This window comes from Erigeron canadensis, chromosome 9, assembly GCF_010389155.1.
Source record: "Erigeron canadensis isolate Cc75 chromosome 9, C_canadensis_v1, whole genome shotgun sequence".
NCBI classification, from domain to species: domain Eukaryota; kingdom Viridiplantae; phylum Streptophyta; class Magnoliopsida; order Asterales; family Asteraceae; genus Erigeron; species Erigeron canadensis.
In genome coordinates, this window is record NC_057769.1 from 13,304,406 (window position 1) to 13,376,494 (window position 72,089).

Here is a 72,089-nt window from a genome sequence, read left to right on the forward strand (position 1 = left end):
TTCCAGGTTAACATAAATATGTCAAACTCTTCATCACCCCCAAAATACTTCTTGCAATTCACCAAGATATTCTTTGCAATATGCCAAACACATAACAAATTAATTGCAGATGGAAATACACTTCTAATTGCATTCATAAGTGCTAGTTCCCTATCTATTAAAATCACAAATGGTTGATTTCCCAGTCCAACCGTCTTCTTAAATTCACTTAAGGCCCAAGTGTAACTTTCTTCATCCTCCTTCTCCAAAAAGGCAAAGCCAGAATAAAAAGAGGTATTAAAGCACGAAACGCCAATGATATCAAGAAGAGGCATGTTATATTTGTTGCAAAATGACATACTTCTCTTTCCTAGAATCACGAATAGATAACCCGTAACCTTTAGAGTAATAAAATGCGCGCACACCATTTAGTAAATCGTCATAAGATCCAAACTTGGAGCTAGCAAGATAAACTTCTTCATTTTGATCGGGTAGAATTGTTGGATTAGTAGTTTCCGCCATCTATTAGATAAAATTTTAGCAATATCAAATCATATTACAGAAATATACTAAGAAAAATCCTAAAATAACGAATCTTCATTTTAAATGAGTAACGCAATGTAGCAAAATTGAAATAAGAAGACGACTTTGTAATCATAGTTAACAATTCTACATGTAACATATTAAGAATTCTACATGTAATATTTTAAGATCAACTCACCTTTCTACACGTGAGTAAGAAGGAGATGGCCAGAAGTAGGAAACAGATGTGGTAGAAAGTCGGTAAAATATTGTGATCGCTGAAGAAATTGAAAACGTGAGGCTGGTTGGTTATATATTTTATTAGGGTTTTGACATTAAAGCAAATAAAATAAACACCGTAATATATTAAAATATATTAAATATAGTATTAGGGGTAGTTTTGTCCTTCAAAAATAATTTCAGTGTATTGATCAATTTATCCTGTGTAAAGATCAGGACCTTTTTTTTTTACCATGTGAATATTTTTACCACATTTGGTTGGTATTTATCTCTAGATTTAACTTGCTTCATCATATCATATCATATCTATAACTCTTATAAAATAATAGTTAACCAAACATTTTAAAGCCCTCTTGCAATTTAAAACTAATTTGAAAAATTGCCACATAAGATTTTATCCTATGTGTCAACTCCATATTTTTCTTTAAATAAACTATATATTTAGAAAACAAATGAACGTATATATGTTAAAATAAATAAATAAATATATATATTGTAAGAATCTAAGATCTTCTTATTAGATATAATGATATCTTCTCTTTAGTTTAAAAAATCACGTCTATACCTAATGATATTTCATTATCTATTTTATTTAACATTTATATGAGGTTCCTTTCGTTTTTTTTATGGTAATTATATGAAAGTTTGCTAAGGCCGTTGGTTAGTTGAAACTCTCATTGCATTAATCATTAGTGGCAATATTTAAAGTTTATAAGCTTTTTTATCACCACTAAATTATATTCATCTTATATGAGTTAAGAACTTTGTATAATATCATAACTTCATTCAATTAACTCATTTATTTATATATTAAGCGTTTCATTAAATGTTTTTTTAAAAAAGTTTAACTCAAATCTCACTTTATTGAATACCTTTTTAAAGATGTCGTAAAAAAAATTCTAGTATATATTTATATAACAGTATTTTTTTTTATTTAATTTCATTTTACAAACAAAACTTTCATTTGTCCGCTTCGAGCCTGCGAAATGCAAATCGCGGCCCATTGAAACACCGATCGGAAAAACAAGCCGCCGCCTCTCTCACTGCCAACAGATCTTCAACAACTTATTATCTTTTCTGCTTCTTCTACTTCAAGTATGTTTTCTTTTCTTATTAAACCCTTAATTTTAATTTCTATGTTATACTTTTAATATCTAAATTATATATATTTTATATATTATATTTATATGTATATGTATTGTATAGAATAGTATAGTTTCTTATCAGAAAAATAAAACTGATTTCGTATTAGATTTTGTATCTTTAATCTGGAAAATTGTTTACTACTGTTGTATTATGTGTCCCAAAGACTTGAATTTTTACATTATATTGTCATTGTTATTAATATAATTAGGTAAAAGTGTTCGGAAATGTATTCGACTTTTGTTTAAAGTTTATTGTATATATAAAACTTAGAACGTTTTTATTGTTTGTAATTAACTTTCAAATATCGTTATCGTATGTATCTGTAATACTGTGGTTGTTGAAATGACAATTTATGTGGATGTCAAATGGGAATGCGGCAGGGTATTTAAATGACATGTTAGTGAAAGTACGATCGGATTCACTCAATGCCGATATTTGAAAGTTGAACGCATAATATAGAAGCGTTTTTGAGTTGGATACGTATAATAGACTTTTGAATAAAGTTGAATGCATTTTTAAGCACTCATCCCTTATGATCTTACCTGGATCATATAACATACATTTTCTTCTATGATTCTTTGTTTTCGCAGTTAGTTTTTTTTTTTGTTGGTGAATCTCTATAATAAGTTGTTTTAAATCAAATGCTTGCATTATGCATATCGAACTAATAAAGAATATATATTTATATATTGATTTTTCTGCAGGTGATCAATCATGTTTTTTGGTGCATTAAGATCCTTAATTCGTCCAGTGTCAAGAACTCTAAGTCATTCTCGTTGTATCACAACCGCCTCATCTTCTTTATATAAGCCATTGTTTTCTGCTACCTACAAGAATGTATCATATCCATGCTTCGGCTCACATTACCAAAGCCATTTGTTTTGGGGACACACATCTTCTGTAAGGGGATTTCAGAGCCTAACAGATACCCGGCTTCCAAAGAGAAGGCCTGCTGATAAGTCCCGGAGGAAAAGGGCTAGTTTGAAGCCTAAAGGTTAGGGCTTAGCTTAGTTTTCTTATGTTTGTTTTTTGGAAACACAACTAAATAAATCTCACAAAGTCTACACATATTTACAAATTGCCCACCATGGGACTTGAACCCACAACCTACAAGTTAATGGGTCATCAGACATGCCACATGAGTCAAACCCATCTGAATAATGTTATGTAGAACGAGAAAAATGGATGCTTCAAGGCCCTAATTGATGTTTAACATTGCAAACAGACATGTATATGTGTGGGAGCTTGAGGTTTGGATATGGGAGAGGAGGATGAAACTTAAATTGAACTGATTTTTGCTTCATTTTCTTGGAGTTTCCAAACATAAAATTGATCATTTCCAGAAACTTGAGTTTGCTGAGGTTAAATTGAAATAATTACATTGTTTGACTAGCTAGACTTTGGTGATAAAAGTTTGATTTCTTTGCTCCAAATGGAAGATGTTGAGATACATTACCATCTGGAAAATCTGTTAATCTAATCCCAAAGAGCAGCTTTTAATTGCTTTTTTTGATATTATTTAATTTATCAGGGAAGCATGGCGTATCATTTTCTGTATTCGGTTTGCAAAATCATTAGGTAAATTTAATATGACTGTCTGTGCAAATGCAGGGCCTTATGCGTGGGTTAAGCTTGTTCCTGATAAACCTATACCTGCAAATCAACCTAATGTTGGAAGTGTAAAACATAGAAATGAAAAAAAGCGGATAGCACAACGACGGGCCTTTATACTGGTAGGTTATGTTACCTTTTCCAATACCATGTGGCTATCATATATTACACCTTTATATAATCCGTACCTAATGAATAAAATCATATGATGAAGTACTAAGATAGGTTGCATAAACAAACTTTTCCCTTGCACAAAATTTTATGTCCTGCCTCCTTTAATCTAAGCTTTATATCACACAACACATGAAATGATGTATATTGATAGATGTTGGAAGTTAGTAATCTCAGAATTTGAAGTGGGAATTTCAAGTTTTTTACTTATGAATAGGCCAAATTAAGTTACAACTTCTGTTTAATAGATCATGTAGGTCAAATCACATAATGCGGATAATAAACAACAATTTGAATTTATAATATGTATAGCATCTTACATCGTTTTATTAACAGAAATCAGGTTATTATTAGATTTATTGTCATAGCATAGCTTTATTAAACATATTTAATGTGTTGCTTCGTTATAAAAGTATATGGGGAAAAAGTTTGCGGGTTAATCAAACTCATTTAAATCCGTCGAACGTAACCAGTTTTGTACCAAACCTGTTTTGGATGGTTGTCTGACCTTTTTTCCCGCCTTTAAGCAGAAGTGTTGATATCTGGCTTAAATTTCCATTACACTGTACTACTGTTAAGACTACAGTAGGATTTTGTTGGCTGTCGAAGTTTCTTTTTTATTTGTCTATTTTGTGAAGTTGATAACACAAAAAGTCCCTTGTTCAGTAGTAACCTACACTCTTGTAGTCCTCTGTAACACTAATGATCAGTCCATTAGGCGAGTGACATCAGCAACAAAGACTGAGAGTCACTTTCTTATTGTTTTGAAATTGCTGATTCAAAGTTTATATTCTTAGACACATCATAAATCAATGAAGTTTTTTTTGTCGACATGATATCCCAGCTCTTTCTCATAGATGCAATCTCAGTTGATAGCTTTTAGTTGAGATGGTAATATGGATGGGTTAGGCAATATAGGTCATTCGTGGGTCAAAACAGGTTACGAAGTACAAGTAGGTTTTCTTTTATGGTTTCTAAAAGTTCAGTAAGTATTTACCTTGTTATATATGATCACAAATTTACTCTAATAAAGCAGTTTTAAAGGTTATGCATTTGAATATAACGAGGGAAAGTGACCGCGCGTTGCGGCGGTGAGATGGTAGGGGTGATAGGTTATAGGAGGTGATAAGTCATAGAATGTGATAGCCAAATGTTTTAGCTGAACGGGCTCCGCTCTCGGATTTAAAAATTCGTTGAAAGTATATCGAATGACATCTCTAATGAAAGAGCATGAAATTTTAAGAACACCCATACAATTTTTATAATTTATAGATGTACGGTTTTTGAGATAAAAGATTTTGAATTAATTAGAGGAATAAAGTGATTTATGGAGGAAAGAGAAAAAATGAGTGGTGGAAATTTAAAGGTATTATAGCTATATTAGGTGGAGATGTTTAAATTAGTGAATAAAAAGAGGGGTAATTTAGGTAGTTGAAATCCTTAATTGAGAATTTGAAAAAGGGCAAAATGCTTTATAAGATAGTATAGAAAGTTGGAATGTTGGATACTTTTGACCCTTTTGATCCATCTGATCGGTAGCTGCTTGACATGATATAAATAAAGATGTAACCTGCCTTAACCCATTTATATGTACAATAATAGATAAGTTTAAGTCACTTATTATTTATGATGAGTCAAAACAAGCAAATTTTATGGGGAACAATTTACATGTACTTAGATAACTCAATAGCATTTTATCAGTTTATGTGATCTATGCAATTACAGAAGTCCAAATACTTAGAACCCTTATATATTACATGTCATGTCGTACACGTCCAAAAGTGATGAATTTTGCCAAGATTTCAGATCCTGCTTTTAACTTGTCCTGGCTTAGTAACCCGTGTATTGAATAATGTTATTGCATATATTGGGTAAAAGGGATTTTACCCTGGTTAGCTTTATATATTAACCAAAAGATACACATAAGTTCAGGCATACTGACTGGATGCCAGTATGAGTATGACTTGTACAAACAATGCAATGCAATGCAACAAACAAAGATCATGTTATTGCATATATGTATATAGCATAGTCATGATTTTTTTTGTTTGTTTTTTAGCAAACTAAAAATCATATTAGAAAGTAGAATATAATATGATACTTACTGTTCTACAAAAGACTTAACATCGAAGAAAGCATAAAACCTCCTTCACAAAGTTAGTTTGCTAAAATAGTATATTAATAATAATAGCCCATTATTGCAATTCTTATAGAACGAAAAACTTCTTGACCATAATGTTGATGGAAATATGCATTATAGGTTATCTGAAAGACAAAAGAAACTATAATAACAATTATTGAACGAAAAAAAAAATAGATCAAAGATGGTGGGAATTGAGGCCATGATGTAGAAATCATGATGGTGGGAATTGAGTCCATGATGGTGGGAATTGAGTCCATTGATTATAAAACTCGTTGATACTTTGTGATTTAAGAGATTAGTCAAAACAAAGAAGATGCTTGAATGGTGATATGATGGTGGGAATTGAGTCCATGATGTAGAAATCATCATGATCACTGTGAAATCCAACCTATAAGAAATGCCATTTTGTTCATATGAGATAGTTTATGAAATTAGGAGAGAAAAATAATGGTTATAGTTTTATTATTTTCTTTCAAACAATAATCAAATAATGACGTCTTCTAAGAAAAGTGAGAAAGAAAGAATTGCTTGTTCAGGGGCTATGCTGTGCCACATAAACCTCCACATCATTTAGAAAATCGTGATGTTTTCAGAATTTTGCTTTATTAATAGGAGATTTTTTTAATCTGCAAGAGCTGAATTGCACAATTGCATTGATCATGACATATGATTGCTGCATAACCATAGGATATTTTCAGTTTGATTTTCTACATTTCATTTTCCATATCACTTTGATATGATATGAGAAAATACGTTTTGATCTTGTGTTCCTTTTAGAGAAACCAAAATAATCGTGATCAGTAAAATTAGTAAATCGTATAAGCAAATATCAGGGTCCTTTATATACGTAACTATTTTTACAAAATTAATAACGTATATTAATATTCACAATCAATATATTTAACAACAAAAAAAAAGAAGCATAAGCATACATGCGTATTATGCCTTTGTGTTTTACATGTTCTTGTCCCAACTCTTTTAACCTATAACTATATACATTGAGACAAAACTTGAATATAAAGGGACAGAATCTTTGTAGAATTATATAAACTAGAACTACATATATAGATGAAATGCTGTAAACCTATACCAGAAAAATAAGGTTCAATATATTTAAAAATCTCAATCTCATAAGGTAGGCAGCAAGATAGTGATTATTAGCATTAAGTTATCAACTGCAGTAACATGCCACTCCATGACAGTTTTACCGGCTAAAACACATTCTAGAAGGATATTTGGTAATCATATAAGCTTGTTCACCTTACTTTATAGAAAGGTATAGATATGGCAGCGTGAAGATAAGCTTAACTTCATAGTCGTCTTTAAGTTCAGCTTTAATAAACGGGTCATCGTAGAGTGGGTCAAAATCAACATGAGCAATTATCTTCATCAATAGACCAGGTAAGTTGTCTTAGCTTTAGTCGTGTTAGCATATTCATGGGAATTCTTTATCTTTCACGAGACTTGTTTTGCGTGGAGATGGGATCGGTTACTTTAACTTAGCTACCACCTCTGAATCAATATAGTTAGGATAACTGTCACAAGAGAATGAGAAAATAGTTGTGATTGTTAACTAAGTAGTTAAGGACTGAAATTTCGGTGTTTCGGTCAAGGTCCGGTATTTGAAATATCGGTTATTTCAGTGGTATTTTGGTAATTTTATCATTATGCAAAATATTATATATAATTAGATATATACCATAAAGATAGCAACTATACACATGAATGTCAAATATATTAAGTTAATACTTAATCTAAATATCAAAGTCAAGCTTAAAAGTGTCAATATTTGATAGATTAGTGTTAATACTTGCAAAAATTAGTGTTTCTTATGTTGTTCTTTTAGAAAAACTACCACCGAATTTTGGACCGAGATTTGACTGATTTTGGTGAGGTTTAGGTAAATTTCACTGAAAATCTCAGTACCGAAATTTTGGTGAAAATTCTGGACCGGTATACCAGTGGAGGACCGAAAACCGAAATACCACCGGTATACTCCGAAATTAACTACATAGATTTTTACGAGCTTGCATGATCCACAGAAAGTTGTAACTATTACATATGTCATTATTATTATCAAGTTTTATTAAGGGAAAAAGAGGGAAGAAGCAAATATCACCGATTCATTACGAAGTAAGGTATATGTGGTGGCCAGGAAGTTCAAGAAATTAGTTAGGTTTTTTTTCTCTAATGACTGATCCAAGATGTTACGCACTTTGTTAGCAAAATGAGGATTAGTACTAACCAAAGGGGCAATAATTTTAAAGTTTTTCACTCCATATTTTAAAAAAATAACTCTTAAAAGTTCTGCTCTATATGGCCTCTTGGATCACCAGCCTTGACATTGTTGTCTACTTTGTTTCCCTGCCAAAAGCTATACGTGCCATGGTACTTGTGATGATAGCTTGATTAATAGAGATTATAGAAATGTTTTGAAAAACTTAAGTTTCATTTTTCTATTCTTATACAAATTTATTCAAATCAGCAACAATTGAGATTAGTAGCAATTTCGTAGAACAAATAAATGAAAATGATATACTCCGTAGTAAAGTAATGATAATATCATGTCATTTAAAACATTTAGTAAAGGAGTTGAGGATACAGAACTCATGTGATGTGGATTAACCAAAGTTTGTTACATGTACCAATACCAAGTTCTAGGAGAAAAAGAACCTGGACAATAGCTATGGAAATTTACCATGGATCCATACTTGATAAATAAAATAAATTTTTTGTTTTGCGGTTTGTCTTCTCTTTTCCATGCTTACCATCTGTACTTGACCATCATGCCTTAGTCTTAACCAACACCTCTCAGTCTCTAACTCCTGGCTCAGATCAATTGTTATGTTTCGAGCTTAACATGTCATCCAACATTCAACAAACAGGTCCTTCATATCATATATGCTTCACCTTAGAGGTACTTGTGATCTGTGCAATGCAACTGACTTGATTGGTGAATTATGGTTAAACCGACTCAACCCAACACATCAAGCTAAACTAACTTTTGTTTTTCCACATCCAGAAGAACATCCTCCAATATACATTTTAAGTACTTTATCACCTAAGTATCCATGATACATATTTAGTAAAACTTACATCTAATCAATTTTTGGCAAATAATTCAACCCACCTGATTGTCCAACTCTAATCACTATAGTTCGTATTTATGTGAATTTGATTTTGACAATGCACAGGCAGAAAAGAAGAAACGTAAGGCTCAGTTGCAGGAAGCCAACAGGAAGAAGAAAATTCAGAGGATAGAACGAAAGATGGCTGCAGTTGCCAGGGATAGAGCCTGGGCTGAAAGACTAGCCGAGTTACAACAGCTTGAGGAAAACAAAAAGAATGCGACTATGACATGAGTTCGCATGTTGATGACTTTCCCGGCATACTAATAATGTTTGTTTGTCGCAGTAACCATGAAATTATTCTCTTTTGGTAGCCTTTCATACTTCTTGAGAGATTGCTTATTATGAAATTTCAAGGATTTGTACGTTTTTGCTCGAATGATAAAGCTAGTATAACGTAAGTCGTAGCGCTAGATTTACCTAAAAATTCTCTTTTTTATTCAGTCTTACTGAATGCAGCTTCTGCTATTTGAAGAGTTCGCCAAATTCTTGTGAACACTAGTTAGTACTTTTATATGCACTTGCCAAAACCGTGATCTCATTAATACTTCCGTTATCAAAAAAGCCCATTAAAGCCATTGTTAGGCATTGGCTGTTAAAGCTTATTAGCAGAATACATAGTGTGCTATGGGGACGTGAGTGCTGTATACTAATTTGGTTATTATTAGATTAAAAAAAAATCTTCAGTTTTGAATCCAAACTACGAGTATTTGATATGAGCAGAGCGTATCTGCACTATGCTTGTTTTAGTAAGTGTTTTAGTGTTTTGCTAAACGAAGCTTATATATTAATTTCCTATTTCAAATATTCAAAGCGTTCATATGGAGATTTTGGTTACTTGATAATTTATATAGGGATAACTACAGAAAATAAAAAACACAGTTCAATTTACAAAAATAGCAGTGACTTTTAAAAGTTTTACTTTTTAGAAATGAACTTTCATTTATTCACAAAAATAGTAACATGTACATGATAACGTGGACATTTTTTAATTACGTGACAGTTTTTAATGACATGACATTATTTATTTATTTATTATGTAATTTTTATCAGCTGTGTCATTTCTCCCAAAAAATGACATGGCTCCATGTCAGTTTTGGTTCTTACAAGGTATTTTTTTCTCGTCATTTTCTTTTGAAGCTAATTTCAGCTTATATTTATTGATTTCTGTTGAGTCTCTTCCTATTTCAAGCATTGAAAAGCTGAAAAGCTGCGTATGAAGATCTTAAAGGAGACAAAGATCTAGCTCTTCTTCGTCTATCTCGAGATTAAAAAATCTAAAATTAGATGCCAAACCGTCGTCGTTTTAGTCGAAGGGAAATTCTGAGGATGTTCAAGGTGAGACAAGAGTTTCATAGGTCGGATCTGGTCCGTTTAAGAATAGTTCGTCGACAGATGACATAGATCCAGATAACGGAGGTCCAGAGGTTAGCTGGAACTCGAACAAATCGCCGACGGTTTCTAAATAGTTGAAAAAATCGAGAATAAACCACCTCCAACACCGCCGTCGTCTGTGTTGGAGTAATCCGGAATTAATGAGAGTTTATTGCTAAAAAGATGCACTTTTAAAGGTTACTGCTATTTTCGTAAATTGGTCAAAAGGTCCTGTATATAGTCTGTAGTTATATAGTATGCCATGTCATTAAAAAATGACACGTAATAAAAATGTCCATATCATCATGTACGCGTGTCAAATGTTACTATTTTCGGGAATAAATGAAAGTTCATTTCTAAAAAGCAAAACTTTTAAAGGTCACTATTATTTTCTAAAATTGATCGAAAGGTGCTTTATATTTTCTGTAGTTGTCTCATTTATATATTTGATTGTTTATATAAAGATCGGATGACCCACTATAACATTGTCATCTAATGCATATTTCCGGCATCAAAACAAGTGGTTATTTATGTCATCGACGGATTTATGAGTTTAAGTCCTCAGTCACTCCAAATATTGTTTCTTGGTATTCTGATTTTAACATGGAAATATGGAATGGAAAAGATTTCTTATAAAGAATAATCAATGACGATGTTGCGTACATATCATTAGCACTTAAATACTCAATTAATTAGTGACTCTCTTTATTGCTGCAAAACTAATATTATCAGTTTGTTGTGAAAGGAACTTAAATTGTCATGTTTAGACCATTTACTATCTATTTTAAAACAGTCACAACTTCACAAGTCATTTTCTCATCATTTTAGAGATATATTTGACAAGAGTTTTTTGGAACTTTAACGTTTAACTTTGAACAATAAGTTTTTATTGTGTTACAAGTTTTGTTTGAATGCAATTAATTTTAGTTTTTATTTGAAAGAAAATGTTCCAAAATGAAATGTTACTTGAAGTAGCATTTTATGAGCCGTTAGTTTGGAAGAAGTTTTTTATTTTTAAAATAGCACAAAAGACCTCTTGAAGTTGCAGTTATTATCTACCATACCAAATGCCTTAGGTATTTAATTAGAAGCTACAATTTACAGCTCCAAACAAAAGCTATAGCTACAAACTACATGTATCAGTTACAATTACTTTTGCCAAACATATCCTAGGTATTTAATTTTACGAGTATTTTTTATTGACATTATTATAGTGGGATTAAAATGACAACTTTTACCAAAAAAACATGAAGTATCCATATATATTTACTAGTTATTAACTTATATTAATTACCATTTTACAAATATAAAAATTATAAATGTCTTATATACGAATATAAAATTAACATATTATCTCGTAACAACTATATTCATTTCGCCTATCTTAATTCTGGTTTTTAAAATCTTTTATGGTACTGTGGGCTTTCTAAAAGACTACAAAAACAATACAAAAAAGCTAATTTTTATTTTAGATATAAAATAATCCATTATTAATCAATTAAAAAGAGTTCATCTATAAATACTAGACCATATATATTTAGGTCGAAGGACATGAAAAGTTTTCTAATATTGTTTTTTCAATGCCAACATCATCAGTTAGTTTGCACTTCGTTGTCAATCACTAATGTTATGTTTAATAATTTATTGCTTTATGCATGTTAACAAAATTTGGTATGTTTTCTTTTTCAGTTTGAGTAACACCCTAAATCACGAGCTAGCTAGTAATGTCACTTGCTCTCGTCAATTTTTCATCTACCGAGATTTTTATTTTTATTTTTCACTCCCATACCGCGTTGTATTTTAAAAAATCTTTAAGGCATCGGAAGTCAAGAAAGTAAAACTAGCTAGATCGAAAAAGTCGAGGCATGAAAAAAATTTACATATATAAGAGTTTAAGATGTATAAAATAAACTATATACTTTAAGTTTAGGGTTTAGAAAATAAGCATGGCATTTGTATATATACAACTAGTGTTCAGACCCATCCATTGGACGAGTAGTCTCAAGATATATAAATTTTATAATAATTGTGAAACAAAAAGTGTATAACCAATATCACAACTTAATGAATACGAAAGCTAAAGAAGAAACATATAAAAATTAACTTCATATAAATATTAATTCAAGTTTACCCCTTTTCTTTAACTATAGTTAAATAAAAAGAGAAACAAGTGTATGACCAATATCACAACTTAATCAATACGAAAGTTAAAAAAGAAATATATGAAACTTAACTCCATATAAATATTGATTTCAGTTTACTTTTTTTTTTCCAACTTTAGTTAAATAAAAAGAGAAACAAAAAGTGTAAAGTATATAATTTGAAAAATACATACCAATTCATCAACAAAGACCATCTTGAACGTTTTGATTTTCTTCGGGTTGTTCCACTCCGAAACAGTCCATACATGCATAACACGGAGTCATTGATGATGGTTAACATGTGTTGGCTTATAAGATTTTTTTTTATTAAAGGTCAGACATTTTTTATTAAATAAATATTAAAAAATTATAGAGGATTAATAAGGAAAGAGTATTAGGCTAAAGGAGAGGGATTATGCGGTCAAATGTGCCCCTACCTTTTCTTTTAATTATATTATAGATATAAATTTCAGTTAAAAAAAAAAAGTGTGATCAACAGTTTTACAATAACTAGTAGTTTTAATAACAGAGTAAAATTTTCACTAACTCATAATATTAGTGACTTTTTAAAAACAGTAGGTAAAATATAGATTTGTTATGCGTTATCAACATGTTTTGCTCCAAAAAAGGCCACTAAATTCAAATCTTAGCAACACTTTTGAAAAGTATGGGCAACAAGTAATTTTTTTTGCTTTTATCTGCTAAAGTATAGGTAAAAGTAAAGAAAGTAAAATATTTATCCACACTTTTTGTGGGTATTATGTGGCCAAGGTTTTGATCTACCGCATGTACTTTGCGTCTTTACCAACACTTTTACTATCTCATTAAAATCACAAATTTTATTTGATTCCCCAATTAGAAATTTTTGGATCAATTGTTACTTTATTTAAAGAATATTTTGAATATTATCTTACCTTTTTTGTAAGCTACTGAAGTTATGTTACCATATTTTTAGTACAAATTTTCATTTTTATTCAAAAATATTATACGTTACTTTAATAAGAAAATTTAGTTTTCCCGAAATTTTCCCTTATTTAAAATATATTCGATTAACTAGGCATGCGGAGGCAGCGGAGCTAGACAAGTTTTTATTGGGCCAAACCAAAGGTATTCATTGGGTCAGATTGTGAGTCATTGTGAGCTAGACGAAATTTCCCCTTATTTAAATATAACCATATAAAATTTTCCTAACTACTACTTTTTTTAAACGTTGAATAATGTTAATTTAATAAAGAACTACTTGAAAAGAGATCAAGTAAGAAAAAATAATTACTGAGTCTATGTTTTACACAAACTTTTCGAGAGCTTTAGCATTTTATTTTATGCTAAAAGCTCCTAAAATATTAAAAACTTTGTTTGGATGCAACTAGTTTTAAATTTTATTTGAAAGAAAAAGTTCCAAAATGAAACGCTACTTGAAGTAGCGTTTCAGGAGCTTTAACTTTTCGAAAGAGCTTTTAAAATTTAAAACTACACAAATACCTCTTCAAGTAGGAGCTACAGATCCCAAACCAAACACTTTTAGAAAATAAAAGCTACAGCTAACAGCTCTAACTAAAAGCTACAGCTTACAGCCAAAACTAAAAGCTACAGCTACAGCTAACAGCTACAGCTAAATGGTAGAAAAGACCCTCCAACCTCCTCATCCCATGCAAAGGTTGGAGGGCCTTTTCTACCATTTAGGTAGAAACTGAAAGCAACCTCTCTACTTAACTAGAGGTAAGGTCTGCCTACATCTTAACCTTCCTCATACACCGTTGAGGTATTCGGGCTCAAAACCCACAGAAGGCGGCACTGAGCAATTACTTACTTACTTTTTTACCAGCTACAACTACTTTTGCCAAACATTGTGTACGGGAGAATTTTTAATCACATTAATCCCAAGGAATTAGCGTTTTCTTATCTCTATAACGATACCACGTAATAACATAGTTAATAATAAAATCCACCAGAACAAGATTTCTGTTCTTGGAAGGATTAAAAACAACATAATTATTAATTAACATTTTCGCTTTAGGCTGCTATGCCAAATCGTCCACAGCCAACGAAGGTCAGCCCAACTGGTCAGAGACACTCACGGTTTTTTCTAAGGTCTTAAGTTTGATCTTTAAGGATGACAAAACTTTGGGTTTTTTTCTCTGAATACTTGTAACGGCTCATGGTTAACATCTCGTCGTCTAGAGTGCGTGCAATACTTCACCATTATATGATAAAGTTTCCTTGATATTGTATATCGACTGAATGTTAAAAAAAATCGTCCACAAAGTTAAGCAAATCTAAAGGCTCCAAAAAGTATGAAAGAGATCTATCCAAACCATTTGTTGATTGACACCCGTACTTTTGTTTTTTTAGCAATAATACAATATATCTACCAAAATGTGACGAATTGAATAAATAGATTCAATAAAATATGAAACATAAATACATAGGTCCCAAATGGATAACTATACTTGTGGATAATCGAATGGTAATAATAATTATAAATAAATTAAAAGCCAGCAAACAGAAATATAAAGGACTTGAACAGTTGTTGAACTTGAAACATTTGTCTAATAAGATTAAGGGGCCCTTAGGCCTTATCCAGTAAGGCGGACTATACATTATACTACTGGCCGGTCTAGCTCTAACTTAGGTGTCAAGACTCAAGATGTACATTTGAAGGCGAATAGAAATCATATCACTTATTAGGCCAGATATCGGGTAAAATGAGATCGATTGAAATAAGATGCATGATGGTGAAGGTATATAAAGACCGGTTCACGGTCAAAAAAATGTTGATAATACACATTTATTAAGCTCCGCATAATGTGACCAACATAAATATCTTATATTGGCGGAATCTAACAAATTTAAGCATAAGGGCTACAACGTGTATGAAAAAAATTGTAAGCACACTCTCTGTGAAATTTATGTTAAATGTACAAATATTTCATACATGTTAATTACAATCATAGCTTAGAGCTTTGTTTAAATTAACAAACCTTATATTTTTAAAACCGACAATTCTGATTAAAATCGATCTATACTTAAAAACTATTTCTATATATGTATAGAAAGTTGCTCAATATTTTTTAGTGCCGCATTCCAGATAATTCAGTAGTAGTCAATTGTTGGAATAATTAAGGAAGGAAATTGACATCTCCACAATAATTTTTAGTCATACACGACAATTGTATATGTTTTACTGCACAGTATGCAATTGTATGAAACATGTGTTGTTGTGTATGGCCAACGAGTGTTGTAGGGATATCAAAGGTTGATATATTTTATGTGAATAGGAAAATATACCTTTTATATTATAGTTTAAATATTCTGATAAATGTACAAGTACTTACTGTACGAATACAATATTTTATTGTCCATATAATTACTTGAGAATGTTATTTCATGTATATTATCAAAATAACACTTTTCGTAGATCTTTAAACCAATATTTAATTGTCCATATAATTACTTGAGGATGTTACTTCATGTATGTTATTAAAATAACACTTTTCATAGATCTTTACTTTTTTTTTTGTCTTTGAACATTTGGTCGTCATATGACATCACGAATACTTCACTGTTTAATCTTGAAGCCTTGTACGTACCTAAAACAACGTGATGTTGACCATGAGCCGTTAAAAGTATTCGGAGAGAAAAACAAGGCTTGTCATCCCTAAAGATCAAACTCAAGACCTTTTTAAAACCGAGAACTTCTTTGACCAGCTGGACTCGTCATCTTAAATAGTTAATTACTTATATATAAGTTGTAACAACTGTCTTAGAAATGTTCTAGATAAGTTCCTCGAATCGTACTTTCGCCATTAGAACGGCTAGACAGTTCAATTTATTTAAGTTCTTGATGTACTTTAGACCCAATTATGCGCTTATATGAAGGTCAATTTGATCTTAAATCTTGATTTATATGACGAGTTTATGATTAAATACGATGAAATACGAAAGTTCGGTTGATAAACGTTTGTGTTCATAAAAGTTCTAGTTCAAAATGTTCATAAATAGTCCTTGCACTTATTAAGTTCATTTATTATGGGAAGACTATAAATAGAAGAGTTAAAGAGAGAGAAAACTCTATTCATCATCTTTTCTATCTCTCCACTCCCTCACTAGAACACACGCCTAAACACCATAAAACACACACTAGGGCATCTCTTGATTTTGAAACGTTTAATTGAAATCGTTTGTACTTTTAGCATCCTTGTAATAATTAAAACACACTTCTTGAATCATTCCTGTAACACCCCAAGATCTTGAGGTAAAAGAAATTAACCCCTTTTCATAGTTTTGACATTAAATTAATTTCCTAGTATTTTATTTTTTAGATATGGGGTTAATTTAGTTGGAACTTTAGCGGATAGCGGGTAAAATACCCACATTTGGAGAGTTGGGTCGTGGCATCTTCAGGGAGTGCCAGCCACCCCTTTTGATTATGACTCATGCTTCCACCTTATTTCTTTCTTCCCCATCATTTCTTTCATGCAACTCTCTTCTTTCTTTTCAAAGTCAAGCTAAAATCCTACTAATTCAAGGACAAGAACATTCATAATAATCATCACCACCACATAATCTTCATTCAGGAAATTCAAAAGCTAGGGTTTGTAGGTTGGTGGTGGTAGCCGAAATTTGAAGGAAAAAGGGGAAGAATTTGTGGCTTAAAAACCCTAATCTAATATCTTCCTTTGATTGAGATATTGATTTCCCCTAAATTTAGTTTCCTCTTTCCTTTGAAATTAGGGTTCATGGATGAACCAATTTGGGGGTTTTTGCTAGAAAATGAATTAGGGTTAATTTTTCTCAATTCCTTAGTTAACCTAGTTGTCATTGAGCAACGTGATGTGTTTGATTATGAAATTGATAAGTTCATGTGAAAATCTTAGTTAATGAGAAAAGATGAATTTTTACTAGTTATTGAAATATGGATGAAAATGGTAGGTTGAACTACCCAATGTTGTTGTTAAAGATGAAAGTAGCTCAATGACAAATGGGTTGGGTTTTGGTTTAGGAAGGCTAGTGATTGAAGTATGACTAGGATGAGCTAGTCAAGTTGTGAATGTAAGCTTATGCACTTTTATGATATGATTATAGGTTGAAGCTTGCTTGTGCTTATTTGTTTAGCATTATTGTCCCTTTTGCGGAGGAGGTGAGTAAATTTGCATACCTTTATGTTTACGTTGGGTCAATTACCATGAGATGTGAATGTTCCAAGCATGGTAATTGATTTGGCATGAAGCCTATGTGGGGCATTGTTTTTGAGGCCTAAGAACCTCCGGGGCCTAAGAATCCAGATAGTTGATGTGATATGAGACCTAAGAACCTCCGGGCCTAAGAATCCTGATAGATATGATTGTTATGCTTGTTTAGCTTATATTGATCCATATATGTATTGTTTGTGTGCAAGGTGAATATGTAAATGTGACATGACGATGCCATAGGTTACATGTGAAAGTCCGTGTACTAAGCCCTCCTTCGTATTCGTAAATGTATGCAAGTATATTTACTAAGCCTTTGCTTATATTTTAGTTGTTTACACTTTTATAGATAGTTCCGGAGGAAGGAACTAAGTGTGTGTTGATAAGCTTGAAGTTGTAGATATCTTTGAAGAACTTGAAGGTAATTAGGTCATTCTCGAATGAATGACGATCTTTTGGTATAGAAGCTTAGACGTCCCACACCTCATGGCTCAAGGTACATTTTGGTTCAAGGTCATGTTTTGGTAATGCATCTGTAAATGTCCAAGTTGTAAAGTCATTGAAAAATGGTATTGTTGTTTACGGATGAAAATGTTGCCAAAACGGGTAAATGACCCGTGAGGGTTGTTCTTGGATTTGTGAAACATGTTATGTTGTAATTGTGTTTGAAATGTGTCTACGTTGTTGTTGGAAACCTCTGAAATGTATTTTGAGAAGTTTGTTTTGAAATTTGAAGGTCGCAAGTTGTCATAGTCGAAATGAGTATTTAGGGTTGCTGTCAGGTGGCTCACTGCGGCGCAGTGGGGGTGACTTTGTCCACTGTGGCGCAGTGGTTTTCCACGGAAATAATGTTGGTTTCTCCCACTGAGGCGCAGTGGGAGGTATGTCGAACCCACTGCGGCGCAGTGAGGCATGTTCTTGCTCTAGCCGAGGATTTCCACTGCGGCGCAGTGGGGAGTTCTCACCCACTGCGGCGCAGTGGGGTCTTAAAAAAAAACTTGTATTTTTGGTTTATCGAGTCGTGTCCTTTCAAGTTGGTATCAGAGCCGAGGTTTAAGGGATTTAGGTATTCCCTCGCGTAGAAAGTACCTAGACTTAAACCTTAGTTGAGACTCGACCTTAGGTATCCGAAATTCTATATGGGACCGAAGGATGTGTTTGATGATGATAGTTTATCGATTTGTTAGTATTTGAGGCACAATAAGAAGCCGACCTTATTGTGGTTGGAATACTAACAGATTTATAAACTAACGGCATCAAACCTTGAACGGTTTTGTGTAAAGTTTTAGGTTTCGACCATAGCTCATGAGGAGAAATAGGTCGTGTGCTTAAATTAGCTCGTTTATTCTTATTATAGTATAGAAGAGCAACCCCGTCATGAAGAAATCGAGCACAATGAAGAAGAAGAGCCCGTATTTGATGAGGCTAGCATGGATATATCGGATCAAATAGGGAGAGCATTAGAAAAATATACTCCTATCTTGCTCAAGAGATTGAATCAAACCCTGGAAGGAGCGGTGAATGATCACATTGCTCAAATGATTAAAGAAGAAGTTGCAATCAATGTGCAACGGGAATTTGAGAAGCGTGATGCCAAAGATAAAGGCAAGAAAACTGAAGATGAAAAGGAGGTGGAAGTTACAGGGGAAAGAACATACAAGAAAAAGTTCACTTTTCGGGATTTTGAGGTATGTCACCCACCCGAGTATCACGGTGATCGGGATCCTATTGTTTGTACTCGGTGGATCTCAGAAATTGAAAGGGCATTCCGTACTAGCCAATGTCCCTCACATTTGAAGGTGATCTTTGCGGTTGGTATGTTAAGGAATAGTGGAAAGAGGTGGCGGGATGGATTGTTGGCTATTAAGAAGAGGGCAATAGATGATGTCGAGTGGCCCGAATTTAAAAACATGTTTTTCAAAGAATTTCGGTCGGAGGCCGAGGTAACTAAATTGAGGAGTGAATTCCTCAATGATTGTCAAGGCAACATGACCTTGAATGAATTCCGAGCTCAATTCTTGGACAAGGCTCAATTTTGTCCAGAATTCCTTGAAAACGACCAGTTGCTCAAAGAGCAATTTTACTTGAAGTTGAGGAAGAATCTCCGGGAGAAAATTTGTTTGCACCAAATGGAGTCTTTCTCCATGTTGGCGGATGTGGCCCAGGATCATGAGATTGAGATGTCAAGAGTTGATGAAGGTGTTTTGAAAAGAAGGTATGAAGATGTAAATTCTCCAAGCAAGCGGCCTAGACAAGAAGGTAGTCCCGGGAACCACTCTAATAAAAGAAATGTCCCATTTTGTCGCCAATGCAAGAAGAATCATCCGGGGGTTTGTAGACCGGCGGACAAGGGTTGTTACACTTGTGGGAAGCCGGGAATGTAGGTCCAAACCTCACAAGCCCGTGATTTGTTTCAAGTGCTTCGAAGAGGGCCACATGAGAAGCTCATGCCCAAAATTGACGGAGGAGGAGAGGTTAGAAGAAAGAAGAAGGGAGGCGGAGAGGAAGAATGCTCAAACACATGGGAATTAAAGAGGAAGGTCCTTTCAACTCTCCGTGGAACAAGCAAGAAACACCGATGACGTTGTCACAGGTACATTCCTTGTATACAATGTGCCTATGTGTATTCTCTTTAACTCGGGAGCGAATAGATCATTTGTTGCTATTAGAATGATTCATGTTATTCCTGTATCTAAGTCATGTCTAGAAAATGCTTTGCAAGTTGAGGTTGGTACTGGTAGGATGGAATTAGTAAAGGAGGTGTATAGAGGGTGTGAGATAAAAATTTCTTCAGAACTCTTCCAGGCCAATTTAATTCCTTTTCCGATGGGAGAGTTTGATATAATCTTGGGTATGGATTGGTTGAGCTCATGTAATGCAAAAATCGCTTGTGATGAAAAAGCCGTATATCTAAAAACTTCCAAAGGTGATGACTTGGTGGTTTATGGTGATAGGAAGGAACGTTCCATACCCGTGTGAACTTTTGCTCGTGCCAAACGTTACATATCCCATGGATGTCACGCTTACCTTGCTCACATCGTTGATGTTGAAAAGAGACCTCTTTCTATCGAAAACATTCCCATTGTGAAAGACTTCGTCGATGTTTTCCCCGAAGACTTGCCGGGCGTTCCTCCCGAACGGCAAGTTAAATTCTCAATTGACCTTATTCCGGGAGCTAATCCCATTGCTAAAGCTCCCTACCGTTTGGCTCCAACGGAAATGCAAGAAATGATGAAGCAACTTCAAGAGTTACTTGAGAAAGGTTTCATTCGACCTAGTAACTCCCCTTGGGGTGCACCGGTATTATTTGTAAAGAAGAAGGATGGAAGTATGCGGATGTGTATCGACTATCGTGAGCTCAACAAGGTAACCGTAAAGAACAAGTATCCTTTGCCTAGGATTGACGATTTATTCGATCAACTTCAAGGGGCTTCATATTTTTCAAAAATCGATCTTCGTTCGGGTTACCATCAACTCAAGGTACGTGAAGAAGATATTCCCAAAATCGTTTTCCGTACTCGTTATGGTCATTTTTGAGTTTGTTGTCATGCCTTTTGGTCTTACCAATGCTCCCGCGGCTTTCATGGACCTCATGAATCGTGTTTGTCGTCCTATGCTTGATAAGTCCGTGACTGTTTTTATCGATGACATTCTTATTTATTCCAAAAGTTCCTCCGACCATGAAGCACATCTAAGAGAGGTGTTGGAATCCCTTCGTAGAGAGAAGCTCTATGCCAAGTTCTCCAAGTGTGAATTTTGGTTACGGGAGGTGCAATTCCTTGGTCATGTGGTTAATAGTGAAGGAATTATGGTAGACCCGGCTAAGATTAATGCGGTGATGAAGTGGGAGCAACCCAAGAGTCCGTCGGAGATTAGAAGTTTTCTTGGTTTAGCGGGCTATTATCGTCGTTTCATTCAAGATTTCTCTAAAATAGCTTCTCCCTTGACCAAATTAACTCGCAAGAGTATCAAGTTCGAATGGAAAGATGAACAAGAGATGGCTTTTCAACAACTTCGTGAAAGGCTAAGTCAAGCACCGGTTCTTGTTTTGCCCGATGGCCTTGAAGATATGGTGGTGTATTGTGATGCATCATCTAATGGCCTCAGTTGTGTCCTTATGCAACGAGGTAAAGTTATTGCTTATGCTTCTAGGCAATTGAAAGAGCATGAAAAATGATATCCCACTCATGACTTGGAATTAGCGGCGGTGGTCTTTGCCTTGAAAATTTGGCGCCTTAACCTATATGGAGTCAAGTTCACCATCTATTCCGATCATAAAAGCCTCAAGTATTTCTTTGAGCAAAGAGATCTCAACAATCACCAACGAAGGTGGCTAGATCTCTTGAAAGATTATGATTGCGAGATTTTGTATCATCCCGGGAAGGCTAATGTAGTAGCGGACGCTTTGAGTCGGAAGAGTTCTCATCATGCCCTAGTCGTTTCTCCTCTTTGGGTTTTGATCACTAACGATTTCTTGGATCAAATTAGAGAAGCTCAAGAGAAGGCTTTGCAACGGGATCCTAAAAAAGAAAGAATTCAAGGCCAATTGCAATATTTCACTAAGGATTCTCGTGGCCTTACTTTACGTTTTGGGAGGATTTGGATCCCATTCTCTTGTGAATTGAAGCAAGTTCTCCTCGATGAGGCTCACAAATCCAAGTATTCCATTCACCTCGGTGCTACAAAGATGTATCATGATTTGAAAGTAGAATATTGGTGGCCCGGTATGAAACGTGATGTAGTGAAGTATGCCGAGAAATGTTTGACTTGCGCACAAGTGAAGGCTGAGCATCAAAAGCCTTATGGTATGATGCAACCGTTAGAAATTCCCAAATGGAAGTGGGAAGAGATCACCATGGATTTCATCACAAAATTGCCCAAGACCCCTAGAAATCAATTTAATACTATATAGGTGGTAGTTGATAGACTAACCAAGAGTGCCTTGTTTCTCCCTATCTGTGAGGCATCGTCATCCGAAGTGTTGGCAAAGATCTACGTGAAAGAAGTGGTAGCTAGACATGGAGTTCCTATCTCCATTGTTTCGGATAGAGACACTCGTTTCACTTCTCACTTTTGGCAGAAATTTCATGAAGATATGGGTACCAAGCTCAAGCTTAGCACCGCCTATCACCCACAAACAGATGGCTAAAGTGAGAGAACCATTCAAACGCTTGAAGACATGCTTCGAGCATGTATAATTGACTTTGGAGGCACTTGGGATCTTCACTTGCCTTTGGTAGAATTCTCATACAACAATAGCTACCATTCTAGTATTCAAATGCCACCGTATGAATTGTTGTATGGAAGGAAGTGTCGATCTCCAATTTGTTGGGGAGAAGTAGGTCAAAGAGAAATAGGTGGCACGGAAGTAGTGCTGAAAACCATTGAGAAGATAGATGTAATCAAGGAAAGATGGAAAGCGGCTCAAGACCGACAGAAGTCGTATGCGGATAAACAAAGAAGGCCAACTGAATTCAATGTTGATGATCGTGTCTTGTTGAAAGTCTCCCCATGGAAAGGTGTGTTACGATTTCGAAAGCGTGGAAAGTTAAGCCCTCGTTTTACTGGCCCATTCAAGATTGTGGCTAAGGTTGGCAAGGTTGCATACCGTTTGGAGTTACCGGAAGAATTATCGGGAATTCACCCTACTTTTCATGTGTCACATCTTAGAAAATGCCCTGCCGACGAGTCTTCCTATGTACCATTAAATGAGATCGAAGTTGATAATAAGTTGAATTATATTGAAGAGCCGATTGCCATAGTCGAGGAAGAGCTTAGAAGAGTACAAAATAAGACGGTAATAACTTATAAGATTTTGTGGAAGCACGGTAAGTTGTCCGATTGCACATGGGAGTCCGAGCACGATGTTCTTGTTTACTATCCGTCATTGCATATGGCTTGGATCACGAGGCCGTGATCCGTTCCAAGTGGGGGAGAGTTGTAACACCCCAAGATCTTGAGGTAAAAGAAATTAACCCCTTTTCATAGTTTTGACATTAAATTAATTTCCTAGTATTTTATCTTTTAGATATGGGGTTAATTTAGTTGAAACTTTAGCCGATAGCGGGTAAAATACCCACATCTGGAGAGATGGGTCGTGGCATCTTCACGGAGTGCCAGCCACCCCTTTTGATTATGACTCATGCTTCCACCTTATTTCTTTCTTCCCCATCATTTCTTTCATGCAATTCTCTTCTTTCTTTTCAAAATCAAGCTAAAATCCTTCTAATTCAAGGACAAGAACATTCATAATAATCATCACCATCACATAATCTTCATTCAGGAAATTCAAAAGCTAGGGTTTGTAGGTTGGTGGTGGTAGCCGAAATTTGAAGGAAATAGGGGAAGAATTTGTGGCTTAAAAACTCTAATCTAATATCTTCCTTTGAAATTAGGGTTCATGGATGAACCAATTTGGGGGTTTTTGCTAGAAAATAAATTATGGTTAATTTTTCTCAATTCCCTAGTTAACCTAGTTGTCATTGAGCAATGTGATGTGTTTGATTATGAAATTGATAAGTTCATGTGAAAATCTTAGTTAATGAGAAAAGATGAATTTTTACTAGTTATTGAAATATGGATGAAAATGGTAGGTTGAACTACCCAATGTTGTTGTTAAAGATGAAAGTAGCTCAATGATAAATGGGTTGGGTTTTGGGTTTAGGAAGGCTAGTGATTGAAGTATGACTAGGCTGAGCTAGTCAAGTTGTGAATGTAAGCTTATGCACTTTTATGATATGATTATAGGTTGAAGCTTGCTTGTGCTTATTTGTTTAGCATTATTGTCCCTTTTGCGGAGGAGGTGAGTAAATTTGCATACCCTTATGTTTACGTTGGGTCAATTACCATGAGATGTGAATGTTCCAAGCATGGTAATTGATTTGGCATGAAGCCTATGTGGGGCATTGTTTTTGAGGCCTAAGAACCTCCGGGGCCTAAGAATCCAGATAGTTGATGTGATATGAGACCTAAGAACCTCCGGGGCCTAAGAATCCTGATAGATATGATTGTTATGCTTGTTTAGCTTATATTGATCCATATATGTATTGTTTGTGTGCAAGGTGAATATGTAAATGTGACATGACGATGCCATAGGTTACATGTGAAAGTCCGTGTACTAAGCCCTCCTTCGTATTCGTAAATGTATGCAAGTATATTTACTAAGCCTTTGCTTATATTTTAGTTGTTTACACTTTTATAGATAGTTCCGGAGGAAGGAACTAAGTGTGTGTTGATAAGCTTGAAGTTGTAGATATCTTTGAAGAACTTGAAGGTAATTAGGTCATTCTCGAATGAATGACGATCTTTTGGTATAGAAGCTTAGACGTCCCACACCTCATGGCTCAGGGTACATTTTGGTTCGAGGTCATGTTTTGGTAATGTTTCTGTAAATGTCCAAGTTGTAAAGTCTTTGAAAAATGGTATTGTTGTTTACGGAAGAAAATGTTGCCAAAACGGGTAAATGACCCGTTAGGGTTGTTTTTTGATTTGTGAAACATGTTATGTTGTAATTGTGTTTGAAATGTGTCTACGTTGTTGTTGGAAACCTCTGAAATGTATTTTGAGAAGTTTGTTTTGAAATTTGAAGGTCGCAAGTTGTCATGGTCGAAATGAGTATTTAGGGTTGCTGTCAGGTGGCTCACTGCGGCGCAGTGGGGGTGACTTTGTCCACTGCGGCGTAGTGGGAGGTATGTCGAACCCACTGTGGCGCAGTGGGGCATGTTCTTGCTCTGGCCGAGGATTTCTACTGCGGCGCGGTGGGGAGTTCTCGACCCACTGCGGCGCAGTGGGGTCTTAAAAAAAAAACCTTGTATTTTCGGTTTATTGAGTCGTGTCCTTTCAATTTCTCAGGTAACAACAACATTTGATGGGTTTTTGAGCAAATTAAAAATGTACTTTTTCAAGTTCATGTTCTTGATGATTTTGTCCAATTTTTGAATGAAAATCGTGTTAAATGTTAATGGGTTTGTGTCTAAATGTGTTTAATAACATTTGTATGAACAAATCTGGGTCATAACATGCTTTAATCTACGAAACCGATTTTTGAAAATGAAGGTACAACTTGTTCTTGAAGGTCACGACTTGTTCATGTTATATTTGACCTTGGAATCATTAAAAGTGATATTAGATGATGTTATTGAGTATATATGTACTAGTGCTATGTCCAAACAAGTCCTTAAATCGATCTAGACATTCATTATTGGGCTCGTGTTGTTCAGCCCGTTCTTGAGCTAGGATGATCTCCTCAAGATCGTCCCAGCCCTCTGAACCTAAAACGATCTCCTCAAAGATCGTCTCAGGTTTTGGTGTGTTTGGTTGTTCATTCGAAGTTGTTGTGATTGGGAATCACACACTCTTGGGTAGCTAATCTTCTAGATTGGTTTTGCTCAATCGTTCTTGAACTAGAAACGATCTTGTCATACGAACTCTAGGACGATCTTGTCCCTAGGACGATCCTGTACCAAGACGAACTTGTACCCTAAGACGATCCTGAACCCTAAACGATCTTGTATCTTAAAACGATCCTGAACCCTAAAACGATCATGTTCCTATAATATGGCATACTTGGACTTAAATCGACTAGATCTTGTACTTAGCCACTAGACCAGTTCCTAGCTTCATTACATTGCAATAATATACACCAAGGCCGTATAAACATGTCAAGGCTAGCCCTAACTCGAATCCTAGCTAAGATCATTGCTCAATCCATGACCAAGTACATTAAAGTCATGATTCATCTTAATTATTAAAGTGCGAGTTCTATGAACAACCAAACTAAGTTCTTAAGGCTAAAGATCATTATTAAAGACACGTTCAACTAATTAACATTATAATTACATGTGTGTGTGTTGAAAGACGTTCAGATCGAGTCCAGTTCAAGTACCTAAGTTCATTCAAACTCATTTTGAGTCAAAACGTTCAAAGATCATCAATGACCAAATCATCAGTTCATCAAGGACATTTCAATGATTAATTAATCATATGAACTTATATGCGTACTTATTTATGATCAATGACTTGTACTTAGGCTTTCCTCAAGTCGTGCTTGGATTCTGGTAGATATAACTTATCTATCTCTGTGCTTATTCTCTGTGCTTATAAACTGTGCTTGTACCAGATCACTGTGAGTTCACTAATCCCCCTTTTGTACATTTTGTTCAAGTTCTTTATCGGGGACTGAAAAGCATGAAAACTATTTTGTACTTATATATATGTTCTTGAACTATGTTACGTACTATCTTATGATCTTATGAGATAAGTATGATATGATTCTTAACTATTTATAAAGGGTATTTAAGTCTTGAATGGGCAAGATCCTTAAATACATTTATACTACTGTACTTGTTCTTTACCATGTTCTAGTTCTTACTTGTTCTTGTTCAGTTCTTATTCACTGCTATCAATTCATATCCCCCAGTTCAGGGATTGAACCGTAGGTAATTATGAACAGCGCTGTTTAGGGTAGGCCCACCCTCATTCTCCGTAGTTCTGGAGGATGCATATTATCTGTTCTTGTTCTGATCTAGATCTTACTTGACTTACTTGATTATTATGAGCATATCGTCACACTACAGTTCAGTTCTGGCCGATCGGGTTGGCAGTGACAATACATCTATAGTTCATTAATTGTTCTTGTACTGTTCTTACTATTGCAAAGTACTTTTGTTAAATGCACAGATCTTATGACCTTGTTCTTACTCTACATATTAATTACATGTATACTAAATAGTACTTTATGTGAATCTCACCAACTGCTTTCGTAGTTGACCTTTTGAACTTACATGCTTTTCAGGCTAGGCTAGTAGATCTCTTAGCATAGGAGTCTTCCTCTTTAAGCTCATCTCATTTGGCGACTGTTCGAGCATTCAAGACCAGGAGCTGTGAAGGCTTTCCTTTGTTTATTCAGTTCAAGACTTCGGTACTTTAAGACAATTGTTCTGTCTTTTGAATATTAGCTATTTTGAGTATACCCCATGTTCTGTAATAACTATTATACTTCTTCTTCTCTTCTTAATGTTATTAGCTGTGTTGGAACTTGTACTGTGTGCAATTGTGCTTATCTGCACATCCCGTATATTTCGCTTTAGCGGGGTGTTACATAAGTTGTGATCAAACGGATCTTTATAAATTGGTGAAACCCAAGGGCTGCATCTCAGTCCTTGGATCAAGACAGATCCACGACTGAGATCTAAAAAAAAATAACATGCAAGGACACTTTGGTAATTTCACACGTTATAATAATGCATAGATTTTACATACACACTCCTCCCTCTCACTCTTCATCTTCTCAGATCCAAAACACACACACACATACATACACACAGAGTAAAACACACACATCAATTTTCTTTCTCTCTTTCGCGTCCTGCGCCCACCACCACCACTTTCAATGGCACAATCATATTGCCTTTGTCTTCGTCATCATCTCCATCATTCATCATCAATAGATTTTGAAAATGTTAATAACAATGAAGGATGCATTGAATACGAATATTATGACTTTTTGTTATGTATATTCGAATTTTCTCAGGTGATAATCAAATGTAATTTGATAATATGTGATTAGATCTATTCTAACATTTGAACTTGTTAAACTTTATTAGCTATTCAATTGACTTTGTTGTTTGGTATAATATTGCCTACAAGGTATTTGATACAATGTCTAAACCAAAGTTTGTTATATATGATTTAATATCAAATCACATCTGATTGAGTATTGCATATAAGGTGTTTGATGAAATATCTAAATCAAAGTTTGATAACCTTTATGATTCTGAATCAAATTTGATTGTGTATAGGTTTATTGATATAAAACTCATTTGTTTGTAACTGTATGTGTAAAATCACATCTGAGTGAGGTTATATATATTTCTGTTTTTGTAACTGTATGTGTAAAGTCATATTTGATTTTATATATAGATTTTATAGATTTGTGTTTTGTAACTTTGTTTTGTACAATAAAATTTGATTTTGTATTGAGGTTTTAGTTACTTGTGTTCTTATGCCTAGAATCATATTTGATTTTACTCTTACAGTGTGAAAATCCTATATATAATGAACTATTTACAATCAAAAATGATTTTACGCATACATTGTGAAAAACCTATTCAAAATCAACTATTCAAAATCAAAAATGATTTTACGCATATATTGGGGAAAACCTATACAAAATTATATATGATTTTTTATAACACATTGAGACAAAACCAAATGAGTTTCATACAAACGAAACCATTTAAAATAAAAAATGATTTTATCCATAGAGTGTCAAAACCCTATACAAAATCATATATGACTTTATTCATAAATCTAGACAAAAAAAGTGAGTTCGGTATCATTAAACATATTCAAAATCATATATGATTTTGCATATGCTTCCGAACAAATAAACTTATTCAAAATCAAAATCGATTTTAAGCATACATTATGAAAAATTTATTCAAAATCATATACGATTCTACGTATAAATTTGAGACAAGGCAAATGAGTTCTATACAAATAAACCTATTTAAAAAAATTTTTAGTTTACGTATACAGTGTGAAATATTATACAAAATCATATATGATTTTACGCATACATTGTCAAGAAAATATATTTGTGTAGCACATTGAGTCAAACCAAATGGCTTCCTTTAAGAATTTTTTTTATTTAAAATCATTATTGATTTTACTCATAAAGTCTGAAACCTATTCAAAATCAAAAATGATTTTACGCATACATTGGGGAAAAGTTATACAAAATCATATACAATTTTGTATAGCACGTTGAGACAAAACAAAATGAATTACATACCAAGAAACTCATTTGATTTTAAGCATACAGTATGAAATACCCATACAAAATCATATTTGATTTTTTTCATACATCTAGACAAAAGAAATGAGTTCGGTATCATTAAACCTATTCAAAATCAAATTTGATGGAATTTCATTTGTTTGTGTAGATATATGGAATTTCACTAAACCTATTCAAAATCAAATCCGAGGGGAAAGTGTGATCACGAGGGCCTTCGGCCTGGCACTTTAGTTTAGGGTTTGAAGTCGTAGGGTTAGCCGTTCAAATCCTAAACTAAAGCTTAATTTCTAATCAAAAATGATTTTACATGTATAAAGTTAAAAATCTATGAAAAATCATTTTTGATTTTCTGCATACATATTAGAAAAGTTGCATTCTAAAACCCTAAATGCTAGGCCCTAAAATGCTAAAGCCTGTAGTTGGGGGACGGATGTATACGATACGCTTAGGGTTTAGGGTTTGAAGTTGTAGGGTTAGCCTACCCTACAACTTCAAACCCTAAACTCTAAGGTACCATATAAAAACCCGGGAAAATCTAAACCATAAAATTTAAACCTTAAATTGCTAAAGCCTATAGTGGGGGAATGGATGTATACGGTACGCTTAAGGGTTTAGGGTTTGAAGTTGTAGGGCTAACCCTACAACTTCAAACCCTAAACCCTAAGCTACCATGTAAAAACCGGGAAAACCTATGCAAAATCATTTTTGATTTTATGCATACATTTTAGAAAAGTTGCATTCTAAAACTCTAAATGCTAAGCCCTAAAATGCTAAAGCCTACAGTTCGGGGACGAATGTATACGGTACGCTTAGGGTTTAAGGTTTGAAGTCTAACCCTACAACTTCAAACCTTAAACCCTAAGCTACCATGTAAAAACCCGGGAAAATCTAAACCATAAAATCTAAACCCTAAAATGCTAAAGCCTACAGTAGGAGAATGGATGTATACGGTACGCTTAAGGGTTTAGGGTTTGAAGTCGTAGGGTTAACACTAACCCTACAACTTCAAACCCTAAACCTTAAGCTACCATGTAAAAACCCCGAAAAATCTATGCAAAATCATTTTTGATTTTAAATGGTTTTCTTTGTATGGAACTCATTTGGTTTTGTCTCAATGTGTTATAAAATTCATATATGATTTTATATAGGTTTTCCTCAATGTATGCGTAAAATCATTTTTGATTTTGAATAGGTTTTTCACAGTGTATGCGTAAAATCATTTTTGATTTTTGTAACACCCCACTATTTTTAAGGTAATAGATTTTTTTTTTTTATAGTTTTAACATTTAATTAGTTTCCTAGTATTTTGTTTTGAGAAAATGGATTAAATTAGTTGGAACTTTAATGGTAAGAGGGTATAATACCCATTTTATTTGGAAGAAAACGTGGCATGGAGAAAAGAAGCCAGCCACTTTTCTTGATTATTCCTAATTCCATCTTTTCTTTTCTTTTCTTTTCTTTTATTAATTCTCTTCAAAATTCTTCCATAAAAACCTTCTTGATTCTTCAAAATTTCATCTAGCAATAATAGTGAAATTCTTCCTTCTAAATTTCCATATAACTCAATTAGCAAAGAAATAATTTGAGGGTTTTGATCTTTGGTTTGGTGTGGGTCGAAATTACAAGAAGAAAAGGAAGAAATTGGGGTTTCAATTTGCTTCTTATTATTTCTTTTCTTGGAGGTAAGAAATTCACTCTAATTGTTGAATTATTTAAATTAGGGTTCTTAATTTTATAGTTTGGGGGTTTTATGGGTTTAGGGTTTAAATAAAACCCTAATGAATTTTGATATAGAAATTGGTAATATGATTGAGAAAATAAGTTAATGATGAGGAACCCCATAGTTGGAATTTCATAAAATTGGTGTTTGGCTAGTATATGAGCTTAGAAGTCATATTATGAGAATTATAATGAAAAGATGGTATAGCCAAACACTATAGTGGTTTAGTTCATGATGAACTTAGTTAATGGTTGTAGAAGGAATGGGTTTATAAACTCATAGTATATGATAAATGTTGTGTAGGTGGTGGAGAATATAACAATGAGCATAATAATCAAGTAGAGCCTATTAGCCAAATACAAGGTGAGTACATATGTATGTGTACATAGTTGAGATATGGAGTTCATAGATGAGTAATCACTATGACACCATTTGTGTGTGAAATTTGTGTAAGACTAATAGATGAAGATATACCTATTAGCATACATTGGTTTGGTGCAAGACTAGTAGATGATAATGTACCTACTAACACTTTTTATATGAAAGACTAGTAAATAATGAGATATCTACTAGCATATATCATTGGCCAAGTAGAAAAGACATGATCATGCTTTGTTTGTTATTATTGATTTGATTGATATTTGAATGGCTTAATTTGTTGTATACCTTATCATTGTAAAGATAATATTGGTCATATTCATATGTATTCAGCTTTAATGCTTACTTTTAGTTGTTTGATGTTTTATAGGAGTAGGTAGTAGTAGCAAGAACAAGGAGCCGGTGACGTGAAGTTAGAGTTCAAGTTTTGAAGTTTGGAAGAATTGACAACTTGGGTAATTGTTGATAGACTATCCCTAATAACCATGATGACTCATGATACAATGTTCTTTTGGTTTAATTTATTTTAGGATAAAATTTCTGGAATTTGATTTGCAAATGGTTCACATGGTGTTTAAAGGTTAACATGATCGTTTTGCTTTGAAAGATCGTTTTGGGCGAATGGCCCGTTTGGTCGTTTTAATGTATATTTCAATGGTTAAGGGTTTGGATCTATCAATTATGTTGTAATATATGATTTTACTCATTTTGGTGTTTTGGTTTAAATAATTTGTAGCATGAAAAGTGAAATATGGATTTTTGGCTAAAATGGAATTATGCAGGTCGGACCATAAATTTACGAGCTCTGACCATAAATTTACGGCCCATTTTTTACATGGGACCGTAAATTTACGGGCCTTGCAATTTTGAGTTGCTTACAAACAGGGACCATATGAATAAAATCATATATGATTTTGGATAGCTTTTTCATACTATATTCTTAAAATCATTTTTTGATTTTAAATGGTTTTCTTTGTATGAAACTCATTTGGTTTTGTCTTAATGTGCTATAAAAAAATCATATATGATTTTGTATAGCTTTTCCCCAATAATTGCGTAAAATCATTTTTGATTTTGAATAGTTGATTTTGAATAGGTTTTCATACTTTATGACTAAAATCAAAAATGATTTTGAATAAATTTCTTTATATGGAAGCCATTTGGTTTGATTCAATGTGCGAATTATGATTTTGTATAGGTTTTTGAGACCATATGGGTAAAATCAAATTTGATTTTGTGTAGGTTTCTTGGTATGAAACTCATTTGTTTTGTCAAAATGTATGCATAAAATCAAATTTGATTTTGTATAGCTTTTTACACTATATGCCTAAAATTATTATTGATTTTTACTCATTTGTTTTGTCTCAATGTGTGCACAAAATTAAATTTGATTTTGTATAAGTTTGACACCATATGCATAAAATCAAATTTGATTTTGAATAGTTTTTTTGATATGGAACTCATTTGTTTTGTCTAAATTCTTTATATATAAAGTTGTAAAAGCTGAAATCACTAAAATTATCAACACATAAATACAGAATCAAATTTGATTGTAGGCATATAGTCACAAACACACAGGTAACTATAAACTCAATACATTGTACAAACAAAGTTACAAAATCAAAATCTCTAAAATCTTTATACATAATCAAAATTGATTCTAGACATTAAGTTGCAAAAATAAAAATCACTAAAATATCAACACATAATCAAATTTGATTATAGACATATAGTCACAAACACACAGGTAACTAAAAACTCAATACATAATCAAATTTGATTGCACAAACAAAGTTACAAAACACAAATTTAACAAATTCAAAATTTATAATAATGTACAATCAAGTATGATTGGCTGTACAATCACTAAATACGTATATAATCAAATTTGATTTAGTACATACATTTTGGTTTAGACATTTCATCAAACACTTTGTGGGCAAAACTCATTATAAAAATTTTAAACAACAACCAAAGATACAACTTCTTATCATATAAAAAACAAAAATAAAAGAAAAAAACAACAAATAATGGATAAAAATGGTTTGTTTATCTATTTTTTTATATAAAAAACATAAACTACATAAAGTATCACTCTAATAACATCTTAAACATCATCTTCCACTTGTTGTTGTTGTTGCTAGTGTTTGAGATGAAGATCCAGATTGTGGTGGTGGTGGTGGTGGCGGCGGTCGGATATGGTGGTGGTGGTGGTGGTGGTGGTCACCGTCCAAGGAGGAGAAGAGAGGGAGAGAATGTGTGTTTGTTTGTTTGTGTGTGTGTGTTTCTATCAGGAGGAGGAAAGGGGAAAAAAAATTTGTTAAGCAAATTTACATATATGCCCCTCTGTGTTTTTTTTTTTATTAAGGCATAAGTTTCAATCCTAGCCATTGATTGAGGTGATCAAATGGCTAGGATTTGGTCCTTGGGATTCATGAAAAATTAAAGATTCAAATAGACAATTTACCTATATATATATATATACATACATACATTATCAAAATAGTTAATAACTTAAGCGTGTTACTTCATGTATGTTATTAACATAACACTTTTCATAGATCTTTACTTTTTTTTTTCTCGAACATTTGGTCTTCGGTCAACATACAAAATTAGGGATACTTCATTGCTTAATGGTGAAGCTTTGCACGTATCCTAAATAACGTAATGTTGACCATGAGCTGTTACAAATATTCAGAGGGAAAAATCACAAGGTTTATCATCCCTAAAAATTGAACTCAAAATCTTGTAAAACTGAGAATGCCTCTGACCACTAGTGATAGCATATATGTATAGACTTGTTATTTTATGGAAAAAAATGTATATAATAGTTTACACATTTAATTTTATTTTGAATATAACTCCATATAACTTAGGTGAAATTAAATGTACCCATACACAATAATATATATTTTGCAATAAAGGTAAAATATAGGGAAAATATATTTGCTTGCGTGGAGTGTGTTTCTAGGCCTGATCAAAGATCTTCTGATCAATAGAAATAAAGAAGAGTTTGATTGGAAGAACTATTATTAGCATTGATATATAATATCATTTAAGGAGGAAGCTAGCCGAAGATCATTTGTTCCTGCCCATCATAACTTTTGTAACTTCTTTTTTTTTTTTAACGTCCAAGATTAATTAGTGTTCCCGTTATCTGAAAATATCTAATGGCGAAAGACATATAGACAGTGTTAGATAGTCAAAGCCAACTAAAGCCACAAGTACCGGAAACAACCGGTCACCTAAAGGCTCAATGCATTGAGCCCATCTTAAATCGGATTTGAACTCGACATCTATCTCAAATCTCCGTCTTTCTATTTCGTCGTGCCGATGAAGCTAAGGCTGATTGGCACACTTTTTGTAACTACCTTTAGCATCTTGCTAAATATTGTAATACATGTATAGGTGTTTAGAAAAAGGTTGATTGTTTAAAAAGGAAAAATCTGTTTATAAAGGAAATGCAATATTTATTAGGGGTTTGCTAAATACAGCCCTTAGGGCTGTGTTTAAGGTGCATAAATTGTTTGTACATTTACCATGAAAATCAGGGGGCGGACTTTTAATATGGAAGGTACAAGTTTTTTTTATGCACGTTAAATACAACCCTTAGGTTATATTTAGCATTTCCCTATTTATAATATAATTTTTTTTGTATTAATTTATAGTTAGATAAAAGAAGGGAATTCGATGATAAAAGTGAATGTACAAGTTGACATTATTATTAGAGATAATAATTCTATTTATATATATATGTAGGACATGAAAGGGATATATGGATATATATTATTATCTAGAGTTGCAAATGTAGTTTTTTGGTTGCCAACATCTTGATCAGTCTCAGTTTGCACTTCCTTATCAATCACTAATATTGTTATGTAATTATCGAGTAATTTATTGTGTTTTTTTTTTTTTTTTTTGCTTGTTTAAGTAACTGCTTTTACCTTGCTTGTTTAATTAAGTGCGTTTCTGTTAGTTTTAGTAGTAATTACTATATATTGAATTGCATTTAATAACTTTTCTCTAAAATGATGTTTAATTAAAGTATATATATTTAATATGCACTTAATGAATTTTATTAGCTTTGTGTCAAATATCGAAATTTATCACTTTTTGGACAAAAAGAGTATTCTTTCACTATAATGTAGTGGTTCAGGTACAATTTCTTTTGATGGATTAATTACATTTCTATGTAAAAAGTTAGGTAAGCAACCTCATAGGCCCTTAGGCAACCCACGTAGTTTGCCATACAACATACGTACATACACATCTATATATAAATATGGCCTTAGCCTTTGTCACTTTTTGTTACTACATGGTTTCTGTCTCTTAAAAAAATTATGGAGTCTCCTCATGCAATTCCAAATATTATATTTATTTTGTTCATTTGGTTTGCTTTTATTATATATGTTCAAGCTCAATCACAAACTACGGTGACAAAGAAGAAGCCTTCGGCACTTTTTGTGTTTGGAGACTCGACGGTCGATCCTGGAAATAATAACTATATTCGAACTCCTATGAAAAGTAATTTCCCACCTTATGGGAGAGATTTCATCAACCATATTCCAACCGGAAGGTTTAGTAATGGACGTCTTGTAACCGATTTTATAGGTAAATCTAGCTAGCGGTGTTGTATTCTGTCGATTTGTCTTGTGTTTACTCACTTCTGTAATGCACATTTATGCGCGATACTTTTTAGGACAATGATCTTTTTGAAAACTAGTACGCGGACTAGGAGCTGTCTGGTCCCCTCCAACTAACTAGCGTAACTTTCTGTAAATTTATACTAATATCTCAAATTCACATAACGTTTTTTGTCGGCATCTATCAATCGAACAATCACTTATCAATCATATTTTTAGTAGTAGTGATTTAATTCTCCTTTTTTTTTTATTATATGTCTCTTTATAATATTCGAATACAATATTTACCCTTATCATTATTTCTTTCACTTTACTTTAAATTCTGGTTCTGCCTCTATCGTAATTTTTTGTGTTCAATATTCTTTTATTATGCAGCTTCATACATTGGTGTCAAAGACACTGTGCCAGCTTACTTGGATCCAACACTTACGATTCAAGACCTCATGACCGGAGTATCCTTTGCATCCGCCGGATCAGGATTCGATCCATTGACCGCAACACTCTCAGTCTCTCTCTCTCTCTCTCTATATATATATATATATATGTATATATATATCTTTGTGTGTGTGCGCGCATTAAGTTAATGCATGGGTGTGACTATGTGTCGGTGCATATACGTACATCCATGCTGTGATCTAACCGTGGGTGTTTGTGTCACTACATATATATAGAAATAGATATACATATATAGTAGAGAAAAGGACAGAGTTAGCTAGCATGTTACATGCGTGGTTTTTGTTGATATATCCGGCAGAAAATATTAAAATCTTGATTGTGAGTATGATTTTAGAAATAATGTTATATCACCATTTTAGCAATGAAGTTGTTTATTAGTTTTAGATACAGATGTTACTAATTTAGTTTTGAAGGTATTAAAAAGACCTTTTAGCTACTTTCTTTCTAGTTACAAAAGGAATTGAAACTCTATTCGGTTTAGGCATTTCTCTTCTAAAGATGAACATTTAAATCTAGTGTATGCATTTAAAGATATGCTTCTGGAAAAGGAAAAAGTAAATAAAAACCAACAGTGTCACTAAACGTTTTTAAAAATATGTAGAATTTTCTTAAACTTTCTTACTTATTTATAGGAAAATGCTAAACGCAGTTATCAAAGCTGCTTTTAACGTGCATAAAAAAATTTATACCTTACATATCAAAAGTCCATCCAGCATCCTGAATTTTATGGTAAATGTACAATTATCTAATTCACCTTAACTGCTGCGTATGTAATTTAAGTTGAAAAGATTAAATATAATTTTAATACAGTAAGTGATAACTTTGCGCTTTCCTAGTGTGAAGATTTCACATGCGAATCATTGATCTTGTGCCTACAAATAAAAGATTGATACACATTTATAAATTTTTTTTATATTTTTAAGTGTGAGTTGTTTAGTTTGTTTACACTAATTGATGTAAACAATTTATATGCAAACATATACATATTTAAAAAAACATAAAATAAACTACGCATAAGTGACTAACTTGTTTTATCGGATATTTGTACTATTTATGCAGACCAAACAAATTCATAACTTAAATGCAATTGTGCATGTTAGTCAATATGTTACAGAAAAAACCTTTAATTCAATTAATTTCAGTATTCATTAATATCTATTGGTGGGGTGTGCCATTTCTTATCACCCATAGTATCCCAATCACACTTTTTGGTATCCCAATCAAAAAGTGTGGAGCCCCATATTTATAATGGTATATATGATAGAGTAAAAAGTGAGCCCCCTATCATTAATAATCTGATCGGGTTACCAAAATAATGGTCGGGATACCAGGCGTCTTTCTTATTAACTTCTTTTACATTGCCTTCAAAAGGGTAAAAACTAGATTACCACCCATTTTGTCCTTTCCCTGCAGACTTTTTGAACTACCATATGTTACATTTAGTAAAGGAAAATGATAAATCCTTCTAAAAATTTTCTTAATATATCTACTTGTTAATACATGTAATCTCTTAATTCTCTTTCCTAATCTTATCCCTTGATTTTTCATATGTCACAATCCTATTAATTAGGAGGATTTGTAGACTAATAACTTAGGAGGATGGATCATTACCCAATCTTTAATTATAAGTTATAGTAAGTTATTATGAATATATTCTACATGAATGCCCAATATTGACTTAATTAAACAAGTTTTTAACATTTGCATTTGGGTGTTTGTGTAGAGTGCAATTAAATTGGAACAACAATTGGAATACTTCAAAGAGTATAAATCAAAGATGGAAATGTTCATTGGGAAGGAAGGTATCGCGGATTTAATTAACAAGTCCGTGTTTATGCTGAGTGCCGGAACAAATGATTATATCGTTAACTATTATGGCCTCGGAGAATCAGTAACTGGTGTCTTGTATCCGAATGTCACGAGTTATAATAACTTTTTGTTACAAAATATCGAGCAGTTCATCAAGGTATGTTTTTCTCCTCCCAATTAAATCATAGAGAATAACATTGTTCATAAATCGAAAGAATAACATTGTTTTATTTGACTTATTAAATATTTTAATATAGGGTTCATTGCCTATTGGGCAATTCATTGAAATTCATTTAAATTAGAGGTTAAATATTTTTTTCACATAAAAAAGGTTTCAAATTCAATTTTTATCAATAGGAAAAGTAAATTCTAATTTATTGAAACTATTTTTTATGTAAAAAAAAAATAAAATAATCATATCTTAATTTATTGAAAACACTTAATTCAACGACCATGTATAAAGAGTCAAAAGAATTTTCTTTAAATGAAAGCTAAAAGTTTGCCTTTTTCAGGATTTCTCACCATAAAGATTCTTCCTTTTTATCTATTCTTCCCCAATAGAACCTAACATTGTCAAATGTCTTATAGTTGTTTAGAGTGAGTGTGTTACTAAAAATAAAATAATAGAATCTATATTTGTTGTGAAACTTAAACAAGGGAGAATGGGTTGTCATGAATGAATGAAGGTTGCATCTAATCTAGACATAGCACTCATTAAATAAATTGTTTTTATGTATAAAAATACTACTATTGGCAACGTGTAATGTAACGTCAGACATGTGCATGTTTTATCATTTGTGTTAAAGTTGATGTTGAAATGTTGGTGAGAAACTAATTTGCAATACTAGTTAATAAAAAGAAAGTTGGGGCCGGCATGCGTAGATTGTTAGATGCGACTGAATATATAAATGATAGGGGGCTAACACCTTGAGGAGAATGCCAATGGGCAAATCGGTCGTATCGTTAGTAACACATCGGTTACCTGATGATGTCAATATTAGTACCGGCATATCGGTTGTGCTCATCACACATTAGTGAACGAATAAGTTAGTGATGAGAGGTGGGGATAATAATAGAACCGGGATCATGAATGACCCGTAACATAAACATTTTAGCACTGGACTCATATTTGTGTGAAACTTTTGAACTACTAGATTATTATTATTTTAAAGTAGTTCTTTATAATTTTTTTCTAATTTTAACATTTTATATGAGGATTCACACTTGATGATTTTCATTTCATATTTAGTGTTTCAAATACATCCTTATAATATTTGTTGCTATAAAAAACTATCAAATGTTTAAAGTTATACACATTGACCTAGAGATGATGCAATAAAAAATTACAGAAGGGGCAAAATTAAAAAATTCATAAAAGATAAATTTAAAATGGGGTAAAAAATTAAAAACCTATTAAAATTTTTTTAAAGAAATTTAGAAATACATGACAAAATCTAAATTTCAAAAGAGGCATTGGTCCACTTTGCCCACCATATGGTACCGCCTCTGCATTCACCTGTAACATCAATGAAAAACTGTATCTCATAAAAAATTACATTACATGTGTTGAGTGGGCCTATAGCCTCGGCTATCCCTACCTCTAACTAAGATCCGCCCTGAGTGGGGATCCGCATAGCATTTTTTTTTTTGACGTGAATGTGTGTATATAAATTAATAAAATTTCAAAGTAATGAGTCCATTGAGAATTATGTATTAGTTGAGACCGATGTGACAGTATTGGATCAAAATACTGATAAGTCCCATCGAAAGCCTTTTAATAATTTATAGGTCCCAAATTAAACAATGACCAACATTGTTATACTTTTTATAATCGGCAATTGAATGTTCACCTATGTCACTGTTAAAGATGGTCCATTGGCATTAAAACTTGATTAATTTGTAAGCTACATATCCTTCATTTTATTAGAATAAACAAATTAAACCAAAACTTCTTGTACAAAGTTACAACTTTTGTTGAATCTTTCTCAAAGGAACTTGCCAACGAAGGCGCTCGAAAGATTGCCATGGTTGGGCTACCTCCGATGGGTTGTGTGCCTGGAGAAATTACGCTTAATGGAGATGTGTCACGGCGCAAATGTGTGGAGTCAATGTGCTCTGTTGCAACAGAATATAACGTACTTCTTGAAAACAAATTGAAGGGCATGCAGATTTCAGGAGTCAAACTTTATTATGCAGATATATACAAACCAATTCTTGACATGATCCAGTTTGGACAAAGCAAACTTGGTAAGTTCCCTATTTCTATTTTCTGGCCATACAGAAAGTCTGAAAGTGGTCTGTGACCCGATACATTAGTTTAATATTTCTTCTCATGCACACATGTAAAAAGTGACGGTTTCTTAAATTTTTAAAGTCGGAGGCCTAAAATTTTTGTTACTTAAATTTGGTCGAGGCATAGTCTTCTAGGTTGGGGCCTAATTAATATTAGAAACATAAAAATTTACAAAGAAAAACTAAGTTGAAAGTGAGGTAGTGAGGGGCAAGGGTGTAGTGATAAATTTTGACTCTTAATTTGGCAAGTTTTTAGCCAATAGAAAGATGTCAAGTGGATGTACCAAAATATTGCCAATTCTTGCCAACAAGAAGCCAAAAGTGAAGGTATAACTTGCCAATTTGTACGTCAATGCTTGCCAAAAAATGAGGGGGAAAAAAGGACCACTTAGCCACGTGATGCCCCTAGTTCACATGGAAAGAGTCAATACATGCCACAATTGGCCAAAACTAGTCGATCCAACTTGCTGATGTAACTTGACAAAACTTGCCGATGCATGTGTTATAGGCTTGCCAAAGAGCCGATGCGATGCTTTTTGTCGATAAAACTTACCGACCACACCCTTACCCTTGATCACCCTATAGTACACTCCGTCTGCCAATGCATGCAGATATGTCCACAAACAAAAACATACATGGGCCGAGCTATGAAGGGACCTGAGAGGGTCCGGCTCCCACCGTTTTTTATATATACAAATTTATTTACAACATTAATAATATTTATATATCGACTATATAGAAAAAAAGTGATATTCTACATTTCGGCCCTAAAATTTTTTTGTCTTGGCTGCCAAAAACAAATTGGTCACGTTCCCCCAAAGCATACACGTATAGACACATCGATTAATCAATCTTTTATATTTCGATAGGTTTCGATGACGTGAGTACCGGATGTTGTGGATCGGGATACATTGAAGCCGCGGTGTTATGCAACATGAACTCACCCGTATGTGATGATGCATCAAAGTATGTTTTTTGGGACTCGGTTCATCCAACCGAAAAAGCGTATCAATATATATTTACCACTTTACGTCCGATAGTTGATATGGTACTCAATGACAACTAATTATTATTGAATTCTAAGAGGATCACAATCATTATAAAAGTGATCGATTTGATAGAGTTTCATTATGATCAAATGTCCAACCCACTTTTCCATTTAAATCAAGAATACATTGTATTTGATCAACACCATCAACAAAACGATATATGTTATATAGTAACTTTGTTTCATATTAGGAAATTTGGTTAATCAATCACTATTATTTGTAGCATTTTGTAATCAAGACCTATCAATTATTTCAGTTTCTTGTAATTTCATAATTTCTTTTCATAATGACGTTCCGATATGTCAAAACAATGGACAAAACTGATGTCGAAATAGTGATAGCAACATTGGCCCCGGTTTGGGTTATTATGTTTGCTTTTACTTGATATGGTTTTTTTTTTTTTTTTCTTTTACAGCTCTTTTCAAACTAGAGTGGTTTTTTAATAATGGACAAACAAGATTAAGCATACATCTTTCAGATATGTCGTTGCTACAACAACAAAAGTTAAATATTAGTAACTAGAAAAACCTATAATGAGGACATGGGGTCAGGCCCGGTCCTGATGATTTGGAATTTTGGATGCTCAGGGTTAGATAGTCAAAAATTTGCCTATTGATGAAATTTTAAGGAAACAAAATTTTTGAAGATTTGAAGCATAGTTAAGCTCCATACCGATTTTGTTAAATAAATAGAATAGTTTATTTACAACTTAAAGAGAATAAACATTGATTTAAATTATAACATACACCTAAAAATCTACATGCATTTTTGCTAACATTCTTGTCTTCAACATTATACATTTCAATATTATTTTAATTAATATTACTTCCATGCTATGTTATCAATTTCGGTGAAATTTCGGTGGTATACCAGTTTTTGGTGGTGTAACATAATTTTGGTATTGAATTTCGGTTTAGATATAGTTTCCGGAATTTTCGGTGGTTTTGACCGAAATACCACCGAAATTTCTGAAATTTCGGTGAATTTTGTTTTAGCACTTACAGGTTTTATCTTTTATTCTTATTTATGTATATATATATAGTATTAGAATTACCGAAATACCACCGAAAAAAATGATATTTCGTATATCAGTCCGTGACCGAAACACCGAAATTTATGTCATTGACTACTTAGCTTCCATGTTTAATAAAATAATTATATAAAGATCCATATAAGATTAATTAAGTTTCTATTGTTTTTCTTTTATTATACGAGATGGTGTAAGGAATAAAAATTACAGCACAACAGATAAGTAATTTTGAAATATAAAATTAGAAAATATCACCTAATATGATACATAATGTTTACAGGATTGCAAGTTGCAACTGCAACCAAACACAAAAGCACCACACAAATAAATAAATAAGATATTCAACACTTATATAGGCAATAATTCAAAACTTTTTTTTGAACGGCCAACAAATGATTTTATTACTTAACTAGCAAATTGCTAGAAGTATCAAAAGTACAACATATATCACATGATAATTATATATATTTATGGTTCCCTTCTATTTGTAACATGATCTTAGCCATTGAAATTAATAAACAAATAAATCTCAACCATCTAAATTAAAAGTCAAATTTGCCTATTCTATATATGGTAACCTTTTAATGTCAAGACTTATTGATAATTACTTCATTTTATTTAACCAAACTTCCAAAACGCGTTTTAGATTTCAACCCATCACTCCAAAGTCCAAACTACGTTTACCACTACCAAAAACTATTGAACATTAATGTAATATTTCTTATGTGGGTTTCTATTAATTTTACATGTTAAAAGTATACTATCAAGCTTAAGCATCGAAGAGAAACATGGATACAATATACAAACCATGCTTTACATTAACTGATGATGATATATATATATATATATTGTTGGTAGAACTAAGAGAAAAAAATAAATATAACTTTTAATCAAAACCATTGAAAATAAAACACAACTTAATCTTAACCATTGAAATAAAAAGTCAACTTTGACTATTTTAAATATGGTAACATTTTTAATTTTATTAAATGTATTATTTTTGTAATCATGTTACACAATCTGTATTGGATATCCATGAATAAATATGCATAATACATACTCTATGAAAAAAAAAAATTTGTTCCAAGTGAGATCCACGTTAATTGTGGGTAAAGTGAAAAAGACGTCTCTCTTTTTTCCCATCTAACTTGATCTCCTAATATAGCATTTCTTAAAAGACACAATAAACATCCCTAAGGTAATCCCAAGTAGTTGAGTTAATATTAATCTGCTTCACCCGTTAGAGAGAATAGGCTCTTCTATCTGCGACTCAAAGCCCTCAAGATTCATACAAAGAAGCGAGCCAACATTCTTTGTTGCATCCACTTCTTCCTTCAGTCCTGGATGTTGTTCGTGTAAGTGCGTAACAGCCGGGTCGCCAGGATCAGTTAGAGTCTCTGGAATAAAAGAACACGTATGATATGCTTGGGGTTCTGGACCAACTTCAATATCCGGATCGTTGGAAACACATGTGCCTGTCTCAGCTGGGAGCGAATGATTAGGAATATCCAGATGCACGGGAGTATGAATATCTAATTGTATATCTGGGGATGCTGATGGCATCGTGGGTAAAAAAGATGAAGTTGCGGAGTCTGAAGTTGTTATTTTAGCTTTGCCTCTAGGATCCTCTTGCTTCTTTGGTTTATAATGAATATATTGAATCTTGGGCATGGAAATTTGAATCGCCCGTGCTTTCTTCTTGGCCTTCCTCTTCCTTCTTTTTGGCAGTTGGAAACCCGCATCCTCCTTTCTACAAAGATACTTCTTTTTTACTTTTTCAAGTATATACATCTAAAATCTAATATTACACAGCAAGTCCACTCACCATCATATATTGTATGTCAACATTAATCTTAGATTCTTAGTAATATATGAATATATATCTACTTTTATTGTATCCGATGGTAGATTTGAAGAATTCTTTTGATTGGGAGTATGTTTAAAACAATACTTAACACTTTGCTGATTTTAAGATGTGATATGTAAGTGTCGTTTGATTCTCCTAATAAGTTTTCTTTTATTATTACAACCGTTCCATTAACTCATCTTTCTATTCTATATAACTAAAAGAGGATATATTTTTGCTTAGTTGGTATCTATAAGAACATGACATGTATGATTTTTTATGAGTTGTCATTTTTTCATTAATTTCCTAATTTTAAGGTGTCATATGTTTATCCATGTCATTTAAATTATTCCTAATCATTAATCCTAATCATCATTATAATTATTGAAAATAACTTCTTCCGTTATTTATTATTCACGTGAAGTCGGCTGCATCATATCATAAACCTACAAAATTAATATATAATAAGTTGCACAAATATTGAATAGTAAATTAATATATAATAAGTCGGTTGCAAACCTATATCATCTTGAATCAAATTAATGTTATCATATAAGTTCTCTTAAATCTGTCCTAAAGATTAAATTTTAGTAATTCTTTAAATTTAATTCTTTATATATAACTAAAAAATTTATGTATTTTTAGGTGTCATCTTTGCATATGATTTATAAATATTTACGTTTCATTAGTCATGTTTTAACATATTTGATATATATCATATAATCATAAATTATAATTTTATTATTTGCATTAGTTGTAATCTAACTAATTATTTATATTATCATAAATCATGAATAAAATGTATTTATCTGTTACCTTTAAATTACGTTTTTAGTCAGCCGTACGCGACGTGCGGGTTTAATCTAGTCACTGATATACTAAACTAAATCATAACAATTATTGGTTTAAGCCTCAAAGCTATATTACGGGCTTAATCTTTCAAACAAAATGAGCCTAGTAACAAATAACTTGGACTTTCAGCTTGCTGCCCACTCGAAATATGATGCTCCGGGCTGTCGCCCTGCTGGCTCGGCATCAGGGCCGGCCCTGCATGGGGTATAAGTCGAAATTAAACGGAAAAAAAAAAAAAAACAAATCCCTAAACCCCGACGGCCCGACCAGCAACCCAAAGAAGCTCAAAGTAAACAAACATCATCCGTAACAACAGCCCAAATAGAAGCCGAACAACAGCAATAGCATCAGCCCAAATTGTTACTTAGCAGCGGCCATAACATCAGCCAAAATAGCAACCGAATAGCAGGCCCAAAGCCCAACGAACTGCTCAAACAACACTACAACAGCGATAACATCAGCCCAAATGAAAAGCCCGAATAGCTATAAACAGAAACCCCTTCCTTCTAAAAATTCATTTAACAACTATGAGACAGTTTCACCTTTGGGCAAGGTTGAGAAACTTGTGATTTGGACTTGACTCGGCGAGAGTGGGAGTCAGGAGTTTTTGGAAAATCGGACTCGACTCGGGGAGAACTCGAGTTGAAATTTTATATACAAACATAAGTATTTTTGAAATTATATGTAATAGACTTTAAAAATATATTCCAAACTTCAAATTTAAACATAATTGATTAAAAAACATTAACATAATAATTCAAACTTCAAAATTACACGTTAGATTAGTTAATAGATGCACGCTTCATCAATATTTTGTCCGTATCAACGTTGGAGAATTAGTGACTCGGACTCGACTCGGCGAGATGGGGAGTCAGAAGTTTATCTTGAGAACTCGGCCGACTCAGAGAGTTTTACAACCTTGCCTTTGGGTGCTAAAGCAGCTCGAGTGGCGGAAGATCAGTAGGACCAAAAGGGGTTCTGGTCTCTTTAGAATTTTAGGATATAATTAACATTTATTTAATATTTTATAATGAAAATTAAAATTTATGTGCATTTACCCTCTCAAAAATTTAAGATATATATGTATTAGATTTACAAAAAATTTGACCCCTCCTGTAGTAATGTTCAAGTTACGCCGCTCCCGAGAGCTAGTTTTATTATCTCTAAACAAACTTAATGCAAGTCTAATAGCAACCATGTATATAAAAGACTAAAGAGACACTCGCAATCATTTTAGTCATTGCATTTATCAGAATGACAAACTCGAATTTTAGTGTTAGGCACGGTAGTAGTTCTGGTAGGCAAATTAAGCATCATCTCTAAAAAGATTTGATAATTCGTTGCGGATTAAAAATGGTCTCAACTGTTCCATAAATTATCATGTGAGAAGAATATGATTAAATATCCAAAGAAGAATTAAAGATAATATATATGTGATTATATTAACACCACAAGTTCAAATTAATATATCATTAAACATGTAAGGTTCTATTTCTATACTCCAAAATATCCTTATTAAGTAAAAAAAACTACTTTTATGGTGACACAAGTAGGGCTCCATTCATGCTAGGCACTATCGGCTCTATATATATTTGAGTTAGGCAAGTGCTTTAGGCCTCGAAATTTATAAGGCTACAAGTTTTAATTTAGGTTTGATTTTTCTTGACATAAGTTTTGTTTTTTACTTGGTATTTTTAAAACAACAAAGTAGCCGACACCACAAATATGATGTGTATGTATAACTGATTAAGAAACAACCGTTTCAATTCTCTAACTATATGTCAAATGAATCTTCAATGAGATATTATCGTTTCATCTTCCATGTATGATTTCTTTTAATTTATCTTAAATACATTATCTTTCCATGTATTGATTTGATTCGAATTTGTAATAATGATTTATCTCACGTAATTTCTTCATGTGTTTATTGTGTTCACTATATCACCGTCTCGTTATTTGGTTTTGAATTTCAAACTTCTATCTTATGCCCGAATAAAAAAGGAGAACTTTGTTAAAGATTTTAAAATGAAGACCCCCAAAATCGATTTGGTTTAAGGTCAAAAAAAACTGAGCCGACCCTGATGCTAGGCAAATGTTATGTTGGATATCCTTGTGTTTCGTCTCAACAACTGAGAGCATGGTGTAAAATGACAACGATGACCATTATAAATACTTCTGCTTTATATCGGGGATGACGTTTGACTGGACCAAAGCTCGCTCCTCAATGCTATAGGACAAACTGAAACTGATCTTTACTTCTCCATAATATAGGCACTGTAGAGAACCGAAATCCCCTTTGTCCATATGATCGAATTAACACAAGATTAATTAACTAGAATTTGATTCTATTACAAACAAACAAGAATGTTTACATTGTAAGCGAGACATACGATAAAACTGCATACAAACTACCTATTTATACATATCGAATCGTTGCCTCCAACATGTGTCGATTATGGTTTGTTTGTGAAGTGTGAACCGCTATAATGTAACTGAGAACTAAAATTTCAGAACACTAGAGACGTTGACTGGAGGCCGCTAGAGAGGAAGGCAAACCGGCCTATTAAGCGCAGCTAAGCTAATATGTGCCGGAGAAAGCCAGGTGCCGTAGGTAAGCTCTATTCGGCCCGAAGCATTGATTCCCCATAACGAATAGGCTGGCCTAGTTCTTATTTATGTTATAATATAGAACTTAATATACTTAAAAAAATGATAGTTGAAAACCGTTGACTCTTCCAATGATATTGACCGCGAAAACATTGAAAAGCCTATATCACAAAGTTGTATATTTTTGCCAAATAAGATTTACCTTCAGCCCCGAATGCGAGTTAATGTCAGCCCTTTAGGAATATAGCCAACTTCTGTTCAAAGTCGTATATCTTGGCAAATAAGAATTGCACCAGATTCAAAATGTTTATATTAGGGGTGTTCATCAAACCGTCAAACCGTGAAAACCGGACCAAACCGGGTTATTTGGATTGGTTTGGTCGGATTGAGTTGTTAAAGTCTGGTACGACGGTTTAAGTTTTGAAAAACCGGGTCCTTGGTCCAGTTACGGTTTGAGTAAAGAGTTAACCGTCAAAAACCTGACCGGACCAAAAATATATATGTATATATATACACTAATTTAGTTATATAAACTTACTTTTACTTCCATACTTTTTTATTTTCACTTTATCCTTTTATCTTTTCAACTTCATTTTCATTATGTTTTCACTCAAATATCAAAATATTGAGCCTTGAGTCCCCCATCACCTTTAATATTTCATATTTTGTAAGTATAAAACACAAGGTATTTATAATTTTATCAATGTTTCTATTAATATTAAGAGTGTGATAAGAAAAATGGAAAAAATTATTAATACGAAAAATGCATAATTTATTTGGAGATAAAAAAAATACATCTTGAAACCGTGGAACCGGGTAAACCGGATCGGTTTACATGGTTTGGATTGGTTTGGTCTGGTTTGGTTTAATATATGTTAAAACCGGAAATGTCGGTTTGGTTTGATATTTAGTCAAAACCGGACCACGAACACCCTAGTTTATATGATACATAAATTGAAAAATAACTGTGGCTAAAAAGATTGTAATGATTGTTACCTCCCAGGGATGGATAATTGTTTTTAACTTCTTCACAAATGGAGATCGTACCTCTTCATTGAACTCCGCATAGTAGCCCACTCTCATACTTTTCAAGAATAATGACACTAAGCTTAGATCATCATTAGTGGGGCCCATGACACTCGATGGCAGCACTGGTTCATTATCTGGATGTATCAACGGTAAACTAAATTACACTGGAATCTTTTTATAAACAGAAGGGCAGGGCATCTACCCCCTCCCTAATTTCTGACCATATTAATATAAATGGGCAATAAAAATTCAAAACTCGAAGTAAAGCAAATAAAAGTATAGTAGTACAAACAAATAGTAGTATAAACAACATATTAGAAGTCAAACTTACCTAAATTGACTTTTGATATTGATAGAGGTCCTATAAACAACATTGATGTTGAGATGATGATAAAATATTTTTACCAATAGGCCACATTTGTAATTTGCTTATAGAGTGCTTCTGCATTCGTGTAGTTCCTCTATGCACTCATTGAAGTGCTTCTACCTGTATATCGTGAAATACATACTTCAAATCAAACACACCTGTTTGCATAAAAAAATAAACTAATTGGTGCTTACACTAATATTGGTTTGCATTTTCATTAGATAATGAGACATAATCATAAGAATGGCCAAAATGACAATAACGATATAACACTCACATGAAAATGAACATAAACCATCCAACAAATAACTTTTGATAGACTTTAATACTTATTAATACAATAAACCTAATTCACAGTTAAAAAACGTGATGATATGGGAAAATTTACTTTTGACTTTACTTTAGCATACTGGAAAAGGAATGGCAAGATGTAAAACAATATACTAAGATATAACATATATATCTACATCTACATCAAAACCAATTATTATTGTTTCTTTTCTCCCAAGAATTCGTACCAATAATTATCGTGAGGCTTTTTTTTACATCATTCCTAATAACACTTCCACCCATAAACATCATTTAAAACGACATTTCAACTTAAAACAGTTTGTATGAATTTTGAAATCAGACAAAATTATATAATTATAAATAACTATTATTGTAGACACTAAGAGTCAAAATTGAAAATAGATAGAAACTTATATTCTTCACGCATCAAAACTTATATTCCATATAAAACCTTTTTTTTCACTAATCAGAATAAAAACCCAATATATTAAAAGGTCAATATAAGCTTATACCTCTTTTTATAAACTATTTTTGAGTTATTTTTAAAATCATCCCAAGTAAAAAGATGCAATCCATCAAGACAACCACAATAAAATTAAGGAACATCACCTAAGAAACCTTCACAATTTTCTTTGGTTTGCCACATGTTGCTCCCAAAATTGGAAACCCGATCTACAACATTCGAAATCATAACTATTGTTAATGTACAGTATGTCATTTGACAAAAATGTTAAAATTTACGTATTAACCAAACTTCTTAATTTTTAGGCCTAAAGTTCTTTAGAATTTGAACTTTATATATTGATAATGTAGGTCAAGTTTATATGACTTGATGCCTCAACTCTCTATCATATTTTAATTAACACTTCGTTTCAATGTTCAAATATAAATTTACGTATTAACAAACTTCTTAATTTCTAGGCCTAAAGTTCTTTAGAATTTGAACTTATATATTGATAATATAGGTTAAGTTTATATGACTTGCTGCCTCAACTCTCGATCATATTTTAACTAACACTTTGTTTCAATGTTCAAATATATAATGATGCAGTTAAGACCCTACTTGGATGGCAATATAAAAACTATTTAATCTATTAATTATATTATTTATATTTATGAATGATTTGGTTTGTGTCTATCTTTAATACGTTGCTTAATTTAAGTCTTTGAATTGTTGTCCAAGTTTCATGCCTAAATTGTGGTTAGGAGCTTCTGTATATATGGTTTCAAGTATTCTAGTTTAGTTAGTTTTTGAGTTGAGTTTATAAGAATATTGATGTTTTGTCAATGATTTCGGTCTTTGGTTTTATCATTTGTTCTTGAGCCATTTGATTGCACTTCTTCCTGCATCAGTTGGTATCAGAGCTTAGGTTAATTCAAATGGCTCGACGTGTTTCTGATTATCGTATTCGTAGAATCGCCGAACGAGGCACCGAAAAAGATGGTCACGATACACGTGCTCATGGAGATTGCTTCTATCGTAACCGTAGATCCACCGACCGAGGCAACGAGATTGTGGACCGTGACCCACGAGATATCTTTGAGATCAAAAGACTCCGGAAACGAGTCCGAGATCTTGAAATACAACAAGAGATCAAATGACTCCATCAGCGAGTACAAGATCTGGAGTTGAAAAGTCAAATGTGCCAGGCGGAACCGAGTCAAGCACCATCGTCTGGGACGAAAGTGATGACGAAGAGGAGCATCCGTTTAGCCGTTACTCACGCTGGTTGAACGAACCGATGGATCAGGAGTCTTTGCTTGAAGACGAACCGAGATTCGATGAAGTCGGGATTGAACCTGATGAGGAAGAGTGTTTGTTAGAATACCAAGTTGTTAACAGAGATGTTGTTCAACTGTATGAAGACATGAAAGATAAATGCGATATTTTTGATAGTTTTCTAAGCAAGGATCTGGTTGCTCGCGATATTCCTACGAAGATTGTGAGAGATAGTGATGATAATAAGAAAGTCACGGGTGAAGATTTGCTCAATTTTGTTGGGTGGAATTGTTTGAGTAAAGATCTTCCATCCTTGAAAGCACGTGCAATTTTGCCGAGTTTTAGGTATGATCTGAATAAATCATCTAATAATTCTGTTTCTTTAAAATCTCAATTAAAAATGAAAGATTTTCCTTCTAAAAATAAAAAGATCTGTGGAGAAAATGGTGATCTATTAAGTAATATGGAGCCTAGTATTTACGGTGGAACTACCATTGACATTCAGGTACGTATGCATGAGATGAATTTTCTAATGGTTTGCAAGATGGAACTTACTATTGGTTTGCAAGATGAATTTTCTAACACTATAAAAGGATCTAGTGGTAAACCAATTTCGCAAGTAAACATGCAACAACGTAGTGCTCCTTTCGATCCAATTGCTTATTTTAGAGGCAAAGACTCGAGGACGAGTTTTTTCGAAGAGGGAGAGAATGATGGCGTATAGAGCACGATTCGGAAGAAATCAGAAGGATTATTTGTTTGATTTTATATTCCAGAAATATTTTTATTTTTATTAGTATTTTATTTTGTTTCCTTATATTTGTTTATTTTGTTACCTATTTTAGTGAGTCTAGATTTATATTTATAGGGGTCTTGGTTATTGTAAAACACAGTTGATTATTTGAGTTTTATAAGAATATTGACTTTTGTCAAGAAAAACCGTGAAGGTTTATTGTCATTCATCATCTATGTGTTCTTAAGCCATTTGATTGTGTGCGAAACTGCATCAGTTTCGTGACTTTCTTATTATCATCACTATCTCTCACAATCTTCGTAGGAATATCACGAGCAACCATATCCTTGCTTAGAAAACTATCAAAAATATCGCATTTATCTTTCATGTCTTCATACAGTTGAACGACATCTCTATTAACAACTTGGTATTCTAACAAACACTCTTCCTCATCAGGTTCAATCCCGTCTTCATCGAATCTCAGTTTGTCTTCAAGCAAAGACTCCTAATCAATCGGTTCGTTAAACTAGCGTGAGTAACGGCTAAATAGATGCTCCTCTTCGTCATCACTTTCGTCCCAGACGATGGTGCTTGACTCGGTTTTTGCCTGGCACATCTGACTTTTCAACTCTAGGTCTCGTACTCGTTGATGGAGTCGTTTGATCTCTTGTTGTATTTCAAGATCTCGGACTCGTTTCCGGAGTCTTTTGATTTCAAAGATATCTCGTGGGTCACGGTCCACCATCTCATTGCCTCGGTCGACGAATCTACAATTGCGATAGAAACGATCTCCATGGGCCATTTGATTATTTGAGTTTTATAAAAATATTAACTTTTCTCAAGAAAAATCGTGAAGGTTTATTGTCATTGATCATCTATGTGTTCTTGAGCCATTTAATTGTGTGCGAAACTGCATCATATAAGTTTTAACACAACAACAAATATATAATATAGTCGTAGATATATATTCATTTGACAATGACCATACTATAATAAACATAAATAAATTCATCTATTCTACTTATACAATGCCACATGCTAAAAGTCTTTACTATCTTTTCCTTCCAAAATAGTATTAACCAAACAACATTTCCTATACTTTTATATTGACCCCCATAAGTCAAATCTGTAAAGCCAAAACCCCTATTATAATCCTATTTACAATAACACATTTCATCAATATCTCACTTTGCATTCCTTTTAATCCCCAGTAGACCAGACATAATGTTTGCAACATGCTTATGTGCCAGATATCAGTCTAATCCAAAAGAATCTCATATGTTTGCTGTAAAGCGCATACTGAAGTACCTTAAAGGTGTCCCCAATTTGGGTCTTTGGTATCCCAAAGGCTCAAACATGGATTTAATGGGTTATTCCGATTCAGATCATGCAGGTTGTAAGATAGACAGTAAATCCACTACTGGTGGATGTCATTTCTTTGGTGGCAAACTGGTGAGCTGGACCAGTAAGAAGCAAACTTCTGTTTCATTGTCAATTGCTGAAGCTGAGTATGTATCTGCAGCCAGTTCTTGTGCTCAGATACTCTGGATGAAGAACCAGTTGCTTAATTATGGTATTAAATATTCAAAGAACCCAATCTTTTGTGATAATACCAGTGCCATTGCTATCTCAAACAATCCAGTCATGCACTCCAAAACGAAACACATGGATCTCAGGTATCACTTCATTCGTGATAATGTTATGAAAGGCAAAGTTGAACTCCATTTTATTCCCATTGACAAACAGCTTGCTGACATTTTTACAAAACCTCTGGATGTTAAAACTTTTGAATATCTTGTTGGTGAGTTGGGAATGTTAAACCCTTAAATTTGGAACCTTGGTATTGAACGCCTTTGTGTACTATCAAGGATCTTTGATTTGAAGATTTATAAATTTGTGAGAGTTTAGATATTGAACGCTTTTGTGTACTATCTTCACTTTTATAAATTTCTGAATCAACATTCCAAGGGAAGACTCTGACCAAAATATTTTTGTCCTTAAAATGTCTTTAAATTCAGGGGGAATTTATTAAGTTATTTTCTCACTGGATAAAATTTTTTTGGAAAATATTTCTGGTACTTTGTAAATGGCTCCTCTCACTGGAAAAAGGATAGGTTGAAGTGCATGTTTGAGGTGACTCCAGTCGCCTTGTAAATGTGTCCCTCTCATTTGTCTATACTAGTTGATGTGCGTGTTTGAAGTCCAGTATATTTTTTTTAATTTGGTACTTTACTGGAGTGTCCCTCCAATGTACCATCAGTGCATGCTTTACTGGACTAATTCACCGGTGATTATGGAGTAACTAGTCATTCTCCAGATGCATTGAATTGAGTCATGGTGTGTCAGTCATAAACGTGTGTACTTGATATTAGTGCGTGCCACGAAAGCAGTCCTTTCTATGAACAGTTACTGTATATCCTATGTGACATGTAATTTTTCAAACTAAATGATGGTTATTTTACCTTGGGAAGACAAAAAGTGCAAGTGGATAGTTTTGTGGGCTGTCAACCGTCATACATTTATGTGTGATGTGGTGAATTAAATGCGGATATCAAAACCGATCAAAATTGTTTTGAAACTTTTCAAATTTACCGTTTTGAATTCCATTTTCTTTCTCTTCTATAAATAACCATATTTACTTTCATTTTCACTTTATCTCAAAAATCATTTACTCCCAAATCTTAAAATTCTTTCATTTACTCTTTTCTTCATTAAATTTCCAATCATCACTCTCCTTCTTCATAAATCCTCATTAAATCTTAACTTCATTTTCATTTTCATATCTTTCTACCAAATATAGAAATGGCACCAAAGAATCTATTATCTTCTACGTATACTCTGGCCGCCGCTGTTGTAAAGGCGGATCATATAAATTTAAGTGCAGATGCCATTCATATCAATATGAACAACTGGATGACCAAACTCTCTTTTGCCAGTGTTAATGACGCACAATCCATCATTGGACGATTAAATTCTTTCTTTCTTTCAAGCCCTTATATGGAGCCCTAGCCCTAAATCCTGAAAAGATGTACCACGATTATCTATGTTAATTTTGGTACACAGCAGAGTATGATGAATCAACTTCCTCAATTTCATATACATTAAAGCAAGGCACTAGACCCTTGTCTTTTACAGTTGATACTCTTCTACTGCCCTTCAGTTACATTATTTTGATGAAAATGAGTTTCTAGTTCAACTCCCTTGTGGCATAAATGCCAGAAAAAGTATGCAGACTGATGGGGCACTCTGATATCTTGGATGAGCATGGCCAGCTATCCAGAAAGGGTACTATTTACATGAGCAAATTAACAGACTCATGGAGATATTTCTTCTCTCATCTTGTTGAGTGTTTGGGAGGCAGTTCTGGAGGACTTGATCAAATAAACCAAACACACCTCCAGGTTGCTTACTGCCTTTGGTTTGGCTATAGAGTGGATTTTGCAAAGATACTCTTTGATGATCTGGTAGAGCGTCTCAAGGTGAAAGGTAGAAAAGCATTTGTTCCATATATTCGTTTCCTTTCACTTCTTTTTAAGAGAGCTCTAAGGGACCAGTATGACTTTGATACCACTCACTTCTCTGTAAGTGAGTATATGCGTGATCCGGCCAATCTCAAATCTGGTGCAAATGAGGTAAATATTCCTCAGGCCATAATCACCAGTTTTCAAAGAGAAGATATTAATCTTGAAGAAGTTGCTGGTGGGCCTCAAAATGCTCAAATTGTTCCACCAGAAATCCCATCAACTAGACCAAGAACTTCCTCCAGACGTTTGAGGAGAGGAGGAGTTCCAGTCATTACCGATGCTGGTTCTGAAGAGGTCATCAGAGAAAATCCTCAAGAATCCACTGCCGAAGTTGTTGGTGGCAGTGGTGAAGAAATTGAAATGGCTGGTGATATTATAAATGTAGACAGGTCCTTAATTTTTGAACAAGTTGTTGCTCATGTGCACAATGTTGAACAAGAAACTGAGCAGGTCACTGAAGAGCAGGAGGCTAATATTGATTTAAATGTACAAGTGAGTGACCAGAATGTTGAAGAAATTGTTGTTGGTAATGATGTGGAATCACCCATGTCTGAAGGTAACTTTGATTTTGATATGAATTTTTTAGGTGATGAATAAGAAATTGTTACTTCATACATGCCACCACCATCAGAACACCAAAATATTCCACCACTACCACCACCACATCCTTCCATTCCATCTAATACCCAATATTTTCAACCAACACCTTCCTCAGTTTCACTTCCTCAACCAACTCTTGAAACACCAGATGAACACCGTGTGCTGGACTCACCAATTGTAGTCCAGACACAAGTACCATTGGTGGCCAGGATGGCTTCAGATCTGGCACCTTCCAGTGGTCTCTCCACTTCTTCAACCAAGGTGCAAGACCTTTTTAATAAGGTGGCGGACTTGGAGAGATCACTCCAGGCCTCTTCTCAAGTTGTTTCAAATTTCAAATCTCTATTATCTAACAATCTGGCTTCAGAGATGAATTTATTTGTTGAAAATGAGAAGCTTGTGTTTGAGAAGTTGAATGAGCTTGTACTGGCCACGAATAAAATAGCGAATCTATCAAAGTGGCAGTCCAGGGTTTGGAAGAGAAACTAGTAAGGTCTGTTCAGACTGCAGTGAAGTCTGAAGTAACTCAACCACTGGCAGGTCTAACAGAAGAAATTCAGAAATTGACTACCAAAATTAGTCAACTGGAGAGTAGGCCAACACTTGACCAAAATGCAGTTATCAGCACCCTCAGTGACGAAGTTGTTCGCAAATTTAGAGGCTATATGCTGAAGGAAATTACTGAAGAAATTTCTGGGTCAATTATCAGAAATGTACTCGATAATTTGTTGCCTCAATTGGTGAAATTATTTGAAGCAGAATTGCCAAAGACGTTGCCTTGAGAATTTGAATTCATCAAGAAGGATGTGCAACAACTAAGGCAAACAGTCAACATCACCACTCCAATTGCTGGTCGTACTTTTGGTCTGCAGAAAGGCACACACTGGACCAGATATGGAAGCATCTCCAGCCTGGATTCTTCCAAGGGGAGGAAATCTGGTATATCCAGTGATGAACTAGCACTGAAGAAAGGAGTTGTGCCTTCAGAGATTGTGCCAAACAGACAAGTGCCTGGTACTGATGTCAGTGCACAAGAAGCATAGGAAGCACTTGGCACTGAAGTCATTGTGTAGAAAGAAGAGGCGGCTGGTACTGTGCCAGTGAGCCAGTATTTGAAGCATTTCCAGATATAATAACAGAATTGAAATCAGTCAAAAGAAAAAGACATATTATATCTGGAGATGAGACTGAAGAAGAAATTGGTGATGACCTTCCACTTTCTGCTGATGAAGAGACATCTAAGAGACTGGAACAAGAAAGCATTATTATTGATATATTCAAAAGAAATCAATATATTGATCTTGTCGAACATCATAATCAAACGGCAGCGATGGGCACACTGGACTCGTACAATGCTGGAAGATTGCAAGTAAACATTGAAGTGTACAAGAAAACGAAAGATGATGCCATAGTCCATCAATGTCTTGAAGCCTTGGATGATGTACATGTTCGATCCAGATACTCAGTAGAAGAACAGAAATATGACTTTGAAATCTATGGAGTGACTGTGGAAGAGTTGATCAGTAAAAGGAAAGAAGCACTGACTAAGCTTCAGATGAAAGTCAGAAGAAATGTTGCAGCCCTGGAGGATGAATACATAAAATAAAAGGTTTGGCCAAACCTTCTGCCAGGAAAACAAAGGCAGCCAGGGATGCAGACATGAGCACCTTCATTCCATTGGAGACCACTCAAAAGATAAATAGGGCTGAAGTACAAAGAAAAGCTATTGAAAGAGAAAGAGTCTCCAGGGAAACTGAAGAAATGATCTTGTTGGCAAAGCAGAAGGTCAAATATAATGAAATGATGACTCATAGGGTTGATGTCAGGAAGATCATTGGTGCAGAAATTAAACTTGTTGAAAATCATGAGGGCAAGTCTAAATTTCATGTTAAGCTCACCAGAGAAAGAGGCTTTCAGGATGAAAGGAAGAGTACTTGTGAAAACATTTGGTTTGTCTGAACTTAGAGAAATTGCTTACACTTTTAAAGGACAAACAAATGTATCTCAAGATGTGAAAGCCTTCTTGAAGAGAGTCGAGAATGTTTGGAAGATGAAACAACAAATGGAGCAGGCTTTGGGTATGCGCTCACCAGACAGTTCTCCATCTTCACCTGCTTTAAAGAGAAAGGCCACTGAAGAAGCTTCAGGACACGCTGAAAAGAGAAGGGCCTAACTCTTTTATCATAAACTTGTATTTGTAATTTTTCTTAGAAAAATTTGTAACTTTTCACCAGTTGACGTCTGTATATATAAGTTGCAAGTTTTATTAACACAAGTATTTGATCAGATTAAGTCTAACAAATTAAATTGTATTAACTGGAAACACTGATGATCTATAAAGTGTTTTTCAGTAACTAAAATTTAGACTTAGTCAAAATTTCAAAGATTTGTCAAGCACAAACTTGTATAGATAGAAGCTTGAAAATCCTTGCATAATTTCTAAACAAATAGGAGGAATTTGTTAGGTCCAGACGAGAAGACTGGAGCCCTCTGAAGATTTGTTCAAAAATTATGAGAAGGCCAGTGAACCGTTTACTTGTACAGGAATCTGGATTCCACCAGATTAGTTCACTGGACTTCACTCCAGTCAAGATCATTTCACTAAAGAACATTCTCACTTAAGTCTGAAGAAAGAAGACTGACAGATGGCGGAGCTCACTGGCAGTTTTACCAGATCTCATGACTAGAGATCACTTCAGTATTCTAGACCTTACAAGTCTGAACACTGATTACGAGGAATTGACTTATTTGCCTTTGCACGCTTTTATCCGGACAATCCATTTGTCCTTTGTTAAAAGTTCTTACACGCGTGTAAAGGTGGTTGGTTAAAGTATCACAAGTCACATCTAATTGACTTTATACATTAACAAATGCTTTTAAGGAATAAATATTATTATTCTTTAAATGCATGAAACCTTATTTGTACGACAAAAAGAATTTAATACTAATTCTTTTTGCCTATAAATACCAAGTCATTTCCCTCGTCCAAATCACCTTTTTGCAATTTGGTGAATTTGTCTAAATACTCTCGATCTAAACAGTTATACTTCACAACTTTAAGTATTTTGATCAAGGAGATTATTTAGAAAATATAGATCACTTGTATTTCATAGATTGTTTAGATATTTACATTTGTATTATCTAGGTTCTGCAACAATCTTGTATTTTATTTAACATCAATAAATAAAATACACTTGAAAATTACATTGTGTCTCACCATTTACTTATTTACTCATTTATTGCTTTAAGTCGTGTATTACTTTATTTAATTACTTGCATTATTATTAAAGTGATACTAGTCCTTTCTAGTTCAATATTTGACTTGTCATTCTACACTCGTGGGTTAAAAATCGTGTGAGGGGACTTCACACATACATCAAATAAAAAGTATCATAATAACTATATGTGGAGGCCTTAGGTGACCACCTAACTCACATATATGGTAGAGAGGGCGATGTGAATATGTGCAATGATTTAATAATGGGTAATATTCTACATCTTTATAAATCGAGTTTTGTTGGGGTTTTAAAGAAAAAACAAACAAAAAAATGCACACACTTTGAGCAACTGATAGACATTACATTTCCTGCACCAAGTTTTAACAAGTGCAGCAAATGAAAAGAAAAACAGATCAAATATAGATAAAACACATACTTCAAATAATAAGTATCATAATAACTATGTTCCTATAGATAAAACACATACTTCAAATACAAAACAGATCAAATATAGATAAAACACATACTTTAAATAAAAAGTATCGTAAAGGCATAAACATATTAAAGAAGTAACCCATGAATGCTAACAATTTGTTCAGTCTACCAAATATATAAATTGGTGGTGCAGAGTACTAATTCCTACAAAAATACTTGTTGAATTGCCATTTCCACCACCACCTAAATAAAATACAACAGTTTGGGAGTCATTTTCCTTAATCTAGTATCAAAAATATGAAAGATATTTGTTTAAAGAAACAAAAACAAAAGAAACAACCACTGTGAAATTCAAAATAAATCATAAAACCAGTTAATAGATTAACGACGAATAGAACATCATCCTGCAATTGAGTTTGAAATGCATACCTCAAAATTTATGTGTTATGTAGTAGGCCCAAAGAGAGCTCACATTGCTGATAGAGATATAACATACCACATTCCATGTCAATAATAATCCTAGACCTGCAATCATATATGCTCATGGTATCCTTATTTCCTTTAATGAATAATGTCTAAGTATAATACCAAGGCTGAGCATGATTAAGTGGCAAGATTACCAACGAAACTCGAAGTTATAATGAAATCATGGCATTCAATAAACAAAAATATACATACACATATGACATACCTCATGCGTTCTCTTTTAGCTAACTCATGGTAGTCATTGTAAATACCACAAATTATGATGGACAATATCACAATCCCTGTTGAAACAACAATCGTAGCCGTCACCTCGATTTCCTTAGGATGAAGCACAAGGATGAAGCAAAAGGCCAGATGCATCCACAAGCCAACGACACAACACAGTTTGACTATGAGTTTGTGGTTGAAAGCAAGTTTTGCGCCTACAAATGCTATCAACCCGACGAGGCTCATGTATTTTAGGGATTGAAGAATCAATGGCCTGTCTTTAAAAATATCTCCATTCGATATTATTGCAACTTCTAGGGCTGCTACCGTAAAAGAGACCAAACCAAAGTTAGTTAGTCCTTCAAAGATGGATTCATTCTCGTGTTCTAGCCTCTTCGTTTCCACATCAAATTTCTCAAGTTCTATAAAAAAATAACAGAAAATGAAACAAAGTTAGAGAGAGAATAATACAATTTAAATATGTTGGAATCAAGGGAAGATGCACCTTTTAACCACAGGGTTAAATAGTTAATTATTTTCAAGCTATATTTTACGTACTTAATATTAGGACAAAGGAAAAGTTCATTTGTCTTTCTCCTTTTTGTTGACCTCAATTTATAAATCTCCATCTGAGATGCAACTAAAGTTAATGTTATTTATATATTACAAATAATTTCTTATTTATTATTTATACCTGAATCTTTCTTTATCAAAACACTTTACTTATTTTTGCTTTCGCTTCTTCTCATTCTCTTCACTTATCCTAATCTTTTGTAAGATTTAGGGTTTGAAAATTGAGTATATTTGTTGCCTCTAAGTGGTTGGAAATACTGTTGGTGACCCCTCTGTAAGCCTCTTATCCTACCCTTCTAGTAGCAAATTGTTTTTCACTTGGAGTGCTCTAAATGAGAAAAGTTTGGCCTATTAGTGGGGATCTCTGTTCTTTACTTTTTTGGTGGTTGTTGTTGTTTCTGATTATCTGTTTACTTGTTTGTTTTGTGTGCTGCTGCTTCCAAAATAAGTATCTATGTTTATTGTGAACTGGTTATTGAATCTTCTCAGATTGTGATCAAGTTTTATATGAATATTGATTGATATCTCTCTGTTTATCTAACCCTTTCTGTGTAGAAGAGAAGAACCTTGAGTATACCTGTCTTGGCACTTGAGTGTCCTTGAATCTAGCCACTGCTCCTGGTTCATTTTAGGAATCTTGTTATTGTTTGTTATCTTTTATCTGCAACTGCTTCTCTGTGTGTTATTGTTTGTCTTCTGTGTGTTATATTTCCTTGTGTGTTGTTACAATGGCTGATGTTAATAACCCTCTTAATGATGGACTTGTGGATGATTTGAATGTACTTGGAACCATTATCAGTAAACTAGACTTTGGTGACCCTTTATATCTGCATGCTAGTGACACCACTGGAACACCTCTAACTAACATGAAACTTAAAGGGACTGAAAATTATAGAGTTTGGGTATGTGCTATGGAATTGGCCTAGGAAACCAAAAACAAAATTAGATTTATAAATGGAACTTGTGTTAAACCTGATGATAATGAGGTGTTGGCCAAACAGTGGGACAGATGTAATTATGTTGTGTTATCTTGGATTCTTGGTTCTGTGTCTGAAGATGTTTACCTTGGTCAAATTTTTTCAAAAGAATTTGTTTCTGTTTGGCAAGAATTAAAGGAAACTTATGACAAAGTTGACGGTTCAATCATTTTTAACCTACATCACAAATTAAACTCTTTGACTCGAAATGACAGTCCCATATCTGACTATTACCACAGGCTTAATTCACTTTGGAGACAATATGATGCTTTAATTAAATTACCTACTTGTATTTGCAATGGTTCTGCTGAATTCAAAACCTACAATTATAATATGAAACTGATGCAATTCTTAATGGGCCTGGATGAAGTTTATCTTCCTATCAGGAGTCAACTTTTAATTAAGGACCCTCTCTGAAATGTAAAAACTGCTTTTTCTATCATTTCTAGAGAGGAGTCTCATAGGGGCATACTGAAAGTCCCAAGTTTGCAACGATCAAAACAAATTAAACAAGAAATATAAGATAAGAAAGTAAACACGTTTAACTATATGTATATACTAATTAAACAGTGAATACATGGTTGGTTTACAAAGAAGAAAAAGAAAAAAAAATACTTGTTAAGTTTTTGACACACAAAAACTTAAATGTTCTACAATAATAATGAACACACAAAGTGACAATTGCAGAACTACACCAACAAGGGTTGCGGCTAGGTCAAGTGATTCCTTATATAGGCAGAGATGAGAATCACATGACAACCCAATAGATGTTGACACCTCAAGGTTGTCAACCATCTATTGGTGGATCTCTCACATCTGCAGGGTTCTCTGTCTTCATCTTGTTTGTTTCCAAATCCGGTATGAGAGAGAAAGACCCAGGTACCGTTTTGGTACATGATCACATGTCTTCAATCTTCTTGATCAACACGTGTCTTTGGACCACTCTTCTTATCTTCATTTTCCCGCCCATATTTGACTTACAAATATAACGGTGAGTCATTGAACTTATCTTTTAACTTGAAGATAATGTAGGTCGCTGAGAGCTCGCTGATGAAGTGCCTCGCTGAGTCTCTCAGTGAATCCATGACTCAACAATCTCCCCCTATTCGCTGAGGAGACTTAGCTGAGAATGAGTCATTTGAATTCGAAGAAGGTTTACAAGATAGGTAGATGGGAATGCTGATTTTATATATATGACAAACATGTTACAAAATATCAACATTACAATTTTACAAACAATCTATTCCCACATGCATTCTTCTTTGGCCTTGATCAATTCAGCGTCATTTTGTCTTTCTAGCTTCAGCAGTTCTCTATCAATCAGCTTCACAAACTCTTGATTGTTAAAGGACTTGATGCAATACTTCCTAATCTTTACCAGAAATGCCGAAGAAGCAATGCTATTTTCATTCGTTCTAAAAAATAGTTCATGACCATGAACATTACAGAAACACAAACCTCCCATCTTTTCATCATATTCTCCATCAATAAAAAGAGTTCTTGATGGCATTTTCAAATTTAGAAGTGGCTCTTCTTCAATGTTTGCTTTTGGGACAGCTCTGAGAATAGCAGGGAGCTGAGAGACTGCTTGACCAGCAGCTGTCCTTTTGGTGCCACTTGGTTGCTGGGGAGGAGGAGAAGGATAGGGATGTCTGGCAGAGCTGAGCAAAGAATCTTTCACTTTGTATTTTCGTTCTTTGCTTCTGATGTCTTTGATCTGCTCTCCAGCCATCCTGAGCAGATGATCATATTGTGGTGTTTTCTTGTCTTTGATCAGCTTGAAGATCTCAATCCACTCAGTTGGCCCAAGTGTAGTAGGTTTGACATTCTTCAGATTGTACAACTTGGGCACTCCTCTCCTTTGAATACTTAAGTTCATGCCTTGCTGAGTGAGAGTAGGAGTTACCTTGAGAATTTCTTCTTTTCTTTGTCTGATCCCTCTTGACTTGAGATAAGCTGCCTGACTCTCCTCCAAGGTTTTAGCTTTCTTAGCAAAGAATTGCTCCTCGTCCTTTTTGAGAGCTGCCAAACCCAACCTTCTCGTATCTTCATTAGCGCCTTTTAATTCCTCACTGACAATCTGCTCACTGATGAACTTAGCTGAAAGCTCTTCTTCTTTCTTTTTACTTAGTATTTCATGTTGAAGGACAACTTCTTCTGGAGAAAGATCAGTAGAGGCAGTTGTTGATTTTGGAAAGGCTCCAAAAATGGATTTGTCCTTAGATTGGGCATTTGAAGAGGAAGGATCAAGATGAAACTGAGCACTTCGATGACCTCCTTGTTGAGAAGGTCTAACCTGCTGAGCAAATCTGAAATGCTGAGTCTCTAAAGGAGATTTTCCAGCTTGCTATCCTTCTAATTGGGAAGGTCTGACCTGCTGAACAGGTCTGAAATGCTGGGAGAGAGAGGTTCCCTTTGGAATATAAACGGAGTTGGGTTGCTGATAGCGAGCGTCAGCGAACTTATTTCTCCTATTCATTAAATGACCATGCATAGCAGCTTTTTTGCCAGCAAGAGAAGAATTTGAAGAGGAGGGTGGCAGCTAAGGCGCAGGACGTTCAGCAACAACAGAAGGAATGGAAGATTCAGCGGATTGACTAACAGGTACATCTCGCTGAGGAGTACTGTAGTCATATGGAACAACAACCTTGCTTCTTTTGAAGTAATTGAAAATGCTTTAGACTGAACAGTCAACAGCTGAGGAGCTATAGGCTTGTAACCATCACTTGAAGGATTTCCTTCAAAGGTTTGAGAAGAAGAATATTGAATTCTGCCTTCATTAGGCATCATATCAATGATGGGATGATCAGGAAAGATTGTCTTAGCAAAACTAGGAGGATAATTAGTTTTGGGTTTGGTAGAAGAAGAGGAAGTGCTGGATAAGGATGACACATTATCAAGCTCGGAGTGATAATCATTTACTCCTTTGGTGAAGTAATACTTCATCATTTCTTCACTAGAAACACCAGCACTTGGAGGAATTCTTTCTTCAGCAGCAGGACTGTCACGAAAGTGATTGGTAACAAGGGCAGCAGTCTCATAATCTCCACCAAGATTTGAGTAGGCATCAGCTTGCTGAAGATTTGGTCATGAAGCTTGGAGGCTTTAGACCAAGAGATAACAATTTTTTCAAGGTCAGCGACCTTATTTTTTAAATCTTCATTTGATTTTTGAAGATTGTGATTTAGAAGCTTTTGAGACTCAAGCTCAACATGGACATTTCGAAGGTCCTTGAGCTTGTCATTTTTATCACTTAGCTCAGCACTGACTGAGTTAAGCTTAGTTTGAAGATCAGCACGAATTGATTCAACAAATTGAATGTCACAAGTAAGCAACTCAAAAATTTCCGACTTATTTTCTTCAGAAGCAGAGGAAAAATTGCATACCTTCTTGAGAGTGATATTCACCCACTGACTGGAACAGACTTGATCTTTTGTCAGTGCTTGATCAGCAACAAGACTCTTCCTCGTCAGCTTCAGAGTCATCAGAGTCTGCCCAGTCATGATGTTCAGCAACAAGACTCTTGGCAGGAAGCTTAGCTTCCTCAACGTCAGCCATCTTAGCACGAAGCTCGTAGTACTTCTTTTTGTACTCATCAGTAGGCTTGACTGAGGAGGGTTTTGCTGAGGAGAAAGAAGAGGGCTTCGCTTCCTGCATGGAAGGAATAGAAACATTGCATTCTTTTTGGTAGTGGCCTTTACGTCCACATCTCCAACATTCTTCTTGCGATTTGTCGACTACTGGTTTTTGAGAGAAAGTCGACTTACGACTATTCCATTTTTTGGAATATCTCTTACCAGCGATGAGAGCAAATTGCATGAAGTCTGAGAGCATTTCCTGTCTCTTCTCAATATAGAGGTCATTGACAAGATCTTGTAGATGAGGTGGGGTAGCAGAGCTGCTGTTGACATGGATGGAGTCAACTTCAGCAGAGACCAGGGCAAGAGGGTCAAGAGAATAAGAATTATTAGATAGAGAGGAGGAAGAAGATGAGCCAGCATGCCTTTTGGAATCAGCTTCTGCTCTTAAGTTTTGAGCAAGGGCGCTCTCTTCAAATTGAAGAGTGGCATAAAGTGATTCCAAGTCATGCAACTTAAGTTGCTTGGTGGTGCGGAGAATCTGTCTTAAACCTTGCCATTTAATTGGAAGGCTGTCAATGAACTTGTGGCATACTTCAAGCATATCATGCTCTATGCCAGCATTAGTCATATCATTCAACAGACATTTGAAGCTATTGTAAGTGCCATCCAGATTCTCATTAGGACCACTCTTTTTATCTTCATTTTCCCGCCCATATTTGACTTACAAATATAACGGTGAGTCATTGAACTTATCCTTTAACTTGAAGATAATGTAGGTCGCTGAGAGCTTGCTGATAGCTCGCTGATGAAGTGCCTCGCTGAGTCTCGCAACGAATCCATGACTCAACACCCTCAAATGATTTAAACTCAAAACCTCAAAATAATGCTTTCATTTCAAAATCTTTTGGTAACAAGAGAGGGTTGGGTAGAGGAAATGGATCTCAAAACTGGAACCAGAAATTTCACAATAGAGGACAAAATCCCTCTCTTAAATGTGATAACTGCCATAAGATTTGACATACTAAAGAAAGGTGTTATGAGTTGGTTGGTTCTTCCAGTGGTTTTGGAAAGAAGCCTGTTTATCAAAACTTTGTGAGAAACTCTTCTAGTAATAATTCTAATGTGTATGAGAGCAAGAGTTCAAAACTTGTCTCTCCCTCTCCTTCCTCCAGCTCTGGTGCTGGTTCCTCAAACTCTCATTCAAATCCTATTTCCACCTCACCTTTTAATAGTGAACAACTCACTTACCTGATGCAATTGCTTAGTGAAAAATCTGTCACAAAACCTGTGCAGTCTCATATGGCAGGTACATTTTACAACTCTAATGTTTTTTTCAACTCAAACTTTTCCAGATTTTTCTGTTCTAATTCTGTAATGCAAGCTTTTTCAAAAACCCTTAAAAAATGGATTTCTGACTCTGGAGCCACACAACACATGACATGTTGTGATAAATGGCTGTTTAATGTTGAAGATGTTTCAAACTTGGGCATTATAGTGGTCACCCAAATGGGACCCAAGCTAAAGTTCTAAAAATAGGGAATCTAAGACTTACTGATAACATTACTCTTTTTGGAGTATTATATGTTCCTGAATACTGTGTGAATCTTCTTTCTGTGCATAATTTGGCTAGGGATAGCAGAATGTACGTTACATTTGATGAAAATAATGGTTATGTTCAGGATTTGAAGACAGGAACCCTAATGGGGACTGGTAGTGAGGCTGGTGGCCTCTATATCTTTGATTCTTACATCAAAGGTGAGACTGATTTGTCTCACAATAGTGTGAACACTATGTGCTATATTTCTATGCATACTTGGCATGATAGGCTTGGTCATCCTGCTGACCAAGTCTTGAACATTTTACATGAGCAACTTAATATCAAGAAACACTCTAATACCTCTCCTTGTGAAGTATGCCATAAGGCAAAACAAACTAGAGAACCCTTTTCTCTCAGTGAACACCAAAGCAGAGCCTTGGGTGATCTTATACACCTTGACCTTTGGGGACCATACAAGGTTCAAAGCAAAGATGGGTTTAAGTACTTTCTGACCATTGTAGATGACTTCACTAGGGTTGTGTGGGTCTTTTTACTTAAAGGAAAGGATGATACCTTTGACAATTTCACAACCTTTTATAACCTGTTAAAAAACCAATTTCAAACCACTGTAAAAATCATAAGAAGTGATAATGGGAGTGAGTTTTTAAATCAAAGTATGAACAACTTTACAAAAGCAAATGGTATCATTCATCAAACATCATATGCTTACACCCCAAAGCAAAATGGCATTGCTGAAAGGAAACATAGGCATCTACTTAATGTTTCTAGATCCCTTATGTTTAAAGGGGGTTCCCCTGAATATATGGCTTGGATGCATTCTGACTGCTACCTTTCTTATAAACAGGTTACCCTCTTCTGTGTTGTCTGGAAAGTCCCCTTATGAGATGGTCTTTAATTGTAAACCTAACCTCTCCTTTTTAAGAGTTTTTGGCTGCCTTTGTTTTGCTACTGTTTTAAATAATAATGATAAGCTTAGTACCAGATCAAATAAATGTGTCCTTATTGGATACTCTGAAGGTAAAAAAGCTTACAAACTTTTCTACTTGGATAATAAAAGCATTCTCTATTCTAGAGATGTTAAGTTGTATGAAAACATTTTCCCTTTTAAAATGAATAATAAGGATTTTGATGAGGATTCTAGTACCACTCATTTAAACTTTTTTGATAACACTTGGTTTGATGATGAAAACTCCTTAAGTCCCAATGATGAAAACTCCTTAAGTCCCAATGATGAAAGGAGAGCGACTTCAAATGGTGACGGCAATGGATATAGTGGTTCTAGTAGCATAATAAGAGCTGCCAGAATTGATTCTGGTAGTACACTTAGAGCTACCAGACCTTATGACACCAAAGCAACACCTATTGATGAACACAACCACTCTGAGGGCAATCTTAATCTTGACACTCAACCACCTCTTGAGACTGTTCAGACCATCAATCTAAGAAGGTCCAATAGGACTACCAGACAACCTAAAAGTCTTGATGACTATGTTCTTAATACCAAGACTAAGCATAGCATTACCAATGTGGTCAATTATGCCAAACTTAATACTGAAAATATGTGTTTTGTGTCTAACTTAAATAAAATCACTGAACCGTCTTCCTATGATGAGGCTTGCAAAAACCCTCTTTGGGTCGATGCAATGAACTCAAAAATGGAGGCTTTGCACAGAAATGGTACTTGGACCTTGGCTCACTTACCTGATAATTAGAGACCCATTGGTTGTAAATGGGTTTACAAAGTTAAATACAAATCTAATGGTGAAGTAGATAGATACAAGGCTAGACTTGTGGCCAAAGGATATGACCAAAGGGCTGGAATTGACTTTGATGAAATCTTTTCACCAGTGGTGAAAATGGTAACCATAAGATGCTTGATCACTGTCTCTGTTCAAAATGACTGGCCAATTTACCAATTGGATATTAATAATGCTTTCCTGTATGGTTACTTTCAGGAAGAGGTTTATATGATCCCTCCTCCAGGTGATCACTCCAATTCTGATCCTAGAATATGCAAACTTGTTAAATCGCTTTATGGCCTCAAGCAGGCACCTAGGCAGTGGAATGAAAAGTTGACCAGTGCCCTTATTGAATATGGTTTTATTCAAAGTAGAAGTGATTACTCACTATTTACCAAGACCTCTAATAATCTCTTTATTGCTTTACTTGTTTATGTGGATGACATCATCATCACTGGAAATGATAGTGTTGAAATTGATAAGTGCAAATTGTTTTTAAGTACTAAATTTTCTACCAAAGATCTTGGAAGACTTAGATAGTTTCCTGGTATAGAAATTATTGATTGTGATGATGGTTTGTGTATGTCTCAAAGAAAATATTGCACTGATCACTTATGTGAATTTGGTATGCTTGGGTGTAAACCATCTCTTACTCCTATTGAATCAAACCTTGTCCTTAATTCTGAGGACAAGGATGATGCTCCTCTTGCTAATGTGACTGAATATCAAAAATTGATAGGAAAATTTATATATCTGACCCTCACTAGGCCAGATATTGCCTATGTTGTTCATATCCTCAGTCAGTTTATGCATAATCCCCATGAATCTCATGTGAAGCTTGCTCTTAGAGTCATTAGATACCTAAAGGGATCTCCAGGTAAAGGAATCCTCTTTAAAAAGAGTAACTACCTCTCTATTACTGCATATGTAGATTCAGACTGGGTCAAGAAAACTGTAGCTAGAAAGAGAATTACAGGATTTACACTCTTTCTTGGCAACTGTCCTGTCTCTTGGAAAAGCAAGAAACAATAGACTGTCTTTAGATCATCAGCTGAAGTTGAATTTAGAGCCATGGCTGCTTTGACATGTGAAATTATATGGGTGCAAAAAATATTAGAAGAGTTAGGAGTGCATAGATCAAAACCAATAAGTATTCACTGTGATAGCAAGCTGCAATTAAAATTGCAGCCAACCCTGTGTTTTATGAATTAAACAAAACATTTTGAAGTTGACTTATTTTTTATTAGAGAAAAATTTCTGCTAGGGATAATTGATACTGTCAAGGTTACCTCAGAGGAAAACATAGCAGATTTGTTTACAAAAGGTCTTATTTTGAATCAACATAAATATCTTTGCACACTGCTTGGGCTCTTTGACCCCTTCTCATGATCAAGCTGAGGAGGGGTGTTAAATTGTAAACACATCTTGATCATTTATATTGTTACCTTACTTATTTTTCTTCTTTTTATTCTAGGTACCTTTTGCACAAGATTATAACTGGAGGGACTACTTAGAACATAATGGAACTCTTGGAGCTGAAGGACTATTCTTGGGAAAAAGAAAAGAAGAAGGGGGATGCAAACTATTCTGCCTATATAATGTCGCTACTGTTCAACTAGGGTTTTTACAACAAAATTATTATCTTTGGGTGATTAGATCCGTTGCCCAGAAAACCCAAATACTCCATCATCATCATGTTTGTTTTGATTATTATTCTGATTATGTAGCCTAGTTGTTGTCCCTTATCGTTCACAATCTGTGTTGGTTATTGTATTCTCTACTTTTGTTTTTGTTTATGTTTGTTTAAATCCTTATCTAGTAATTCAATCAATCTTTCGACTATATTCTTGTTTATCTCTATATTTCTTAACCCATTAATAATCAAATAACCCAAAAAAGGGTGACAATAGTTATTTAACAAATTCAAAGCTAGAGGTTAAATATAAAAAGCTCAAATTATCATCATATCTATCCCAAACGACATATACACTTACATAAAGAAGAAAAACAAGTAAGGTAAAGAAGTTTACCAGTTTGAGGCATCTTAATTGAATTAAATTAACCAAAAAGATGAGCTATGGAATGGATCTATCTATATCTCAAAACACTACCCAAACGCACACGGTGAAAATATGAAGGGAGTATGAAGTAAGGAAGGAAAAAATGGTCTCTTGCCCTGCCTTATAAAAAAGAAAAGAAAAGTGGTCGCTTTCATAAGTCATAAACACACAAAACCAGAGATGGACTTGTGACAATATTCTGCCTACAAAAGAACATGACTCTCTCCCCTATGTCCAATTGACATTAACAACATGAAACATGGCTATAATTAATTAAGTTTTAATGGTGAAAAGTAAATGTTTTAGACTTTATAAAACAAGATTATATATACTCCGTATTACTTATAAAATTTACCACCATAATGTAATTATCATGTTTTGTGGTTGCTTTTGAGCTTTTTTCAGTTAATTGTGCTGGTCATTTGGTGGTACGTAGGAACATCATTCTTTCATGACTAGGACTCCTCCTCTCTTAATTTAAACCCTTTGCTAGATATAACTTCCATTTCAATCATATAATGTACGAGTACTTTCTTTTTAACCAAAGAGATTATACATTTTTTCATTTGCTAGCTAGATGTACCTCCATTTCAATTATATTAAGTGAATATCTTTTGAACCTTTCACTACTAGAAAAATAGCCTTTACTGACACCAAAATTATGACACATGCATATACAATGACACACAATTTTTGGTGTCATAAAAAAAATGTCATAACTTGTAAAATCTGAAGGGTTATGACACGTAACTTTTGGTGTCATGAAAAAATGTAGTGTAACGCGGAGTACACATTTGCTAATCCTCAAGTGACTTCTTACACATGTTTTTTTTTTGTTTATTTTGGGTTTAGATCGATGGAAGCAGGA

The 72,089-nt window shown here is 34.0% G+C and overlaps 3 protein-coding genes across 3 annotated transcripts; all 3 read left to right on the forward strand.

The window, feature by feature from the left end:
- The first annotated feature begins 1,694 nt into the window (after positions 1 to 1,694).
- LOC122581900 lies at positions 1,695 to 9,367 on the forward strand. The gene is made up of 4 exons (XM_043754216.1): positions 1,695 to 1,836; positions 2,592 to 2,881; positions 3,499 to 3,620; positions 9,007 to 9,367. The coding sequence occupies exons 2-4, from the start codon at positions 2,602 to 2,604 to the stop codon at positions 9,172 to 9,174; spliced, it is 570 nt and encodes a 189-aa protein (XP_043610151.1). The 5' UTR covers positions 1,695 to 1,836; positions 2,592 to 2,601; the 3' UTR covers positions 9,175 to 9,367.
- Positions 9,368 to 19,074: 9,707 nt separating this feature from the next.
- LOC122583247 lies at positions 19,075 to 20,028 on the forward strand. Its single transcript, XM_043755671.1, has one exon. The coding sequence runs from the start codon at positions 19,075 to 19,077 to the stop codon at positions 20,026 to 20,028; it is 954 nt and encodes a 317-aa protein (XP_043611606.1).
- A 15,808-nt stretch (positions 20,029 to 35,836) lies between these two features.
- LOC122584036 (GDSL esterase/lipase At5g45960-like) lies at positions 35,837 to 42,054 on the forward strand. Its single transcript, XM_043756394.1, has 5 exons — positions 35,837 to 36,150; positions 36,558 to 36,688; positions 38,362 to 38,604; positions 40,439 to 40,694; positions 41,609 to 42,054. The coding sequence occupies exons 1-5, from the start codon at positions 35,880 to 35,882 to the stop codon at positions 41,803 to 41,805; spliced, it is 1,098 nt and encodes a 365-aa protein (XP_043612329.1). The 5' UTR covers positions 35,837 to 35,879; the 3' UTR covers positions 41,806 to 42,054.
- Positions 42,055 to 72,089: the final 30,035 nt, after the last annotated feature.

Coding starts and splice junctions, on each gene's coding strand:
- LOC122581900 (XM_043754216.1), top strand. CDS start 2,602: ATGTTTTTTGGTGCATTAAGATCCTTAATTCGTCCAGTGTCAAGAACT. Junction 2,882..3,498: donor GGCTAGTTTGAAGCCTAAAG/GTTAGGGCTTAG, acceptor GTGCAAATGCAG/GGCCTTATGCGTGGGTTAAG. Junction 3,621..9,006: donor AACGACGGGCCTTTATACTG/GTAGGTTATGTT, acceptor GACAATGCACAG/GCAGAAAAGAAGAAACGTAA.
- LOC122583247 (XM_043755671.1), top strand. CDS start 19,075: ATGGATATATCGGATCAAATAGGGAGAGCATTAGAAAAATATACTCCT.
- LOC122584036 (XM_043756394.1), top strand. CDS start 35,880: ATGGAGTCTCCTCATGCAATTCCAAATATTATATTTATTTTGTTCATT. Junction 36,151..36,557: donor TCTTGTAACCGATTTTATAG/GTAAATCTAGCT, acceptor TTTATTATGCAG/CTTCATACATTGGTGTCAAA. Junction 36,689..38,361: donor CATTGACCGCAACACTCTCA/GTCTCTCTCTCT, acceptor GTGTTTGTGTAG/AGTGCAATTAAATTGGAACA.